Source organism: Mya arenaria, chromosome 5 (assembly GCF_026914265.1).
Source record: "Mya arenaria isolate MELC-2E11 chromosome 5, ASM2691426v1".
Lineage (NCBI taxonomy): Eukaryota > Metazoa > Mollusca > Bivalvia > Myida > Myidae > Mya > Mya arenaria.
Window position 1 is genome coordinate 57655672 of NC_069126.1, and position 51864 is coordinate 57707535.

At 32.6% G+C, this 51864-nt stretch overlaps 1 protein-coding gene across 1 annotated transcript; it reads right to left on the reverse strand.

The window, feature by feature from the left end:
• Positions 1-6009: 6009 nt before the first annotated feature.
• Positions 6010-51467, reverse strand: LOC128235256 (uncharacterized). Its single transcript, XM_052950054.1, has 22 exons — positions 51426-51467; positions 43495-43542; positions 40781-40897; positions 39475-39591; positions 38334-38387; positions 31594-31647; positions 30812-30913; positions 30512-30613; positions 30239-30258; positions 28601-28639; positions 28400-28425; positions 26449-26529; positions 24937-25232; positions 24457-24581; positions 22840-22931; positions 21675-21705; positions 18300-18319; positions 17832-17909; positions 15112-15485; positions 13740-13885; positions 10638-10756; positions 6010-9051 (listed from the first exon to the last, which is right to left on the reverse strand). Exons 2-22 carry the CDS (start codon positions 43510-43512, stop codon positions 9032-9034), a joined length of 2031 nt encoding a protein of 676 aa, XP_052806014.1. The 5' UTR covers positions 43513-43542; positions 51426-51467; the 3' UTR covers positions 6010-9031.
• Between the last annotated feature and the right edge of the window lie 397 nt (positions 51468-51864).

Sequence of the window (51864 nt, forward strand, 5' to 3'; positions counted from 1 at the left end):
TACTGATAATAATGTTCCGCCAAACCAGATAATGCAGATCACTAGTCACAGAAATATCCAGTCAGTCAACAAATACAGCCACATTAGTGACAAATAACATGAGAACATATCCATCTTGACAAACACAGGCAATACATGCAATCAATGCAATTTGCTTGCCAGTTTAATCAGCTGTCGTTTACCAATAACACAAATACGATTTTCGCAGCACAGGCTTCTTGTTTAGTAGTTTCAATATTAGAATACGCATTCCACGGCCAGAACATCATGTTCGCTGGAAACATTCTTGGTGGAACATTTTCAACATCAACATCCAGGCAGTACAGAGTAAGGATTCGCCTCAATCATCTGCATGTTATGTATCTCCATGCACACTAGAAAAACCCTGCAAACTCATCGTAGAAAGCGACATCGAATAACTTTCGAATCCGTACACACAATAAAACTTGACATAAGCCGCGTAAATGCATGTACTCTCAGTGTGATGTCATCAAATTGTGTACTTATTGTATTTTTGTCAAAATTTGTCGTTATTTATGTTGTTGGATATTTTACTACACATTTTTATATTTGTGACTTGTTAAGCCCTTTTTCAAATTGCAAACTTGATAACTACTTGCTATTTTTGTCATTTTCATTTGGAACTATTTATATGGCGCATCGATCACATTCCACTCCGAGTAACGTTTTAAGCATATGATGAAACAAATCTGACACCCGATGTTTGTTTTTTTTTCTACTTAGTTTGCAGTGAAAACATGTGGTTATTTCACTGACAAATCTCCATATTTCATCGAAAAGCACACAAGAAATATTTGAAATTGATTTGTTTCCAACAAGTATATTTGCTGATCAAATATTGGCAGTGGTTCCCGTTCAGTTTATTCTTTATATGTTATGATACATGTACTAAAGTATTTCCTAAATCACTAAATACAATACAATGTATACTCGTTATGTTAAGTTATCAGAAACTAACGTTTTTGGACACACAAATACTACAAAGTCAACGTTTAATAGAATATGTTCGTTCAGTCATGTAAGTAACTGGTATGGTGTGGTCAACTTTGTTATGTGTACCCGTACCTTTTGTCTCAAAAGTGAAATGACTCCATATCACTTTTCGGAATCTGTTAATATACTTATTTAAAAAAGAAACAAGTGTACATACGCAATGATATATACTCGTTAATATAAAACGCAAATATATACACTGCAAGAAACAGATTCAGTGATGAAGGTTTTCAAGAGAATAAACAGACGAATTATGGAAATGAAAATTTCATATTTTACACTTTTTTATTTTATTAGCCGCTTTCATGTCCAAATCAAATATAAGCCCGCATAGGGCTTTGACAAACATCAACGACATCAACGACATCAACGACATCAACGACATCAATTCCGATATGACTTAAGACCCAATTACTATTTGGGAAGCTGTTCAAAAAGAACTGCAATGAACTGTCAATAAATTTAAACACTGGAACCTGTTTATATTAGATGAGTAGATATTTCACTCGTGATTTCTCACTCAGCGAAATATATTGAGTTCTGCTTACACAGTTAATAATTATGACCAACGATCTTATCGAATTGTTTTGATTTTCTTTTACTCTAATTTAAAATGTTAAAACACGCTACATAGTTTATAATAGTGTTCTTGCCATTTGATATCAAAATATAATGCGTTCTATGTGATGTCCATGAACAATAATTTTCATTGAACTTATTTTGCAGTGGTAATCTATCTGAAAAGTGAGAAAGTACTAAGGAGGCTCTGTTGTCTATATCCTACGTCGGATGTGATTCAATCAGTTTTCGTTAATTTTCGGGAGTTCGTTTTCTCAGGATAGTCCTACTAGTCGTTGACGCTAAACATAAAAACAATTTGAATAGTATACTGATTATCATATATATATATATATATATATATATATATATATATATATATATATATATATATATAAGGATGATTCTTGAGTCATTTTGCAATGTAATGCAACATTTCTTTAATTTATCTAAAATAACTATATAAAAAAAAAATGCACAATATTTTCATTTTCATTTCAGCTCATTCATTTAATTCAGACCGCTGCTATCATACGATGGGATTTGCACTTTTTTCAAATATTTTCATTCGTTACAATGAACCAAATTTAGCATATATTTGACTCACCTTTGTCAGCAAGAATTAAAACATTGGCAATGTGAGAACGTCGGCCGCTCCTCGGGTGTTATCTTTTGTAGAACGTTTTAAATATAAACACTATTATATATTATTACGTGGTGTGAAGTGATTGTGTGATATCCAGATATGTTATATTCGAGTTTGGAATATTTTACCAATGAATCCTTTTAATGACTGTCACGTGGGTACATTCGGAGATGTTCTGATAAACCATAATATGGAAAACCATTAATAATAAGCACTTAAATGTATAAATGCTTTACTTTCAGATGACTTTCTGTGTAAAATAAGTACGTCACATGTTTTTTTGCTTATCTCATGGTTGTCAACAAAAGTGACCAAAACCAATTTAATCTTGGCACCATACTCTTCCTAAACCTGAATAAGGCGACGTTTTCTTAACTTTATTTCCACCTTACACATTAAATTTCTTAAACGAAGAAAAACAACTTAGCTGTCCATTTCATTATATTTAGTTTTGTTCATTTACGTTTAAACGGCTTGGAATGTTTGGCGAGACTCCCCTTTCACATATATAAATATCTGGGCCAAATTGACCACAGTACAAATTATTCAGGCCTAAATGGCCATAGCGCAAAAAATAATTTTGGGCCCATTTGACCCAAAATGAATTTTGAAAAAATGGTCCGAAAATGTTGACCCGGTTAAAGGCCAACTGGTCACCTGCCAAACTTTGGCGTCTTCCATGGCGACCTACCCCAAAGCCTCGTGTTTGAAAATAAGCAATCAATTATTGCACTGCAATCACTTATTGCTGCAGTTAAACAATACAATTTAGTTCAGCTCAGCAAATATGCAAATCAGTATCAAATATCAATTACAAGTATTCATTCTTTAGCAAATGTAAGTAAATTCCGTCACGGAAAAGCAATGTTTCGAAAGCACTTTAAAATGGTCAATGATAAATTTGCTTAAGGTTTGGATAGAAAGGTGGTGCAGAGCGCTAACCAATAGAAGTATGGCGTATTTAGTACAACGGGTATTGGCGCGGTGTTCAACGTACAAAACCCTTTGAACAAAAACAAGTATCATGATAATTTACACATTCTGCTTAGGAGACACAAAAATACATCTTTTCATATAGTCTATGGGAGCCTCGCCGGACTTGGGATTCTTCGGGATATTCGTCTGGCGGCTTCTAATGGCCGTTGCGCACATTGAACTTTCTGCACTGGGTCGCCAACTTCCCCGGTTTTACGTCATTCAATAGAGCTATAGTAATGGCATAACTGAAATATTCGAACAACACAACAGAAGAGAACAACTATTTACATCGAGAAATGATAATATAATGCGTTTCATGCTAATGTTTGTGTATAAAGCGTACAGCTCGGCTGCCGTAAAAAATCCAGGGGGATAGGGTGTTTTTTTTTAAATGACGATGAAATTAATTCCATACCTTTTAACACATCTTGTATTGACGATGGCTTGATTCGAAAAAAAAAGCTTTACCACAAAGGATTAATACTTGTAAAGCGAGAATTTACTTGATCAATAGGAATTTAGAAGAGCAATAAACAACTCATGCGAATTGACCCTATGTTGACCTTCGGTTAATAACAACTAACATTTCATTTGTTGATAACCTCGGTTACTCGACATGAGTAACCGGAATTATTTTGGTTTTAAAACATATACAATTCTTACAGTAGTCGAAGTGAAATGTTCATTTTTTGACAGTTTAAGCATAAATAATATATCATTATTAAACGTATCTGGACCAGTATTGGATCTACTTTATAGTATAAAAAAACTGGGCGTAGTGCTTTACAAAGCATTGTAGGATCTTATTATTCCCAGATCATATTCTTCACAGGTCCGGAAAAAAAAATAGGATCATAGTCATCATAGTTTCAAACTGTGACATATATGATTAACCAAAGCAAGAAATCATATTCTTCACAGATTTTGTCGATGACATTGCTGTTTGATAGATTTGATATTAAAAATGAAATAATAAAAAGAAATAAACAAATGATAAACATAGAATAATAATAATAATAATAATAATAATAATAATAATAATAATAATAATAATAATAATAATAATAATAATAACAACAACACATATACGCCTTATACAAAAAACAATAAAAAATATTCTTACAACATCAATAACAACAGCACCACCACCAATTCTTAAAACTAAAATGTTTTCTATATTTATCTTGGTCGGATTGGGTCCCCGAGGATGAATTGTTACACTATCGTAAATGCTGGACCATATCAGGCAAGCTCGGAAGAGAACTATCTTTAAACCAAAGCTCTTCTAGCACTGCGGTATCCACTGCTTGCCTGAAATTTAGCTGTTAAAAGCGTTGGAAATACTTTTCCCAGTACATCAGATGCCAACACAACTCACGACAACAAACACAATGCAATATACCTTTACTAGGCATACACCAACTATAACGGTGCCAACAAGAACCAATACTATTCGTACTTATACCACTAATACCCGTACAGTTGTGACTCAGTAAAATTTACTTTTTTTCGTTAAAAAATGATGCAATTTTTGACCTGTGTGGAATGTGATTTCATGGTAAATAAAAACCCGGCAACGATCACAAACTTCCCAGGAGCTGTGACACATGTTCGAAATGTGTGACAAATGAGATTTTATTTTACCCAGCTGTGAAGAATAGGATCCTATTTTTTCCAAGTGGGAAGAATATGATCTGGGCAAAATAAGGTCTTACAAAGCATCAGTACATATACTTTTTCCTTTGCCGCAATATTATTTAATAAGGATAGGTTAACTACAAAATGTTAGTTTTATTTATCTTACACGGCCAGTTTATGCAGCCTTAAGTTTTATTTCAGTGACTCATAAGAAGGAGGCCTCCGACTATGTTTGATAAATTGTCAAAAATATAGCTTTAACTTAGGGACCACAACTGTCATAAATTGCAGAAGAATGCTTTTAATATTTACCAAGTTGCACGATAAAGAGTTAAGTACAGTGTGCTTAACAAAGTTAACTGTGTCTTACATTATAACAGCCATGAATATTTATTTTTTTAAATATTGTTTTTAAATACCAACTTTTCCCCGAATGAATGTAGGTTTCACGGCACTGTAACAGTTTCCTATATGTTTCTCAACTCTTTTTGATGATCTCCATGCATGCTTTTTCTTGTATTTTTATCGCGCTGACTTTACGTTATGCATCAATTTTTTTTACAGTTAAGCGTCGTTGAAACAAACGGATGCTAAACTCTTCAGGAAAAAATTAACTCAACTCAACTGATCTTTATTCTCCGTGGATTGTGATAAATAATATAAAAATAACGATTAATAATGACAATAGTATACATTTGTTTCAAGCTTTTAACTTTACAATGCAATCTCACTCACATACACGTTTACTAGTAAACAAATATAATGTTCTTTGGAAATTAAGCGCAATGCATGTTTGTCAGAGATTTCCACCGCCCATAATAACGTTCATCTCTATGTCATCTGCAATGATAGTCTGGAAGAAGAGGGGAAAGAGAGAGTGGAGGGGTACCAAGACGTGTGTGAGTTTTACCATTTACCGATTGTGAATTTCGAATTATGACGTCAAAACCATGATTTTACTTCGATTGAAAGTAACTGCTTTGCGTATTCGGTTGTTTCATTTTAAGATCGAATCGGCTCTTTTTGTGGTCATTCTTAATAATTCGGTAATCCATTTTGTTCCAATACTTTGTGTACACTTTTTTTTTATTTCTGATTTATTGTTTTAGGGAAACAATTGAGAATAATGTACTGGACTTCACTAACAAACAATAATGTTCACACTATTGCTTTTTTAATGAAAATATACAAAACACGAACATGTTAAACAAAAACATTTTTTTTAATCAATTTTAAGTGTTCAACCAATGAGCACACATTCTTGCAAATCACATTTTTTCTTATGGCATTCCAATTGATCAAGCATGCATGTCAAATAATTGACAACAAGTGTGTCTCGTATAAATTGCATGGAATCACTTATTCGTTAATAAAAGAACTTTATTTCCATTAAAAAATATAAAATGCCATACAGTGCAAGCTATATAAGCTAAATATTTTGGCTCGAGTATGTCTTTATAAATCAGTATTTGCGAAGAAACACAAGCCAACTAGACGGTAGTCTTTATTGTTTCCCATTATGCACAGTGTCACAATATGTTGAAAATAGTCACATGACCTTTGATGATAAGTGTGATGTCATCTCAAGACGATGAACATTTGTGACGAGTCATTTCAAAATCCTTTAAGTGGTTCAAGAGAAATGGAGCAGACAAAAATAAAGTAGGAGACATAATTTTACTGTCTTACCTTACGATTGCAGGACTTAAACCTTGTAAAAAATATTTAAAAAGAAATGATATTTGATATCGAAGGGTAATCTGTCAAACATGTTATTAATATTATGCTATTACTTATCATGTTTATATTTGTTCATTAAATATAGTTATAAAGTTTTATTGCATTTCAATCTGATGTATAATATATTTGCATTGATTGTACCATATTTCGTCTGGTGATATAAACGAGATCCAGATTAAAAAAGATCATTATAATTGGACAAAACAGTATTGTCCCATCATCGTTAAAGAATAGAAGGACTCAATGACGCCATGTTATATGTAGATTTTAGTTAATCCCCAGGCCCCAAATTCTCAAAGTATGACAATCTTAAGTAGCTTATTTTATTAATCCAAATCTATTACTTAATCTAGGTTTTACTAAATGAGAATAAGTTAATTGTAATTATACAAAATAAAAATACAATTTCCTTGTTAACGTTCAAAACCTCTCAAGAATGTTATTACTTTACGAATTATACCAAAACAAAAGAAGTGAGGTTTGTGAGCTCCTGTTATAACGGACATAAGATATTTCGAGAAATGGGTGCCATCGAAGTAGTAAACTTGTAAACTATTTTAATATCGATTATCGTTGACAGACCCTGTTTCTGACGTTTACACATACGAAAAAAATCAACACAGTTAATAATAAGAGAGAAAGAGAAGGTCTATTTCACATCCAATAAGCCGTTCGGCCCATGGAGACAAACATAATATTTAAAAATACTTACAATTGTAACAGCACATAATTGATTAGGAGAAGGCACACAATAATTGTTTAAACAATGCTCAAAAGAAAAATATTAATACATGCACTTATAATAGTTTTGTAACATTGCAAATGCACTACAACTTTATTATTATTATAGAATATGTCCGACTGGAATTTATAACAAAATTATTTAAAATGAGATTTCATAATGAAATAACATTATTTATTGATTACATAATTAAAGCAGTTACACAATTTAGGAATTAATATCGTTTCCATCAGTTATAAATTTTATAAGTAAACCGACATACATATCCATCATACCTAGACACTGGTCGAAAACGAAGTTTGTCCCGGACTTATAACAAGGTGATATTCAAATAAATATACACAATTACATTGCGTAAAAAATATACAACGATGAAAATGCATAATATTTACATAGCGTTACAAATAAAACAAAAACAAATAAATGATATGCGCTGCAAGGTGTACAATAGTTTGTAAGTTTATCAGTTTTGTGTTTGATAATAATGATCGATTAACAGGTTTACGACGGATTATACAAGAATATAATTTATTATAATGATGATTAAGATATACATGCAGTAGTGATGCATGGCTGTTATCACAGATTATGGAAATAAATCGTTTATATGAGTATACACTTTGTATGTCATTATTTATGTTATCATGGTCCATTCTAAAAAACGTGTCTGAATAATATGCTTTATCAAAATATTTCCTAAAAATATAAGTACAAAATAACGTATATTAAGTACATTCGTACATTCTTAAACTGAGACTCTCTAAAACATATTATAAGCATATTAAATTACAATGAATGTACGAAAATTGTCAATTTTCCTATTTTTAAAAGAAGACTACAAACACGGCTAAAACACAGTATTTCCTTTATTTTTTTAGCGATGAAATCTACAGATGAGGAAAAGTGAAGATAAGTATTGTGAGTTTAACAGTTTGTCTTAATGTCTATTATATATATACAATAGAAAGGGGCTATTTAGTCATTAATCGGAGTGTACTTAAAAGATAGAAACTGAGTGCTTTAAGCGAGTGCTTAATACTGAAATGTGTTCTTGTTTTCAAACATGAAGATATATATATTGCTTAAATAAACTAATAATTATGCATTATTACAAAGTCAAAGCCAAAGAGGCGAACTGGCAATTAACTGCGATGTTTTTTGTTACACAATGGCCGTATTAATGAACCTATAAAAATGCAAGCCAGTAAAACATTGAAGTAATTCATGTACTGGATTATTAGAAAGGACAATGCAAGCAAAACATTGGCATAGAAGACGAATAAAAAATTACAAACCAATGTACATACATGTAAGTGTCATTGACTATAAAAGCAATGTCATTCCCCGAATTATATAACGAATAAGCTAAATTCCACATGAATCAAAATGTTTTATGTACTCAATAACTAAAGTAAATTCAAGTAAAACATTGACAATAAAAACTAATTAAAATAATAAAAAATATGTGTATATGCACAAACGAATGACTATGGCATGTTCAATGTAACTACATAAAAATTGTACACGCATGGCAAAATCGTGTCCATTATTCAAACCCTGAACAACTACACAAGGGCAGTACTGTAAGTTCTTTCACGTTGGTTGCCGTTATCTATATGTTTCAAGCAGGTGTTTACTGTGAAGCAAATCAAGCATCAGCTCAAACCCAGAGTCGAGTCGACGGACTTTCTCCGCGGGTATTGGTCAATAGTAGTTCAACTTTCGGTTTCGGTTTCTGTAAACATAAAGCAGACAGAAATATTCTAATGTATTCAACGGTATCGCTTCGTCCAATTATAGGTCGTGGTCGACTTACAGGTTATGTCCTCTGTCACCGGCTAAATGTATCCGACCCTCTAGAATAATTCAATCAACCGTTATGGTTTTTGTTATATCAGGTAAGTTATAACTTCAAATGTATTTTCTTGATTTGAAAGCCAGAAACGCGTTTTGTAATGTCAGTTTTGCTAATATTGCAACATTTTGTTTTTGTCACATAAAACCCTTTTAAATGATACCTAAATATTTAGCAGGAAATATCTAATTATCTCAAGAGACTAGACAATACATTCTCACACCGAAGATAACCTAGATGTACCAGGTAACTTGTTACAGATACCAAATACATTGAATGAATTGAAAGAAGAACACATTCTGGTCGCATCAATTTTGGTTCATAAACGAACAATCACAACAGAAGAAGCATTTACCAGTTTATAATACTAGAAGCACTCGATGTATATGGATTACTTATCAAATTCAAGGTTGAGACTAATTTGACCTGCATACTTGTGTGATACATGCACATGTAAACAATACAATAGTGAGGACAATGTTAAAAAGTAGCCTTGAAGCATATGTAATGTCTTGCTTCTGTCACTATTTCAAGCTGTTTGTACTGGTGATAAGGATGTTATGTTACACTAGCAAACAATTATACATACATTACTTTAATATGATCAAGTAGTATGCGTTTAGCACGAATAAAAACTTATAGTTTGGAAAAAGTCTACAATGAAATGAGATATATTAAAGCTGTGAAAAATGTAATTGCAGGTCTGCTAGACAACAGTATTTTCAATAAGCGAACGACGTGAGAAAACAACCAAAGTAAGCAGTAATATTGTACCAACCATTTATACAGATGCATCGCTTTTCTGAGACATTTCTCATGAAAAAAATCAAATAGTGTATAGCCATGAACTCATATCATTATCTGTAACAAACTGCTGATAACGTACGTTTCAGCTTTAATCGGATATCGGATTTACAATATGAATCCAAAAATAATGTTTTCAAACTGGCAAAACGTAACTTAAACAGTCGGACTATTGCGAACTGATATACATTCATACAATATCATCCAATGTGAGTACGGAGAAGGCCGGGTTACTCTGTCCTCGATGTTAGAAAGAATACACTTAATAAATCAACAAGTGTACACAGGTGACATTGCCAGAGAGCGAGGTGTATATAGATGAGTGTTGTTTGGCCCACGTTCAACGGTACAGCTTTCATAGATAACGTTTAAATGATGGTAAACTGATACAGCGGTCGCGGTCGTTCCGTTTCAGATGCGGTTATGATTTTTTAATTAAAGACATGATTCAGGAAAGTAGAATCCTTACAGTTAAATGGTATTGCATGCCGCTTTCATTACCAATTTTGGCCTTTTAGGCAAACCAGAGTCAGATATTATCACTGCTATATCACGCACCATGCAGCAATAAATATATCTACATGAACCATTTTGACGAAGAATGTACAGCTATATGCACACTGAAACATGTCGATCAACTGGATATAAACAAGGCATAATACCGAACAGGAATAGCTTCTTTGTTAGCTGACTCTCTATTTCCACACACGTCTGACGCCGCTCGTTGATCGACTCGCAAATCCTTCTGTTTACACATTCCATCATTGATACGAAGTCCGACCTGTAAGGTATAAGTATCACAATTGCTTTGACCAAATCAGTTTATGTTCTTGTTTTTAACGTAGAAATACATTTCATGTAATTTCGATACAGTTAGAAGGCATATTTTGGACAATATCTTATTCTGTATATTTCGCATGCGATTATGACGTCAACTTTGGATCTAAATATTGCGTTCCGATCGGATAAGCGCGACATTATTTAACCAAATTTTGAATATTCTACACTGCGCTTGAATGATATACATACAGGTTGATACTTATATATTTCATATTAAAATGTTTGTTTCTACCAACACGAAATACCAAAAAAAATGTTTTTATTTTGCCATTCATGTATAAAGTTATCCATCCGTGGGTAAAAAATAGCATTAACCGTTAATACAGTACTGTATCGCGTTAAGATTAAGACATATGTAGCTTAATTTTACCAGAAATAAGTTCTGAAACTACAGTTACACAACCAGATAACTGTATAAATATATACTCAAGATTAACAGAGTAAAGATTCAAAGTTTCAAACGACAGATGCAGCAATTGAAACCAGCTCCGTTAATTCAAAATATTGTCGAATCAGTAGAACAACATTGAACTTAAAAGATTCATTTTGCTAACCTTAATATTAATTCTTTACTTACAAAACTAAACGAAGTAAAAATGAATTTACAGAGGAACAACTCCTTTCATTTCTTTGGTATGTGTAAAACTTTTTTAAAAGACAATTTACAAAATGATTCCTTACAAATAAACACATATTCTTCTTTTTGAAAAAGGTGGCGGTCTTTAAGTTTATATAAAAATATAACATCAATAAGGCGAACCGATTTATAAATTATTGATATTAAATCTCATTTGTAAGAACTTATGTTGGAATATTGCAAATTAGTTTAAGGTAATTTTGTTTAACGTCCCCCATAACCCGTCAGATATGAATTAACATGTTAACGCACACTGAACGTTGCAGATACAAGCAATGCAGGAAATTATTATATTTGAGGATTTTAATCAATTTAGTTTGTATTTATTTCTGTAACAATTGATATAAGTCTTAAATGTAACATATATAGTATTGTAACACAACAAATCAGCAAATTCACTAACATAATTTTGAAACAAAATATCATTAACCATGAACCCAACTTAAATAAGAATATAAATGTACCAGATAATTTGTTTAATAAAATTCCGTGTTAATAGAGTCGCAAACATCTTAAAATAGTCGTTTCAATAAACCGGACACAGTTTATCATATGTAGTAATACTAGAGCCGGAAAATCCCTTTATAGCCGATATTATCTTGTCAACTCCTAGAACAATTGCAGACGTTACCCGTGTAAACATTAGTTGTTCGGTATAGTACAATAAATATCAGATGCCGTGGAGAATGAACATACATGGAGGTAACAGATCTACAACACATTTTAATAAGCGCTTTCCACCTTACACTCGGGACACCTAAACTGTATTTTTTTTAGACGCACGTGATATGCGACAGAAGTACGTCAACTAATCAAATCCGTACTGTCGATGTGTTGCAGTATGAAATTGCCCATCAATGGTGTTTGAAAATTTACCATGGGCAGGTTACGTGAAGTATGATAATTTCATGTCTCTAAACCTGTAGAAAACTCGATGATGTAACATCTAAATATGTTAATCTCTCAACACATTCCATTATAGTCAAAAGGGAACGTTTCTCTAAAACAAGACGGGCATAGGAAACGAAATATAAGCCAAGCTCAACTAATCATCATGAAACTATTGTTTTCTTAGTACATTTTATCTCTAAAACAGTGAGAGTGGTAATGCGTAAAAGTATCAGAGTGATTCCCCTAAAACTGTAGAAGATTTGGTGAACGATTTTTCTGAAATTGTGAAAGCTGCACATTAAGTACGACATAGGCTTTAAGAAACTAGAAAATTTGATTTAAGAATTGTACAAGATATATTGTATTTATGAGATACATTGCTTTATAAAGTCTTGGTCAATCATTGAAACCACAAACTGTAATGGCAATTGCCCTACTGTGATAATGAAGATATGAGAAATACAAACAGCCTCATCTGGTCATATGACTAGATGAGTATATATTTGGTCTTTACAATATAATTTAGACACTGCATATTCCAGCGCCAGGAATAAATGTTAAATGAATTATTACCTAACTATTTGTCCTATACTTATGGTCGGAACGAAATTAAAATAAACTTATAATCGGTGACTATCTTAAGCCATCTAAAATAGGCTATGTCAACGACATCAAAGTTCCTTGCTGGCCTGTGTCAATTGATGTAAGAAGAAAAGTAAAATCTTTTATAAATTGAACATTTTCTTAAAATGATACCCTAATCCTTTAGAATAAATCCATCGTCAAAGCAGCCATGCACACAATTAGTATATGTATTTGAACAAAAGCTAGCTCAGGTACGCTTCAAAAACATTGGCATTCCTTGCTCCACAATAGACCATATTACCTTAAGTGTAGAATTCATATTCAAGAGCGGCTAACTCTAAGACGAGTCGTCGGTAATGTTAAACAATTTTCAGATAGTTACTAGAAACATAGAAAGCCCGTAATGAGTGTCCGCCAGAACAATCGTTTGTTGACAAAACCATACCTCCTTCAAACAAACTTTGTTTGCTTGGGATAAACAGACAAATGATAATCCGAATATATTTTTTGAAATTATGCCTATAAAGAAAAAAAACACAGCTCGCTAAATGCCCACTTTGTATTTTCGAAATATATAGTTTAGCACAACACAATTATAATTGAACGCATGTTATTTTTAGTAGTAATCAATGCGAGCGTGTGTGATTTCATTTTGATTGTCACGCTTTTACCATGGCAACTTGAGAACTGAAAAAGATTAAGCTTTTGTATAAGCGTCTATAGTCGGTCATAATTAATGAATGATTATTACAGATATTCGAATATCTTGTCTGTGATAAATTATTTGTATAAAACATAAATATAAACTTACGTATAAAGTTGTGTTCCAATAACATCGCACATCACCTCAGTAAAAACTGAAGCGTTGTTATCTTTGTTCATGAACGAAGGGTAGCCTTTGACAGCTGCATGGACAATAATAAGGTCCTTCATTTTAAGACGTTTTTTAGCAATGCTCTGAAATAGTCAAATATCTAAATAAACATAACTGGAACCTCATGCTAAATATAACATAAAACAATGAGGTGTCATGCCCGTACTTGTTCGTGGCCAGTATCGAATGACAAATCTAAATAAAATAAGAATATTTGAAGTGATCTGTTAATATTTAAAGACCTCCTAAAAATGTCTTGATGAGCTATTTAGCTGATTAAAAGAGGTAATTAGTTGTTGCTATCGTTAAGCAAGTACGCTAGCCATAATGCAAGTGTAACCTTTATTCAAAATACTTTGAAAGCACTTTAATCGGAGAGAAATCCTTTAACGAATTGTTTTATGTTGCTTTTGATGATTTGTGTTTTGAATATTGTTTTGGGTGCTTGAAGACATTTTGAAGCCGATTTCTGCCTGTTATGGTTTATGTATAAAATTTAATTGTTAACATAATTAAATTGTTTGATTTTTTTCACGTAGGTGTTTATTTGCATTTATATATATTTATTATTGCAGAACTTTTGATAATTACCGAATTGTTTTCCAAAAATATTTCACCAAATACAAAGGTCATACAATACATTTTTGTGTTGTTTTTGTATTTTGAAATAAGTGAACAATTGACTGCTCATGAGTTAAGAGAGTAACTGAACATATAAAATTAGCTATAACTTCTTATTATAAGGCGTAGCAACAGCTAGGTGTTTCCCATCAAATATGTACTAATGGTATCTTTAGGATAGTGGTTGACATCATAAAAGTATTAAGATCCTCTAATTTATCGACATAACGGCATATAAATTAATTAATAAGTGATTTGCGTTTTGGTAACAAATATAAACGTAAAAAAGGTTTTGAACGAAACATCTGGACGTTTGTTTAGGAGTAAAGCCTTTGTGACTGGTTTGTAAACAAAATATACATGTAGTTACAATTATTTCCCATGGGTTGACATGGAATATGGGTGCTAAATTCGAGTGTTAGATATGGTTGACTGAGTTTTAATGATAATAAACTAGTTCCATGTTCCTAACAAGTAAGAAATGTCACAGAATAACGATTATTTTACAATACATACAATACAATTATATTAATAACACCATTTTAACTTTCGTGTTGGCCACTTGTATGAAGAACTTAAAAAAAAAACAGATTTAAAAAAAAAATCTACACAATCTGCTGTTGCTTTAGGGAAATGAGTTAATCTAAAACGATAGTTAATGATGACCAATTATCAGTATTATAGTTACCCCATTTCTTTTGGCGTAGTACAATTGAGAAGGTTTATCTGCTGTCATTTTGTCTTCAGGTGTCGGTTTGACTTGACCAGATTTACCGCCAGGTGTAGATTGTTCTTGAAGCGTACGACAACAATCAAAAAGTAAAATGACCGGGTGTTTAGTCGATCTTTTATTTATTTCCTCAATCAACTTTCTGAACTGTACCGTTTCCTCATTTTTCGTTATAACCCCATCAGAAGACCCATGAGACGAAAATACAAACATATGGCAACCACAAGTCTTCTTCAACTCATCTGTGAAGGACTTTATTGTGTTTTCAGCATTTTCGAGTTGATAGTTTTTGAATTTAAAGCACGTCTTGTTACTCATCTCATTCACGAGTTCTGCAATATAACCATCCGTTACAATTCAATCTAATGATTAGATCAAAACATGTGATACAACACAATACCCAAACCTAAACACCAAACTAAAACTGTAGTCTTTTTTATCACAGTTACTAAATTATGTTATTTTCGTTCTTTATCAATAATTCAATATTGTAGGATCCAACAACTAGCAGATTCATGTAATATTTGGAAACTAACTTTATCAAGGACAATGTATCCATGCTAGATTTGCATACACAATGAAACAAAAAAAACAAATGTTTTTCAGCTGATCATTCCAACGTTAAGTATTTTGTATACCTCTTTGGCTTGGTTTAAACATTATTAATTTCATTTTAACATTTTGAAATTCAAGATACATAAAGTAAAAGGGCAATAAACTATGGTCAAAATACATGACAAGTAGTCCAGTTTTACACACAACAAAAGAATCACGAAAGGACACAGAAAGAGGCTTTCACTTATCATTTTATTTAGGCTGTTAATTGATGAATATGGTTGCAATATGGTGTTATGTTGCAAAATTTAAGATCAGTTTATATTGACGTAGCTGACAATGCGTGTTGTAAATTTGGAAGAAACTGAAAGTGTGGGAAGGGGGAAGGGCGTACATTGCTCAGGTTTGTGTTGGACTCAGGTTTGCTCTGATTTAAAGGGACATTTAAAGCATTTGGTCTGGTATTTGGCTTCTTGTGCATAGACAAAGGCCTAGTATCATATAGCGGGCCGATTCGATTACTCATTTTATATTGATATAGTGAACAGGTTAACAAGTGGTAGGTAACCTTAACTACTCTACATTGACATACGGGACTATTGACAATATATTTGGGAAGATGTTCAATCAGATTAGTACAGTACTAACGCAGAATTTCAGGATTGACACTCGATTTGCAATTACATGCATAGTAAAGATAAGAAACTGGCATTTTCTACTTTGTTTAATGATCAATCGAGATTAATTTGATTTCTGATGGTGAATGCCGAAAATATGTTGTTAATTAGTATTGGTTAGTAATAAAACGTATGATTTTTAGTTTGAAAAAATAAATCTAAAATAATTAATTAACTTCTTTAATGTATTGGCAATAGTAATATTCCAAGTTCAATGATGTTTGTGTTGCTAAAATAGCACTTAAGCTTTTTAAACCGCTATGTTTATGAACACAAATATGTTAAATGTAATAAAACATGTACTGTCCTTTAATTATCACTGTATTATCAACAATATTGTATTTCAAGTACTTATATAGATATTTTCAGTGTTGCTTATAAAATTTGTTTTGATAAAGATGTCTGATTTCTTTCTTTCGTTTTGTAATGCTAAATTATGCTATGCAACATAATTATTAATGTACTTTTCATGTACTTTTTACATATATATATATAGAAAAGGGTGTTGTAATGGAACTGACGCTGCATCGAACACCACTTTACTTAGATTTAAAAATCAAGTTGACGTTGTCTATGTTAAGGTGGTTATATTACACATACTTTTATGATGGCCTATGAATGGGAAATACCTAGCAGGCGCGTTAATGACATTTCATTGCAGATAGAGGTTGCTGAATAATACAGCGTAAATTAAACATAGCATATGAATAATGCAGATTCATATTTTAGTCATGACTTACTTAAATTGTAGAAATAGCTATATAAAAAAAGAAATAAGGAACAAGAAAATTCAACTTTACGACGATGCATTCAAAATCCATCCTTAATACATTGTTATATTAAAAAAGAACACATTTGTAATGCCTTCGGGTAAAGCTTAACACAACAACATAAGGAAATATTTTTTTACACAGAGATCATTAAAGAACATATTGTCGTCGTGTCGAAGAGGACAAACCTCTATTTAAAATTGTCCAAGTGTCTGTGAGTTCAACTTACTTAAAGATACAGTTGCATCATATCAAGCCAATGTCTTATAGGTAAATCGCACTCATTTCGCAAAAGATAAACTAAAATGAGCACTCATTAAAAATAAGGACTTTCCATAGACGATCCATAGAAACTGAACAATCAATGAGATTGTTATATAAAACTAAGCTGTGTTTGCTAATACGTCACTGCCAGTGAAACTGTAGTGGTCCTTCCTTGAACCCTAACTGTCGGATTAATTGAAAGACGTAAATAGAGAGATGAAGGGCATCTATCCATCCATCCATCCATCAATCAATACATACATACATACAAACATACAAACATACAAACATACATAGATACATTTATTTATACATCCATCAATCTATACATCAATTCAAATAAAAACCCCACATCTACTTCCAGACTGAATATGCTTTATATATCAACATTTTATGCATTTTAAAGATTTACCTTGGTCATTATGAACCCCTCGCAAGCTCGACAGGAAATTGAACTCACTGCTTCCAAAAAAGCAACATCTTACATCGTCTATAAAATATGAATATAAATGTTTACATCACATTGAACGGAATCTGAACCTTCGCATTAAAAGTTTGGTTAATAAGAACACACAAATAATTTAAAAGTTTTTTACAGACTCTAACGTTACTGATTGAAATTTTCATTATTAAATAAAATAAAAAATATATATTAATGGCAAATTATATGGAGAGGTGAGACAAAAGGCAGGCTAGAAATATTCATCAAACCAACCCTACTATTTGTAGTAATAAAACCCTCATGTTTCATGAGTACAATGTTATTATTACTTATTCAAGAACAAATCATAGGAAGTATACATAACGCACGAAGTGGAACGGAACATGCATGGCGAAATCACGCAACAATGTTTCATATAAAGGCTGGATATCTACTTACCATTGATTTCGTAGTGGGACCTGAAAAAAACAAGTTGTGTCAACTCCGTTTGAAAAATTACATCACCTCGCATGTTCGCTCTGAGAACGAGAATATATCAGTAGGTGAGTGGCCGTTCGTGAGGTTCGGCGCCAAACTAGAAGTTGAAATAGCATTTATGGTGGTGAATGTTTAACTGCAAGTGCAATTAAATACATATCTTGGTTTTCCAAGTAGGATCAATATCGCTGTATTAGTTACTGAAACAGTAACGTTGATCCAGGAGATTAATGATAAATAATTTAGTAGTTTTGTAAATAAATTAGACAAAAACAATGAAGTGGCGATAGCTCGATGAAGCTTTGGACCTAAATAGAACCTCGAGTAATCCGAGGACTCTAATGACCCCGTGTGTCGATCTGTTGTCCTGTTGCCCTTGGAATAACTTTATCGTACCTTTAAATAATTTGCACTTTGGCTACGACCTTTGTCATGCTTTTCAATATATGTCTGTAACCGATCGTTGAGAACTTGAAACTGCTTTATCAGCTGCTATGCGAAATATAGCCTTAGTCTGCATTGTTTTCATGCTGATAGTTGCACTAATGAGGATTTTTTAAATTTTGTAATTATTGATAAATATGGTAACGAGTGCGTGGTGCGATGTCAACAACAACTGATAAGGACCGCACGTAGACTCGTGTTCAAATGAACCAAAATTGCATTGGCCGTTTCAAACGGTTATCCTACCGATAACACATGGGTGTGTGTGGTCTGCGTATAGTGTATATACGTGTGTATATGGTGTTTGATCTTTTGCATCTATAGAGCAATATTGTTTAAACCCCTGTCAAGTGACCTCTTAAATAAATTAATATCACAATGTCGGACTACTTTGTCTGTCTCTGCAGCTTTCGTCTTACTATAACAGGTATTTATTTGTTATCACCGAATACGAAGTGGTTCATTGGTCCAGAGTACGATTGATAGCTGAAATTTTATGTCATATTGACCATTTTTTTGTATTGCGGTAGATAAGATTTTATTCTGGAAATCAAATCCGGAATTCCCTGAAAGAGGTATACGTCAGGGATGTCCAATTTCTTATTCACTTTTGTTCTAGCTCAAGAAATAATGGCCAATAAAATCAGATTTAGTAGCATTGTAGTTAAGGTATTTAGGTCACAGTAGACAATATAACAGTTCCACTCAATGTATCACAGTTAGCAGATGACTCAGCTCTCTTTGAAAACTCTACACATGATATTAAAATGCATTTAAACAGTTGAAGAATATGGTAATATGTCTTGACTAAGGTTAAATAAACTAAAATGTAAGGTATGTGGACAGGGAAAGCTAAGGAATATTCTTTTTAACCTTGAAACATAAAATAGTAAAAAAAAACGATAAAAACACTTGGGATTTGTTCTGGTCTCAACCAAAAAGAGTTTGCATCTTTACATTTGGATAATAAAGTAGAAAAATGCAAAGAGATTGTACAAAGTTGGTCAAAAAAAATAACGTTTCATGGAAAAATACAAGTTACATAAACGCTACTTATTTCAAAATTCACGTGTGCCTTCTATGCATTGGTCGTTCGTCATGCATTGGTTTCTGTTTATCTTTTGCTACTGAGCTCGTTTCTGTAGCTTTTTGAATAAATAATGTTATAAAATTATTTAACAAAATCATATTAAGCTTTTTATGAGATAACAAAAATGAAATAATAGACCCCAATCTGCCTTTTTTCGAGATTTAATCACTTTTTGGATAAGGCTAAAAATGTTAATCCTGACTCTCCAAAGAATTTTGATGATATCAGGAACCATGTTCTTTGGGACAACACATTTATTAAATTTCATAATAAATCACACATTGTTTTAAAATGGTCTAATTCTGACATGTTTTATACCAATGATATATTAAATAAAGATGATAAAATGTGTAAGGAAAATATATAACTAGAGAAACAAGCTCAGTAGCAAATCGTTTAAACATAAACCCAGTTTAGTGGTACTGGTTAACGCCAAAGACATAGAACACAACAAAAACAAAATATCATATACAAGAAACATGGAAAAAACATGCTTTCCCCAAAACTTGGTTACGAATAACCTCTAGAGAAATACAAAACAAAAATCAAGAGTGTCAATGAATAAAAAATATTACTATCAATAATAATTCGATTCTACAGCTGACAAACAAGGATATATATCATGTTTGATGGAAGACAAGGTTATTAAACCACATGCCCATCGCTTTTGGAAACATGACTTTGATAAACAATTAGCTTGGATTATATTTTAAAAAACTGTTCAGACCACAGAATAATACAATTCAAAAATAAAGTGTTAATCAACATTTTTCGTCCAATGTTAGAAAGCATAAGTGGCGTATGATCGACACACCAAGCTGCAATATTTGCAACATATCTGAGCCATTTAAACATGTTTTCATTCATCAGTCAACTCTGTTTGGCAGATACATTTAAATGCCTTTTCCAAATATGGGGTGAAAAGACCATTGTGTACTTCGATATGATATTACATATCCTGAATACTTTAATTTAAACCTAGTATTTGCCACTCTATGTTATAGCATATATAAAGCATATTTCACCAGCGATAGTAAACGTGATCATTATGCATATCTTTAAAAATTATATTTTAATTCGATTTTCATACTATAAAAAGCATAAAGTATAAGCAGATGTTTGAATAGTTTTGCCGAATATTTTGGCATAATTTAAGGATTAACTGCATGTCATGTACTCAACATTGTTGTTTAAGTATAGGTGTCGAATACAATTTGAAAAAGACCAAACTGATGGGGTTTTTTTGAATTTGTTATCGTTTTCTTGACTTATTCTTATAATTGGGTAAAAACAGTAGTTGTTACTTAAAGAGTGCTCTTCTTTAATTAGTAATGCCCAAGTTCACCATTGCACATTAATCATGTCTATTTTTAAGCAGTTACCGATTTTGTTTTACTGTAAGAGCAACCTAAACCCTCAAATCTTAAATTCAGAATTATACGAGCTTGCTACATGCAACGTTTCAATATTAAATATCAGGTCAAACTCAGCTTTAATGGGAAGAAGAAACTTTGACTTGATCCGACAAAATTGAAATGCTTAAGATACGTCATTAAATGGCTTTGCGACATGCCTTACTACATCGCAATGCGCCTATCTTCTAAACTCTTATTGAGCGGAACCTTATTACTTTTATAATAACATAATCCTTGATCTTGACCATTTAAATCAATTCCAAAAAAGTTTTTGTTTTCTAATACTTTTGTGTTTTTTGTTTTTATCCAATGAAATATGTTCGATAAAACACTATTCTATGTAAAAAAACATGGCCTGCAAGGCCTTTTTTTAAAAAAAAGTCTTACATCAGTTCTGTCTCCAGCTTCAGTTTCACATCTGAAAAACACACATGCAAAATTTACAGTTGCACGTTTAAAGGTTTATAAACATACATGCTCCTTACTCGGTATATAGTTCCCTTCTGATGCCTAGTTTCAGGGTTTTAGTTTCTATTCGAATTCAGTGCAATTATACCGCGAAGGAGTTTTGACGGATGTATAATTTAACAATGGACCAATCATTATATATGTCGTCAGAAAAGCGCCGTAATCGACAATGCCGCTTTTGATGTTATTTCATGTTTTAGAGAACTGTTTGTAGTTCAACTTACAGTTACTTCATATATCTTTCACAAGAATTACCAATCCGAAAATGACGACATAAATCACTGGCATGGTTTTGAGAATAATGATTGAAGATCGAGATCATTTTCACTATTGGATATGGCAACGGAAATGGAAAGGCATATAATAAATAGCAGGAACAAGAAGCTACATACTATAACTGATTCAATATTATAACATTTAAGATAATTGTCTTCAAAAGAATATCCTCACCCGCTATTCAACTTAACATAGTAACGATTTGGTTGGTGTACGATGGTTGTATTCTATATTGGTCTCAATCAGGTCTACGAGGAACTATGTACCTTATGCGTGATAAATAGCTGATCAATACAATGAATTTCGGGAATTGATTATGACCATAATACTGACTTTGGTCGCATAATGTTATCAATGAATGTAGCAAAAGCCTTAAACTTCGAAATGCAATTACTTTTGAACTCGGTTTAAATAATTATTTGATTTGAAGACTTTCTTCTAATACTACTATAAAAATGAAAATCTGAAACAGTTTTGCCATTAAACCGGGTTAATATTAAAAAATTTGCTACTGAGCTTGTTTTTTTGTAGCTTTTCGCATGAATATTGAAGCAGACGACTTAAAAAAGAGTTTAGACGGAGACTGCGAAATTTTGAAGAACGTGAACAATTAACTTAAATTAAGGAAATTTGTCAAGTAATTTATGTTCCTTTATATACATAAATAACCGAGTATGTTATTAAAAAAATAAACTGAAACATTTCGTACCACTGACATTATAATTATTTCTAGCATTGTTATTATGTGACAATTGTCCAATGCTTGATATTTCTTAATTCATTTAATGAAGTAAAGGTATGTACATACCGCCCAAAAAGAGCTTTCGTGGCATCCGATGAAGTATTTTCATGTCCACTCCGGAACGCTTGACGCATTCCAGTATTGAAACAAAATCGAGTCTGAAGACAATAAAAGACATGCTTAAGGCTTAAGGTGTATATAAAATATATGAAGTATATATATATATATATATATATATATATATATATATATATATATATATATATATATATATATATATATATATACATGAATACTACAACAAAAAGGAACAGTCCAAATAGTCAATAATTTAAATATAGGCACAATCTTAGGATTCAAACGATACAGACATAAACAAACACCACAAACATCGCCTTGGAGCGGACAACGAAATTAGAGCTCACTGAAACAGTTTGTGTATACCACATGATAAATTGCGTCATATATGTTACGTCGGAAGGCAACATTTTGCTTAAAACAAAGACTTCTTTAATCAAAGATAACTTTTCGCCTTTGTTTGATTACCGAAGTTTGATAAGATGATAAGTTTCATCGAACATTTCGTTAAACCCGTTTCCAAAAATATATTTTGATAGTGCTCCGTCAGAAGGTGGCATCGTGAAAAGCTTTGTCGATAGTTTTAAGAAACTAAACTCTCAATCAAACTCTGATAAAAGACCGAATGTTGGGCCCCGTTAGCGTAGACTGTGCTGTTGCATTTTAAATAGTGAAGAAATAGTGAAGTTATCTTTGTTTGAAGTCATCATTCGAAGAAAAATATCGCCTACCGATATTGCATTTATGACGCAATTTATCAAGTGGTATACACACACTGTGAAACACGATTCCACGCGGGATTTAATACTAGAATATCTGCACATAACCTCACAATTGTCCAAATAATTATCAATTATTCAACAAAATAAAAGAAATCGTAAGTGCCAGTATCCACTTGAAATTCAGTCTTAGATACGTCTCTTCGCTGACGATACTAGTTTGTACATTTATGTTGACTCTCCAGCAACTGCAGCTCTTTAACATCATCTGCCCTATTTCCTTCCTCTCCTATTCAATACAAACGATCGGTATGTTAAGTCTCGAAAGAATGTGTATATCCTTCATTCGGCTCCTACTTGAGTGACTGGACGTTGTTTGGGACAACTGTCCAAAGGAATTGGATTATAGTCTTGAAGCTTTAAATTAGGCAGTCAGGATAATACGCTAGGCAGTGAAGCTATGTAATATTCAAAACCTTTTTTTCTAATTTGGGATGGAAACGTTGACATCGAGACGAAGGAAACAGGGACTATTTAAATGTAACACCACCTTTCTTCAAGCCATCTATCAGATCTTATTACGATTTTAACCGAGCCGTCAGAGCTCTATCGGAGCAATAGACGTTTGCAAAACCTTAACGGAGCAAATGAATTGAATGATATCTTAAACGGTGCAATTGTATTATAGTATTCTTTTACATAATCAAAATAATGGTAATTTATTCATATGAATAATATATTCATAAGCATAATTAACATGATGTTGATTATTCCAAATAGTTAAACATTTTAAAACATCATATTTTATTAATTATCTTATAGTTCGCTTTGTTCGCGACAGAAGCTATATAAAACCTAAGTGTTATGAATTAAAACAATCACTAACTTGTTATATTTGGCTGTGATCTCTCTTTTCAGTGTTTTTATGAATGACCCATCCTCTCGATTCCTCGCAATGACTATAAGCCAGTCCCTGTGTATTTTGATCGTTTGATATGAATCTGTCGTAGCCTGTGTTCACACAAATAAAAAATAAAACATTATCAAAGAGGACTTATACTCAGCATGAGTCTTGATACCATTTTGTTGCAGACTCGTTTTTATATTTCATGTGTATGCTGTAGATATTCGTCCAGGTTAAACTTGATTGAATTTAAAATAATTCTTTTTTATGTTTAAGTGCTTAAACCGTTTCAAACAATTTAAGCACTTTAACATTTTTGGTCGCGTTGACTTGTTCTGGTCGGTCGTTGCAATGAAAACATTAAGTATTGTTTTGAAGACCTGTTGTTTTCTATAAAACAGCGTTCACTAATGTTTTATTAAATACCATGTCTAGCGTTATGCGTTGCACATACATACGTACCGATTTCGTAACAGGCTTTTCATATAAATCGAATACCAATATCTTTGGCTTGTTTCGCATTTTTTCGCTGAAGTTTTCATTATCAAGAATTGCCAATTTGCTAATACTTTCCTCCATGTTTTTGTAACAGATGTTTTCGTTTGTACTGTACGATGATATTATCCAAATAAAACAGTCGGTGTTGTTCTTGTTCTTTAGTTTCTTTTGTATCAACTGTTCGCATGTATTAGTACCAGTTCTCATGTATTGTTTAAAGTCACCTTTCTGGATGTTCAACTCTGTTCCGTCGAGTAAGTCTAGAAGGAAAACACGTTGTCGATAAAGAAACAGTAGAAACATGTGTTAAGTTTAGCTGATAAATCCAGTTATAATTTCACCTGCGTAAAAATACGAATGTTGTAATTTAAATAAATGTATGTTTTTTATGCATAGTTTTTAAATTCAAGTGATAAGCCTAGACCCACAGGTTAAATACATACTTTTATTTTACTTAAAATTATTTTGCATACACATGAATAGAAGTTACAATACATTATCATCATCCCATCGAAGCTAGATCTACGCTTAGACTGTAAATATTTTTTTTTTTTTTTATTTTTTTATTTTTTTTGTAATTGATAATTTTATTGGGAAAATATTGAATATGTTACGTTGTGGATTACAGTCTGCTGTACTTTGAAAAACTAAACATTCGCTTATAATTCATTTAAGTATTTTTTAGCTTATACCTAAAATGATTCTTATCTATAGAATTGAAACCTAACTCAGAATGAATGAACAGTAAATGGAAAACAATTTGTTGAGACTCTTTTACAAACACATGGTGTCATGTTGACGAGCTGCATAGCAAATGGCTTAAACCTTGAGTTCATTTTAAATGGAGTTTGTTACTATTCTGCCGTTAGGCTGTCACATTGACTTCCTGTGAAATTCACAGAAACGAACGGAATACAATACAGGTTTTCATCGGTCATTAAACTAATTAAGAAATCAAGTTATTATATGTAAAATTAGTCAAACAAAATAAAATAATATAGGAAACGAGCTCTTTAGTTTAAAAGTCAAACATTATTATTTTCTACTAAAGAATTTTTCACACATTAATAGGAAAATATATATTTTAATGGTAAACATAAAGAGTAAAAAACTGAAAAAGTATACACGTTTTCTCTAAATTATTTCTGTTGGTGTTATACCGTCCTCTTTTGTATTCCTTTCTTGTTTTAAGGTCTTCTTAACAAAAACGGGGTCGTGCTTAAGTACTGACGTTAAAGAAATAGAAGAATACTGCTTACCATTTACAAGAAGGTCTAACTAGTGAAATGAGAAAAACCATCAATATTGCAAATCATTCAAACCATTCAGACACTAGTTATTCCTCTGGTTTACCACGACGGAATATTTTTGTTTTTAAAATAATGTTTGGATTTACAGTTGTGCAGCGAATAATCATAACTCATGAAAAATATGTTGTGTCTGTATCAACAATTCGTTATATACAATATGCCTTACCTGCAATATTGCTTTCACCATTCTGCAATGCCTTGGCTATATCGTCTTGGGCTTCAAAATTGCATATCCAGGCTAGTTGGACTAAAATAAGAGCAAGGTTATAAGACTCAAAAACACATTTTCTCGAAGACATACGATGGAAATGTTTAGATAAGTATTTTTAAAACGAAACTTAAAAACATGTTAAAAGGGACGTTAACAACATGGTGTGCAATATTTAACTAGTCAGCAAATATTCCAAAGGAAACGACACCGATGATGTCGAACAGGTCATACTGCTTTCGGTTGAGCGTTCACACACTGGTCTACATCTACTATGTTTTCATTCAGGTTATCCAATGCATATAAAACAAAACATTATGATGCTTCAAGTATTATGAAAGAAACACAATAAAACATTTTTTAACTTAATATACAAACTGAAATAAAACGACAGAAGAATTCGGCGCGCAAAAAGAAGAAACGACAACGTCTAGTTAGGTTGGACTTTTTCAGTTATATCTCAAAGTAATTACTAATGGTCAATTTCATTTAGTGTGTAATTCATTATGTGTAATCAACAAAAGCACAGCAGTGTCAATTGCATTGAAAACTATTGAAAAATAGTATCAACTGTCAGAACTACTTTTTGAAATAAATCGATGGTTTGATTGTTGTTATTTAAAAAAATCAAAAAAAATCCATATTTGATCGAAAAACATGAAAAGAAAACACTCTTGTTGTTTGTGTCTGGAACACAATCGCTTAAGAGATTGTTGTTTTGTTTCACAAGTTGTGTGAGTAGGGCACCGCTAGAGTTTGGGTTTATTTACAATGGGCTTTATTGATAGCTATTTGCATGGAAAAGTTATAATATGCATAATATGTATGCCATTGAAGTTGTTTAAAGTATATCCATGGCTTTATTAGGCATTGATAGACATGGCCATCATCACAAACAATAATGTGACGTTTGATTGATTCATTGGGCACTTGGAGAAATCTGGAAATCCAAAGTTGAACATTCATTTGCAATTAAAGGCTGGAAAGGGCAAAACTGAAAATTGTTTTGCATTGGAGTGGCAACATTCTAGTCAATACAGGGTTTTAAGCATTAAATTCGATATATTTAAACATCGATAAGGTATGTTTGGAAAAAGAAGATTATAGTATTGCTCTTTATCAATTAACAAGAAATTATATAATTTTAAATAATTGTTTGAATACAATTAAACTTGGAACAAAATGACGACAAGTAATCATTTTATTTGTTTTATATTTTTGCATGATAAAGTTTGGTTTGAATATTGAATGGTCTTTCCCAATGAAATCTTTAGCAAAAAAACGAAATACTAACTTTTACATTCGTGAAAAAATATTTAAACAGAATACACAGAGTAAAAAATACGGATATTTCTTTTGTTTTACAATTTCTGATTACGACATTTTCGCAAAACATAAATTGCGGATAATGGCATTGCTTTGTGATTGATCAGCACCACACAGGTGAAATAGATATATTATTTTGTTAATTTTATAAAAACAGCGAACCAAAAGAATCGCACTCCGTATCAGTGGATGCAAGTTTTGCCATTTCTTTACTTAATAGTTTAAGAGATGGATATTCACATAAAACGGTACATAACATTTAACAAATATTTTTAACAAAATATTCAAAAGTATGAAACTACTCTTTCACTTCAAAATCAGGGTATATGTGTTTGTATTTTTTTTTACTTTTTTCTTTAGGCTCCAATAACCAAGTAACAGAAAAAGTAAAAAAGTAAAGTTTATATAGTGTTTTCAGAAATTATAGGTGTTGAAAATTCCACATGTGAAGGGTTTCACAATCAGTTCCAAAGTTTAACGGTTTTAATTTACATTTTTCTTATAAATACTACAATCAAACATTGAAGCATAAATAGGAAATACAAAATATATATTTATTACCTATAAACGAACTCAAACTAACCTTTCTGGATTTTACCGTAGGACTCACTGAAAAAAGAGATTATTTGCCATAATGTAATTTAATCAATGCTTAACTAATATATTTAAAGGAAAGCTTTATCCGATTTATTGATATCATATAAATTGGCTTTTGTTTAAAAAAATCTAAACACAAATCCTTATAAGTTCTGTTTTAATAGAAAACAACTTAAAACAAACTTACAAATCTTGTATTGTTGCAGGAATGCGACTTGTTTTTGAACTAAAAGAAAGACAGTATGCATTCAATTTGTGCATTTAACCATAAGTTTATTATTAAATGTTTTATTTTTAAGTTTCCTCAAGTTAATGCATACTTTGATTAGATTTACCTTTTACGTTTTTCTTTCTTTATTCACGTTTTTTTTCTTTATTCATGGTCTTTGGGATAAGAGTAAGGTTAGTGCACGTTAACTGGTTTAAACCCCCAATGAATTTACATTTTTCTGACCGTTCCAAGGCGGTACCTAACAATCCTTGATAAGCATACTTAGTTTTTTGTAGAATATATGCACTGTGTTGTTTGTGGAGTTTTGTGCTGTTGTTCCATGTTTCTTGTTTGTTATTTTTTGTTTTTGTGTTCTATGTCTTTGGTGCTAACCCTGTGCCTCTAAAGGGGGTTTACGTTTATTTATTTTTTGGCATCTGAGCTTGTTTCTGTAGTTTTTCACATAAACATTTCAACCTGGATCATTTCTACAATGTATCCTAGGTTATCTTTTGGTTGATTTCCTCTTGCAAGTAATCTTATTTGTCAACAGTCTATTACAAGGTTTTTTTTCTGTAACAAAACCAAATAATTTACAAGTTTTAAACAATTGGTTGCAGTCAATTATAAAAAAAAATATTTGCTTAAAATTGGACGAAACATTCAAATTAACATTATCCAATAAAATCATTTATAGGAGCAAGCTCACCCTAATATAACAGGTGCACAACTTATTGAAACTATACAATTGACTGCATAAGTATATCGAATACATTTTGAAAGATTAAAAGTTTTGATAATCATTTAAGACAAACATATCTTTCGAAAGGAAATAATATGAATGTAGTATTCCATAACTGTTGATTTCCGTTTGCTATGGTCTAGCTGACAAATTATTAAAACCCGTCCGCGTCTGAACATGGCAGGCAATGTAAATAAAGATTGTTGTATTATACTTCCAGTTAAAACAAGTTGAACAAGTTAAATTTCAATTGCCCTTAAATCACAGGGGAACATGTTTAAACAATGGCTCTATGTTGCAATATGGTACTGGCTATTTCAATTACTTTGTGTTGTTTACAAGCGTATAATTGAATATGTTTTATTATATAATTATACGTATGTTTGTTTTATTTAGTATCACATGGATGTGAAACATTCTGTGCTACCATCTTTTGAGGTTTTTGTACTATTTAATTTGTTGACATTTTAGGATTTCTTTTGACGCTCATTGGTTTTGATCGATCAGATATAGAGTTTAAAGTGGGATTTAATCATCCAGATTGGTCTGCACATTCAACCTTGTTGTCCGATACCATGTTTAGTTTTCTTTTATAGCTTAAAATTTTGGCTATCTAAAATGTGTTTAGAAGTTCAAATTTCATTCTAAATCATTCATTGATTCCCATGTGAACAGAACTTGCCAATATTCGACCAATTTTGACTTAAACATTTCGCTTTCAAATGGCGTCAAGTGATGAAACGCAATCAAATACTCAAACATTATGCGGCGTTTGTATTTTAATTTTAGATATGACTATATTTATCTACATATTCCTCATAATATATGTAACACGCGTAAATAAAATGAATTATTTTGATTAAAATAGTTACCTTTTCCCCTCATTTAGTTCCTGTAATAAACAAACACATTATCTTGCATTTTTTATCAACATCTCCCTTCATGTCGTCTAACAATATTATTCTACAGATCTGTTTTGCTGCAGACAAGTTCAATGTCCTGTAAATCATGCCGTTTTGCATTGTGTGCGCCTTGGTAGTCCATAATACAAGTTGTTACGAACACTGCTTTTGTTCGTTAAAAGTAATAATAAAGAGTAATCACAAACTCACTTAAATACATAACTAATTTATTTAATTTCATACCTGCTGTTGTTTATCTGTCTCGTTAAGTTTTCTGAATGATTCGATCTGCCGATGGAGTTTTAATAGTTCAGCTTCCATTCGGCCGATAATATTTTCATATTTCTGGCATTTAAAAATCAGTGTACATTTTGAACTTTCTTATAAAGAACAGATCACAGAGCAATTCAAAATGACGTAAAATAACAGTGATAAAATACATATAGCTACATTAAAATAAAGACAATAAGGTTGAAACGATGTAAATTGATGACATAATTAAGGAAGAAAGTTATATATATATATTTATATTACATTTTCTACCTGCTGTTTTTCATCTGTGTCGTTCAGTTTTCTCAATGATTCCATCTGGCGATCGAGCTCTAATAGTTCAGGTTCCATTCGGCCGATAACATCTTCATATTTCTGGCATTTAGATAACAGTGCATATTTTGAACTTTCTTATAAAGGACAGAACAGAAATGAAGTGAAACACCAGTGATAAAATATATGTAGCTACATTTAAGCAAAGACAAATTACGTTGAAACGATGTAAATATATGACATAATTTAGGAAGAAAATTATCCCAAAAGTATACAAAAACGGTTATTTTCATGTTTTATATTATAGCTGGAATATGGACACTAACAATAAACCCAATACGGGTAATGTTGAAGTAGACTTTGCATGAATGTTTGAATGATAATTGAATTTAAAGAATAACCATTCAAAATTCCTTTTAAGAAATATTCGACAACAGGACTTGTTCCTGTGTTTTCCTTTGTTTTATTTATTATCAGTTTGTGATAAAAGTGTCAAAACCAATTTTAACAAAATATTTTTGCATTTTGTCACTTTTATTCGTAAATCAAAAGTAGGCAAACGTCAATCCCTTTGAAGTCAGGGTAAAGTGCATACCCAGAAAGGTGGCCATTTGTTCTGATACCATGTAAAAATAACCAGAGCTTTTAAGGAATAGCTATAGTTAGTCGTTTGCTTAATGTCGACAATGATACGGAGGTTATCATTACGATATATATTTCTTCGAAAATCAGATGAACTACACTAGCGAATAGCAGAAACGTTGGAAAAGATAAGTTCTTACCTTTTTTGTTTGTTCTGCCTCAGATTGGATTTGTCTCATATCATCTTGATGTTTCTAGTTTAAAATATACGTATACAATATTGACCTTTCTCATAAATGACGGACAAGATTATAGATAACAGCGCCATCATAAGTCAATTAAAGTGTACTTATAAACTTTTAAAAAGATACATGGTTTAGTAAAGACAATTTATATTCGTTTCATTGAATGTGAATATATTTCTTATTTAAGGACGAACGCTGACATGTAAGTAGTTGAAAGCTCTCAATTATACCATATTTACATGAATGCTCGAATAAAGGCATCGGCTATATCTCCAGTATATGTGAAACAAGAATCAGAATGACTATTTGAATGATTATTCTACAAAAGGGATTACCAGTCGAAGTCGATTTGATACTTCTACTGTGATTCTTATTCTTTATCAGTTTATGATAAGTGTTGATATTACCGTTATTAACAGATAAATAGATAGATAGATAGATAGATAGATAGATGGATGGATGGATGGATGGATGGATGGATGGATGGATGGATGGGTGGGTGGGTGGATGGATGGATGGATGGATGGATGGATATTTTTTATTCCTCCATAAGTGAAGAGATTAACATATATACAGATGTAACAAAAATATATACACACATCGATGATATGATATACACAAACATCAAAAGAACAATGTGATATAATATAGATGGACATTACGAACATTAAACATTTCCAGTAATCATTTACAAAGCCAACATCTTCCATGCACATACAACTATGTATAGATAGTCAGATGTAGTCTAAATTGGTAAAATATATAAACGATAATTATTCAGAGTTATCTATTCAAGAAGTATTACATCTACATGTGGCTTTCTGTGTAAAATACAAGTAAAGCATATTTGTCCAGATTAGTAATAGCCAAGCATAGTAAACACTAAGGTTGCCTTAAACAAAACGAAAATTAAGACAGTTTATAGTGGAAACCGTTTTTGAAGCTATTTAGTAATCTAAAGTTACACCCTCCGCAAGAGTCTGACTATTGTAACTGTGACAGTTGATAGTTGACAAAACTTTCATCATAAATATCGGTACTAAGTGAAAATAGATGCACACATTGATCAGTACATGTCATTGTCATTATCGACTTAAAATGTCGATCCCACACTGTTCGTAAATTGTATCCCAGCGGGAATTACGGTACTCTTCTTTCGCATGACAATAAAGTAAGAGATGAACAATAATATTGTCTGTCCTTAAATTACAGCATTTACAAATTTGTAAATATGAGCGTGACACAAATAAACCCAAATCACTTAGAATCTGCTTACAGATTGATCGCAGTTTGGGTTTATTTCTTGCAATAAACCATAGTGGCGAACAATTATTAAAAGATATCATATTTTGCATTGCTCGATTTTCGTTCACGGTTCGTTCAAAATGAGTTTGTCTAGCTGGGAGTAAAACGCTTTTATGAATAGTTTTTTTTTCATTCATATTTGGATGGAAATTGCCCAGTATTTATATATTGCGTTATATAATCGACTAAAAGGTATTTTTGGCACAAGCGATAAATGTCAGGTATAAAACCTACAGTTTGTCTATCAAAGTTGATGTAGCGTATTAGTCTACAGTTAAAGATGATCTTCGATAAATATTGACACGGAAGTCTGCACATTTGACCGAAAAATTGAAGTATTTTACAATAGATAAGTACTTCAATAGATGTAATGTTCGAAGTAGATAAAACGAATTTAGTAGCAACACTACTTTGAAATCCTTGCATGTGCTTTACACAAAACCTTCTAGTCTCTGAATTTCATTCTTTGATATATTAGTCCATAGTTCACACCCGTACAGGGCCCGTGGTAGGATCGCTGACTGGTAATATGTCCTAAGGGTTTTGGCACTGACAGTATCAGGGTTTATACCACTGCTGCATATATTTAGATAAGATCCACCAAGTTTTGTACACGCTTCTTGAACACATTCCTGCACAGAGAGAGTCTCATTGCAAATAATACCAAGATGGGTGTATTTCTTCTGTGTTGGGACGAGGTCGTGTCCTAGAGAAAAGGACGGTTTTACAGATTGTACTAGCACACCTGATTTGTTAAACACAACAATAGCACATTTACTCGAGTTATATAGAAATCGCCAACGTTTTGAGTAATTAGAGCAAATTTGTAACATATTGTCCACGCCGGTCTTCGAGAAGGAAACAAGTACCATGTCATCGGCAACTGTAGGCGCACTCATATTAATGTCATACAAACATAGTTCGTTATTACTTTGTTGTAGTTCATTAATCAAGTCGTTGATATAGATTAAATACAAGATCGGGGAACTCTTGCCACCTTGGCGGGTCCCCTGCAGTACCGGAAGTTCCTCCGAGAAGAGCCCCCGATACCTCACACGGCTTTTGGCACCCTCGTACATCTCGTGAATGGCTAACAGAGTATTCAAGTCGATCGTTGGGTTGGGAGAATTGCAGTCCAAGTCCATTTTCAGTAATTTATAAAACAGCCCACCGTGCCAGACCCAATCAAAGGCTTGTCGAGCGTCCAAAAAGCAGAGATATACTGGAGATGAAAATTCCTTTGCGTGATGCAGACATTCTCTCAGTGAAAAACTGGTCATGATGCATACTAACTGATCTTGGAATCCGCCTTGTTGTCTGTTCAGTTTTTCCACAATATTTCTCTTACAGCGGTCAAGCAGAACAGATTCATAGATTTTGAGAATTGTAGATGGCAGGGTGATTGCTCTATAATTCTTAGGATCGTCTTTCCTCTTGTTTCCACCTTTATGTAGTGTTATGATCTACCCTTCTTTCATTTTCGCAGGTATGTAGCCAAATTTCAGCATCGCAGTGTACAAAGTAGCTAGGGGTTGTGCAAGTACCTCTTTACCATATAATACCTGTTCATGACTAATTCCATCGGGACCACAGGCTTTTCCAGTTGGTAAAGTTTTTATACATTCAGCAACTACTTCCGGTGATACACTAACGTCAGGGTCAAGATTAATATCTGTTATTGCTTGATGAACAGTATCTTCAACTATTTGTTTCCAGTCGGTTTCGAAGTCTGCTAATTCAGGCGGCATGTAAAGTGTTATGAAATACTCGCCCTATTGTTTCACAATATCCTCACGGTTTCGATATGCAACACCGTTAAATATAATTCCATCTCCTACTTTCATCTTTGATTGTTCTTTCCTAGCTTTTACCGTTTTCCAGAAATAGACGGAATCTGTTTCCGCCGAATGTTCTAGTCTATTGTTTAGGAGTATTAAATACTGTTCAGCGTGAAATCTATGTCTTCGTCTGAACAATGCTTTCTCGGTTTTATTACGCGCCGCTATTGGATCCTGGAAGTTCCGAGGCCGTCCAGCTCGACACCACAAATCACGTGTTAATTTCATATGGTCATGGATTTTTGTAAGTTCTTCACACCAGTACGGTTTTAAGAATGTTCGAAACTTTTTGACAGGCAAACTATCAAATGCATTTTGACGCAACGATTAACATAACGATTCATAGAAACGATCAACGTCCGTTATATCTGATAATGAGTTGTTAAGTACTTCAATACCATTTTTTAATGCACTATTGTACAAATACAACATATTAACATCGTTATTCACCTTTTTCCAATTAATACGATTCGTTATATCTGCATTATTATCATAGGGGCTCTCATCACACGTAATACTCACACAACATAAAATAGGTCTATGCCTTGACATGTTTAGACAACAATCATCAGCCACTTCGCAATGTATGAGGCAATCAACAAATTCAACTGGTATACAAATGTAGTCAAGGGTTGACGAAGCGCAGTCGTCATAAGATACATAAGTATCAATAGACCCAAAACATGTATCAAGCAAATTCACGGCACACAGATTACATTCAGAAACAAAATTATATAACCTACGGTCTCTAGTTCTAAACATATGTGCATTTAGTTTGGCATTAAAGTCACCCATAAATATAGGCATACCTTTATCACAGTACATGTTCTACAAATAATACATCTTATCTAAATACCCATAATAAAATTCAATCGGGTGATTTATACCAGGGAGATATACCTGAAAAATAAATAAATATTTTCCTGGCATAATTTGCAACTGAATTCCTATAATTCTATCATCACCAATATTTAACGTACAACGAAATTGTCCAGACGTTTATGCCATAAAATAGACACTCAACCTCTCCCAAAGTGTCTTTTGTGTAAGGGGGTATTTTCACATATTGTATAGTGTTTATAGTCACATGAGATTGAATCCATGAAATGTAAATTGTTTGACGTTAGCCAATGTTCTGATATTCCACAGATGTCAATACCACCTTCTGTCAAGATATCACTTAGATGGGCGGCACTAGACATTATACCAGTGATATTCCACCTCAGCATGTTTAAACATAACGCAGCCATGAGAAGAAAAGCACAATGTGTAACTGCTCTTTTCAATTCTATTATGATAACATTTCTGTATACATTGTCACCAATTAATCTATATTCACTGACAGCATACTAAAGCGGTTCCCGGGTAGCTCCTCGACGAATTGCCCGCTGTCAAATTTCTGTACCATATCCGCCTGCCGTCCGGTCGCCCGTCTCCGTACCGCCAGTCGCTCCTCCGCCTGTCGTCGAGCCGCAATCTGGAACCTAGGAGGGACCTCCCGGTGCGTTCGTACCGGTGTGTTCACTGGCACTCTGTTTCCCCGCGTTGTCGGCAGGCTATCGACCCTACTACGATGTGATGTCATCTGGCGTCCAGAGTGGCGTAGTGTTTCACGTGATCGTCAAGGCTCGCACGTTACGTAATCAGGCCAGAATCCCTCTGTTAGAACAAGATCTGCCATCAGCAATCAACGTTAATTTAATCAATACCCTATGGCGGTTTCTCCGTAATGGGAATACTCGTAAGGACTTAACTGTAGGTCCTTTGCTATCGACAACGGAACTTAACACTTCCGTATTCACGCTCGCACTGGGACCTTGGATACAGAACCGCTCCGTGCGCTTGCGATGAACGAATTGAAATCCATCATTTTCACGTTTAGTCACGATAACTGGAATAGGGTTTCTGTCAGTTGTAAACCCACGTTTGTCAGAAACTCCTACATCATAAAACATATGTAAGTCGCTTCCGGTATCTGTGTTTGAATCAATCACAATATTTTTGGTATCCCAAGTCTGGTCATTACATACCGTTGAACAGTGGTAAGAATCTATGTCATTTTGCTGCAAGTTGACGTCGCGTCCATCTGAAAGTGGTGCCACGGTCACTATATGTTCGGTGTCTATGAACACCTCCAAATGTCTCACCCTATCCTCAAATTCTGTTATCCTTCCAACCAGGGAACTCGTAAGATGTTTCATGGCATCAAGTGTCGAAGATGTAAACAATCGAATTGAGCTACTACACTCAATCAAGTCCACCTTAATTTTCTCAGTGCTACATTTAAAAGAGATAACTTGCTCCGATCTCAGTTTGTCATTAGCATATGTAGTTTGCTTTAAAAGAAGTAAACCAGCTTGTAGTGACAAAACAGTGTCTTTGAGTAAAGCTCATTTGCACATGTGCACTTCTCTTGTTGTTGGTTTGTAGTCGAACAATTCTTGTTTCGCTGCTGGGCAACGGATGCACGACGCACTTTCCCAGCACTAATCATATTTTCAACACACTAGTCCCCACCCTCAGTCACTTCAAGAATGTAAAAAATATCTTGGGCTAGCCGAACAGCAACTGGTTCACCTGTGCGCGATGTCATCCGGCGTTTCAACTCTGCATTCTGGTTAAATGGAAAATCCTCACTTGTTTGTTTTAAGTGTTCAAAATACTGACATCTGATTCGGTCTAGGTCACTCTCACAAGATGCGTATTCTCATACTATGCGTTGGACGCACATATCGGTTGGGTACTCCCGGTAAAGTTTCACAAGCACCCGGTATTCTTCGACAACCCAGAAGTCAGCGTCTTCCAAGTCATTCAATCCATCATGGTCATCAGAATCACCATGACAACTGTTGTGATCACGTGCATGACCGGTACCGTTGTCTAAAACACGTGATGTATGATCGTCTGACCACTGGCCCTCATTAAATGATATAAATGTCTCGGGGTCAGACTGAACAATCGACTGATCACACTGTCCTGGAGCAATATCCGATAATTGGGTACTGGTATTGTCCATGACGTCCAATGTGTTATAATCCATTAAATAGTGAACACTTATCACGTAAACTTACACTTTCAAACTAAATTTTAAACAAAGAAAAACACCAAAAATGTTAATTAAAACACTTATATTCCACATTTCTAGTATTTAAGTTATATGTTCCAATAGTCCACACAAAACACTTTATCCACATATAAATATATCCGTTGTTGCTTTGTATAAGCCTAACATTTTCAAGTAAAACCACGGAGCAGATTTTTGCACGACTTCTGCATTATATTCTATTTTTGCATTTTGTCACTTTTATTCGTAAATCAGAAGTAGACAAACGTCAATCCCTTTGAAGCCAGAGTAAAGTGCATACCCTGAAAGGTGGCCATTTGTTCTGATACCATGTAAAAATAACCAGAGCTTTTAAGGAAAAGCTATAGTTAGTCGTTTGCTCAATGTCGACAATGATACGGAGGTTATCATTACGATATATATTTCTTCGAAAATCAGATTAACTACACTAGCGAATAGCAGAAACGTTGGAAAAGATAAGTTCTTACCTTTTTTGTTTGTTCTGCCTCAGATTGGATTTGTCTCATATCATCTTGATGTTTCTAGTTTAAAATATACGTATACAATATTGACCTTTCTCATAAATTACAGACAAGATTATAGATAACAGCGCAATTATAAGTCAATTAAAGTGTACTTATAAACTTTTAAAAAGATACATGGTTTAGTAAAGACAATTTATATTCGTTTTATTTTATGTGAATATATTTCTTATTTAAGGACAAATGCTGACATATAAGTAGTTGAAAGCTCTCAATTATACAATATTTACATGAATGCTCGAATAAAGGGATCGGCTATATCTCCAGTATATGTGAAACAAGAATCAGAATGACAATTTGAATGATTATTCTACAAAAAGGATTACCATTCGAAGTCGATTTGATACTTCTTCTATTGTGATTTTTTCTTCATCAGTTTATGATAAGTGTTGATATTACCGTTACTTAACAACATAAACATTACTTTACATGACTAATTCAAGACCACAAGCGGGCAAAACTAAGCCATTTAAAAGGCAGAGAAAATGCATATCAATACATGAGGGTTATTTGTTATGAAAACAGGCGATAATATATGATTCTTTTCAACTAAAGGCAAATTTGGCATTCTTCGAAAAATTCTACGACGACACCAAGTTCAAATCAAAGTAATCAAAAAGTCTGATTTTGTTTCTTTCACAAACAGAATGACTAAACTAGGCATACCTGGAATGTTCGAAATGATAATAACATGCCTTCTCTATTTGATTTCTCTCATTTTAAGCAACGACCATTCACAGTCGAGTTCATAATACTCTATTTATATGGTTTTTAATTACAGTTTAGAATGTATTATCCGTTATAAGTTTATGATAAAATTAAAGAAACCACAAACATAAGCATGGTATTACATATGTTCTCCTATATCAGTAAAAGAAAGGTCAACCGTTTCAATGCTATTCAAAGAGCATATACATGTGCTTTTAGTCCCTGATAACATGTACAGGTCGTTTAGATAATTGTATTCCATTTAAAATATCTGCAAGTTAAGGCCTACACCGGGTGTGTCTTAAAGTTTATTACAATTCGTTAAAGAAATGAACTAAACTAGGGAGCACCTGGAACGTTGTAAATTACAATATCCTACCTCCTCAATTTGACGTTTTTCGTTCTTCAGACTTGTAATTTCTTCTTTAATCGATTTGACCTGCTGACTGAGGTCGAAATTCTCTTCTTTCATTTGTTTGATATTATCGTGTATTTTCTGGAATTAATATAATAATGCACAGCGTTGACCGTTCTTCGAAATGAATGACTAGATAGGCGCACGGTCATTAGAAAAATGTAATGTAATATTATAGTTTTAAAATAGTTACATAATACAATTTATGTAAGGATGCAAAAATGTAAACGATGTTTTATTCAAGAGAGTTGAATATCATTATTGTAGACAAAACCCTGTCATTTATAATATATATACAACCAGCAAACACAACTCCAATATGGACTATGGTGACAAAATTATCCTGTTTGTTTCATAGATAATTCATCCGAAGGAATGACAATTCGAAATCGTTTACCCAGTGTCACTTAACCGGGTTTATGTTTAAAAAAATTTGCTACTGGGCTTGTTTCTGTAGCTTTTTGCATAAATATTCACAAATATTTAGGCTACTAAGTTTGTCCCCGCGATTTCCATTTTAATTGTATTATCAATATATGATAACATTATAAACACTTTACTGAACAACCATGATACTGATAATATATTACTTATATAATTTAAGAAGGTGGCGAGACTCAATCAATTGTAAGCTACAGTAAACGGTCTTCATCTGCATGTGTTCTTTTCCCCAATAATATGTGTAAATCTTAAACGTATGTTTGGATAAACCAAAGAATACAATGTTTGAATGAAGTCGAAATCGTCCCTGACGACTAAAGTAAAGACGTCACAATGCATATATGTATGTATTCGAATCACAGATAAACTAAACTAGAGATACCAGGAATGTTGAAAATGATAAAGTACCTTCTCCTTTTGATTTCTTTCATTTTAATCAATGACCATTTGAGGTCAATTTCATAAATACTCTGTTTACAAAGTTTTCCCTTGTAGTTCAGATTGTATCATCCATCATCAATGTTTGTTTGATGAAATGAAACAAAATATTTAACAAACAAAATCATGATATTCATTTTTTCGCCTTTATCAGAACAAAAAAACAACAACAGTAAATCGGTTAAACGCCATTTATAGGGCCTACCCATGCATGTACCCTTTGTCCTGATGACAAAAACAAGCCTTCAACGTTTTTTAGTTGAATATAAATTTAAAATACCTGCACGAAGTCAAAGCTGACACCAAGCGCGTCTTTAAGATTTTCACAATTCGTTTAAGAAATGAGCTAAAATAGGGAGTACATGGAATGTTGAAAATTACAATATCTTACCTTTTCTTTGATATATTTTCCATCCGTTAGACTTATTATTTGTAGTTTTTTCGACAAGACCTGCTGACTGAGGTCGGAGTTCTCTTTCTTCATTCGTTTGATATCATCTTGTAGTTTCTGGAAATAATAGAACAATATAGAGCGTTGACCGTTCTTATAAAAGACTGACTAGATAGGAGCCCCGTTATTAGTCAAAGGAAGTGTAATATCAAAGATGTAAAATAGTTACACTTTAGCAAATTCAATGTATATTAAGTTAAATATATGTAAACACTGATTTATTTAAGGGAGTGGAAAGTCACTTAAATATACAAAACACTGTCATTTATAATCCTTTATAGTCAGCATAGAAAACTCCAATATGGACTACGCTAAAGAAAATCATCTTGTTTGTTTTAGTGATATTCATTTTAAGGAATGCCATTTCGATTTAACAAATATATTGTCTACTGAGTTGTTTGCTGCATTATTCATTGTTATTTTATAATCAGTATATGAAAACATTATATGATATCTATAATATGACACTATGGACTATGATTTGGAAACAGGATGGATTATAAATTACTTCCTGTCGAATAAAATAATATATGATATAACAACATGTTTTTGTCTATATAATATTAATTAATACGCACATATGACATGAAATGAGATGTATGCAAAATGATACTTGACTCAAACACAACAAGATGTAAGTCATTAGCATTAAATTATACTTCAATAATGAAAAGTCCCATTGTCTTATTTTTCTTTAAAAGCTGCACTCTCACAGAATGACCGTGTTGACAACTATTTTTATTTTTTTTGTTCTTGAATTAGCCAATTTTTGCGTAAATGTCCGGATACCAGTGGTATAAGACTGCTAACAAAAGATCAGATACAGTTTTTCAGTTTTACGTTCGCAAATTGATGTTTTATGGCTAAAAGTGATACTACAGTAACGTTTTAAGAAAAATGAAAAAAAAATGTCGGCAGTTTTCCAAACAATTTAGATCTGTTTTATTGTGAGTAATCTTATTATTTGTATAAAAAGCATTGCTGCCAAAACCAGCCGAGTCTGGGACAAAAAAGATTATCAACATGTAAAAGATTATCAACATGTTATAATGTATGTAACCCGCAAAAAACAACTCCAAAAATGTACTATGCTGAAGAATGTTGAAGAAAATCACTATGTTTGTTTGAATGCTAGTTCATCTTAAGGAGTGACCATTCGAGGTTGATTAACAAATATGTTGGCTACTGAGTTTGTCCCTGCAAATCCTATTTGTAAAAAAACCCATAACCTAACAACATCTTTATGATATTACATTACATATCTGATATAAGAAACTCAATTAATGTTTAAGCTACAGTAAACGTTCTTCTTAAACATGTGCCCTTTTCCTAATAATATGTGAAAATCTAAATTAATGACCAAATCGAATTAACAAATAGTCCGGCTACTGAGATTGTCCCTTCAATTTCCATTTATAAAAACGTTACTTAATATCATGATTATGCTATTATATAAGTTATCTGAAATAAGAAGGGGGCGAATCAACTTTAAGCTTCAGAAACATGTGATTTTCCCTTCAAATATGTGAAAATCGTTTATATCTTTTTGGATAAACCTAATTTAACAATGTTTGATAGAAATCGACATATCGACCCTGAGGCCCTTATTAAGAAAATCGCAATGACTAGGATGAATATATTTGAAAAACAGATAAATTAAACTAAGGGATACCTAGAGTTTTGATATTAATGATTTTCTGCCTGCACAATTTGATCTCTCTCTTTTTGTAGATTCAAAATATATTTGTCTTTCGTATCGACCAGCTTACTAAGCTCTAATTTATCATCTTCCATTTTTTTCAAGGCTTCTTGCAATACCTGGAATGGGGTGTCACTTAGTATATATTATTTGTTTAGGGTATAATTTGAAAATAACATGTATATAATCAGCATAAGCATACAACCATTTTTCCAATATATTAAGGGTCAAAATGCAATCATTTTAAAGCAACGTTAAGGGCCAAAATATGCCTGTATGTACGTGATAATATAAAAACTTTTCTATTTACATAAAGCCATATTTAATATGTTTGTATACAATTGACACCGACACAGAAGTTAACTTTTTTATTTTACAATGCTAAGATTCATTTCATCCAGTCTACTGAACTAAACAAGTCAATCCAGACCATATCCTTATGAATGCGGCTATGGCAAAGGTTATATATAGTGTCTGTTCTCAGTTTCATCAATAATCAACAGGAAACTATTTGCTCAAAAAATGATCATAACCATATATTAATTATAGTAGCCGCAATTCAAATCTTTCTGCAAGTCTTCAAGTCTGCCAGTGAAGATGACTCAATTTCGTTGGATTTTGAATGTAAAAGTCCGACTATAATGATGTAAAGATAACCAAAAAAAAAAAATATGTTAAAACTAAATATACAGAAACTGTCAAACTACGAGCTATTTTGTGCATTTCCGCGAAGGACATTTATATTAACGTTCAAATATTCAATTGTACAAGCCACAAACTCATCCGTTTAAAGCGGGTTCAAAGTGAGGTAATTTGAAGTGATATATAGAATACTGTTTGATTATATAAAATAGTCATATATGTTGAACGCGACGGCTACTTTAATAACCCAAATGTTTTATTACTAATACGAACGTGGTTGACGTGGCTTTTAGGTTGTAATCGATCTACTTACATGTAAATCTTCCATCATGCATACTAATCCGGCAACATTGGCCTTAGCCTGTGAAAAAAGACATACACGAATTTACAAGTGAAATGTTGAAAATATAACGTACATGTATTATATTAAAAAATCATACTTGCATATAAGTAAAATCGATATCATTTAATGCAGTGTCATAAATTTCATACATGGTTATGCCATTGAATAAGATTACCAATATCTGTTGATATAAAGTATTTGTTTAGAATGAGTATTTAACATGGTTTGAGGAACAAGCTTTTCTAATGTATTAATTTCTTAAGCATACACTTTCGGGTAAGCTCGTACCAAGAATGGTGTCAACTTGATTTGACGAATGTACAGAGTATTTAATATGTATGTAGCGACGGGACTGAATGGTGTTCCACATCTGGTTGGGATAACCACTAGCGTAAGTCAAAGCGTTGTTTAGTTCACAACGGGATTGGCAATGTTCAGTTTGAACATTAATATCAGCTGTGTTGGTCGTCATGATCATAAGAGGTAATGTCTAACTTTTGTTTTGACAACCCCAAAATTAGAAATGTCAAACTTTGAAGATTGGCTGAAAGACCCAATAGAGGCAATATTGATTATATTCGACAACCACAAGAGAGGCAATATTTAACTTTGTTTAATGGTTGACAACCCCACGAGAGGCAATGTTTAACTTTGGAAAATGGTTAAAACCTCCAATAGACGCAATGTTTAATTGTTGGTAATGGTTGAAAACGCCAAAAAGACGCAATGTCTAACTTTTGGTAATGGTTGAAACACCAAGAAAGGTAATGTCTAACATTGGCTACTGGTTAACAACCATTAGCAAATAAATGTTTGTAAATAACAACAGTTATCAAACGTTCCGTTACTCAACTGGATTGCCATCAAATATGTCGTTTTACTCGAAATAATTATCTACATTGATTAACGGTCAACACCAACTGAGGCAAAGTTTAACTTTGATCAATGATTGACAACACCAAATGTATGAAGGCCATTCGTTGCCAAAAGTCCAGACGTGTATGAGTGTATTTTAGGTTTGTAACATTAATGATTTACCAATTTACATTTTACAACCGCCAACTCATCGGTTATATGTTTACATTTTACACTGCACATTTCCATTTTTCATTGTACCGATTGGAGTTTTATTCTCGTTGCATCTATTCAACAGACGATTCAGTCGTGTTTATAAAGTTTTGTATGGTAGACAAACGTCATTCTGTAAAAGTCACATGCCGAGTTTTACATTGCGGTATGTAAAAGACAGATTTCAGTTCGTAGTTCTACAAAGTACATTGTATGGTGGTGACTTTTCATTCGCAGTTGAACATGTTTACGAGATGAATTTAATTTAATTTATAGATAGCTCCGCCTTAACCATGTCTTAACTCCTCCGTACATCTTTCGGAATTTTCCGCTATCACTCGGCTCTATTTAAACCAATTATGGATACTTTGGACCATGGACATTGTGAACCTTATTATGGATATTACGAATCATCTATAATATGGTTGTCCGGTTAGCGCAGTGGTTAGCGCACTCGCTTCTCACCTAGGCGACCCGGGTTCGATTCCCGGCCTGGGCGCCATTACTTCAATAATGAAAAGTCCCATTGTCTTATTTTTCTTTAAAAGCTGCACTCTCACAGAATGACCGTGTTGACAACTATTTTTATTTTTTTGTTCTTGAATTAGCCAATTTTTGCGTAAATGTCCGGATACCAGTGGTATAAGACTGCTGACAAAAGATCAGATACAGTTTTTCAGTTTTACGTTCGCAAATTGATGTTTTATGGCTAAAAGTGATACTACAGTAACGTTTTAAGAAAAATGAAAAAAAAATGTCGGCAGTTTTCCAAACAATTTAGATCTGTTTTATTGTGAGTAATCTTATTATTTGTATAAAAAGCATTGCTGCCAAAACCAGCCGAGTCTGGGACAAAAAAAGATTGTCAAAACTGTCAATCTGTGAGAGTGCAACTTTAAACTACTATAAACACTTTTTTAAATTTTACCATTAGAGGACACTTTCTTGCCTTCTTGCAATGTTTAAGATTGCAAGTAATATTAGATAATTTAAAAGTTACGAAGAAAACAATCTAAATTTTCATTAAGTTGAAATTAATCACTAAGATGCCCAAGAGGTTTTATACCTTGTAGCTGGAACTGTATGGATAAAATACACTAAGCTTACAAGTAATTAATATAGTATTTTAATGATGAAGTCAATTTATTGCTAATAAACAATTATTTCTTGCTGCTACCTTATATACCCCATCCACACTCCACAGTCAGGGCTTTTTCTCACATTTAGGTGAAGCGGTCCTAGCCCTTTTGGAGGGGAAAAATCGCGCGTTTGTTTTTCTAATCTAAGACTCACGATATCTATTTTTTCATGGGCTCATGACCGCCTGATTACCGGAATAAGCATGTTTATACTCCTTTTCTGGGTTGAGGTGGAGCCAAAGCCATGGAGCTGGAGCCAAAGCGTGGAGGCTGAGCCAATACGCTGTATGATAATGCCTGTTTTGATGAGAAAAATCGGTAAATTCCGAAAGCTTAATTCTTTATTAATAACGATTATTGCATAAAATTTGTGTTTTCGGTCCACTATCGTGGTGTGTTAAAACGCAATTACCCGGGCGTTACACAGTCTAAAAGAGCTGGAGCCATTGTTTTGCACTCGTGATTTAGGAACATTGATCGTCAAAATAAAATAAAATATGAAGTTTGTTTTAGTTTTTATTGTGAAATAAAGACAGATTACTCGGACTTACAACCGGGAATTTATAGGAAGTAGGCAAAGATGTTATCACCCTTGCTTAATTCGACGGAAATAAACGAAAGAAAATCCGATTCGTTAGCTCCGCCCATTCACCTTCGTTTCTTTCGGTGACATTTACCATATAAGGTATAGGCGAAATCGTCTATCCTTGTAATATTGAACTTGTCAATTCACTTTTGTAAAGCTGGACTTGTTGGACTGCAAATGTTCATTTTACGAATGCGAGTGTCGACTTTAGGATTGCAGTTTTAAATATGCATGATTCGGATTTCTAAATTACCTCATCATATTGTTAAAGGCAAGTTTTACGATCTATGTTTTAGTGAGTTTATACAGGGTAGATCTGACAAATATACATTTTGACTACTATAATGACAAATGACAAATCAATACGGAAAAACTGACGAATAGAAACAACAAATAGCACGTCTACATTGACAAATGTAAGAGATATTTAGTACGATTAAGAAGCACATTGTGGGAATTACACGTCTGGACTTTTGGCAACGAATAGCCTCCATACAAATGAGGCAATGTGTAATTTTTGGTAATGGTTGTCACAATCAAGAAAGAAATGTCTACTTTGGTTAAAGGTTGACAACGATATGAACTCTATGTTTGGCAATCTTATTTGTATAAAGCATCTGATGCATGCATTTGACTGTTAGCTGAGGCAAAAGGTTGAGTGTTCAGTTTTAATTTAAAAATAAAAATAAAGGATTTACCACTGAGAGACATTTCTTTAAACTTTTAAACCAATATCAGAAATGTCTCTATCAGTAGTAAATCCTTTATTTTTATGTCATACTTTATCTAAAATCGAGCCTTTGATTTATTCTGAAACAAACATTGAACCACCACCAAAGCTTTTAAAGTTGTATTTGACTTAGTCACTGTACATTTCACTTTGCAAAGCGTAGTGAAATGTACTTTGTGCTTTTACTTATGTTCCAACCATAATTATCAAAAATGTATGGAAGTCTCATCAAAATGTTCTGGCATTCCTTAATTCCAAATCCATGACTTAGTTCACAAAGAGTAACCTTTTGAACTATAGGCATAATGTTACCTTTATATTTTTATGTTTCTCTTAACTGATAGGTATTTCATTGACTGTTTTTATAGAACATGTAATAGTCCAATGCGACATTATTTGGATAAATTAAGTCTGAAATATATCAGCCGACATTTCCCTTTCAAAGGGAGTATGAAAATTAATAAATATTACAAACATTGTATATGATGTCCAAGCAAATCTTCATAATTAACCTTTATGATATTAAAATATTGTTTATAACTTTCAAACTCAAAATTATCCAAACAGTATATGGATAAGGTGATTCATATATGCTTATAAATTTCATTTCTTAAGTTAAAGGATAAAGGGATGTTGTAACCTAGCTAGGATGTTTCACTCCTCCTATCTCTGTATGATAAGGCACTGTTATGGACGGCCATAAATAGTGTAATTATACATGTTTCATGCTAAAAACATTTTTTTTTACAAACTATGTGTATAAGACAATTGATGTGTACAAAGGCTCATATTCTGCACACCTATTAGCCAGCAAACAACGATGAATCCACAGGTGTGTTATGTAACGTTACATGCGAGGGTCCATCAAAAGGTAGTTATATGGAAAATAGCATTTAAAAATATACATGTATTGCGGGTATTTCGTAATGGTTTACGGAGGTCATACCCCACCCAGAACATTTGCAATTTGTTTACCAACTTGACCCGATTAATATGAATATGTGTAACGATATACACGGTTTTTCGGTTTCCATTAGCTGAACCAATCAATTTAAATTATAAATAAACACCACAATTTATTAATATAATTATTTTAAAAAAAATCGAACAACTTCTATTAATGTACCATAATAAGGCCAATTCTTAAAGCTTGAGCAATAACACCGATTCAATCTATTATGACATTTAAAATACAACCTGAATTAATCACTGGCCGATTACTACGCGAAACGATATCACTTATGAACAAATCGTGTACGCTTTGTTCGAGTTAAGCGGGTGTGAAACGTTGTAAAACAATATAATTGAATCATTGTAGACTCTCGTTAAAATCAGTTTATCCTTTATATATGATCGTTGTAAAAACAAATACATATGTGCTTCTCTCTTTTGTCTGAACTGTATTGCAAATATTTTAATTAAATTTATTACTGTTATTGTCATATATATCCAAACATTAGAAAAAAAAAACATTTTTAATAAAAAAATTGTGCTCTTTAATTCTTTATCTAACCATTTAACAGGATATTCGGTTAGTGCAGTGGTAAGCGCACTCTCTTCTCATCTTGGCGACCCAGGTTCGATACCCGGCCTAGGCGCATGTGAGTTTGGTTTGTGGTCACAAAGCCGGACAAGTGGGCTTCTCCAGGTACTCCGTTTTCCCAAGTGTTGATTAATGAATATAAAGATAACTTCGCGATTGCATTTCTTTGTTTGGATAAAAGATGATGAAAACATAACTATTTTGTTTTTATTGAAGTCATATTATACAATACTGTTTATTTATATTCAATTGTTAAACAGCTGAATCTACATCAACTTTTGATGCAAGACTATTTAAGTTATAAAATATGTAAAATAAACCTACATTTGCAGCTCTTTCATTTCACGTAGGCAATATAAGTTAAACAGTAGCCAGCCGCTTTTTACAATCCTTTGTTCTTTAATAATAGAACTTAACTCACGCATGTGTTTTAAAATCCTATACAAAATCCTATACAAATGCTTTCTTAAGTTATTGGATTAAGGGATGTTGTAACCTAGCTAGGATGTTTCACTCCTCCTATCTCTGTATGATAAGGCACTGTTATGGACGGCCATAAATAGTGTAATTATACATGTTTCATGCTAAACATTTTCTTGTGTACAAACTATGTATAAGACAAATGATGTGTACAAAGGCTCATATTCTGCACACCTATTAGCCAGCAAACAACGATGAATCCACAGGTGTGTTATGTAACGTTACATGCGAGGGTCCATCAAAAGGTAGTTATATGGAAATAGCATTTAAAAATAAACATGTACTGCGGGTATTTCGTAATGGTTTACGGAGGTCATACCCCACCCAGAACATTTGCAATTTGCTTACCAACTTGACCCGATTAATATGAATATGAGTAACGATATACACGGTTTTTCGGTTTCCATTAGCTGAACCAATCAATTTAAATTATAAATAAACACCACAATTTATTAATATAATTATTTAAAAAAAAATCGAACAACTTCTATTAATGTACCATAATAAGGCCAATTCTTAAAGCTTGAGCAATAACACCGATTCAATCTATTATGACATTTAAAATACAACCTGAATTAATCACTGGCCGATTACTACGCGAAACGATATCACTTATGAACAAATCGTGTACGCTTTGTTCGAGTTAAGCGGGTGTGAAACGTTGTAAAACAATATAATTGAATCATTGTAGACTCTCGTTAAAATCAGTTTATCCTTTATATATGATCGTTGTAAAAACAAATACATATGTGCTTCTCTCTTTTGTCTGAACTGTATTGCAAATATTTTAATTAAATTTATTACTGTTATTGTCATATATATCCAAACATTAGAAAAAAAAAAACATTTTTAATAAAAAAATTGTGCTCTTTAATTCTTTATCTAACCATTTAACAGGATATTCGGTTAGTGCAGTGGTAAGCGCACTCTCTTCTCATCTTGGCGACCCAGGTTCGATACCCGGCCTAGGCGCATGTGAGTTTGGTTTGTGGTCACAAAGCCGGACAAGTGGGCTTCTCCAGGTACTCCGTTTTCCCAAGTGTTGATTAATGAATATAAAGATAACTTCGCGATTGCATTTCTTTGTTTGGATAAAAGATGATGAAAACATAACTATTTTGTTTTTATTGAAGTCATATTATACAATACTGTTTATTTATATTCAATTGTTAAACAGCTGAATCTACATCAACTTTTGATGCAAGACTATTTAAGTTATAAAATATGTAAAATAAACCTACATTTGCAGCTCTTTCATTTCACGTAGGCAATATAAGTTAAACAGTAGCCAGCCGCTTTTTACAATCCTTTGTTCTTTAATAATAGAACTTAACTCACGCATGTGTTTTAAAATCCTATACAAAGTGTCTTTGTCTTCATGAAAGGACTGTTATCTTGTATATCAGGATTGTTTGAAAGTTTAATATATTGTTAATTGGCTCTGTCGAATCAACCTCAAACAAATAAATCTGTATTGTTTTAAACATTATTGTAATCACATGCGTGACAAGAACTAAACAGGTTAGCTTAATTTATGTAAGTTAATTTCAGAAGCATTTAAACGTCACAATAAACATTGTTAAATACTGTTTTAATGAAGATAGGTAAATAATATATGAATTAATATATTTATTTTCTCTCTCAGCATGGATAAAGTATATAAGTATCTTGTATCAGCAATTTGCTTGATTATGTATTTACTTATTTAACGCGTGAACAACTGAAATAATCGTTTAGTTTATTGAAAGACATCGTTAGGTTTTCACTCTGTGAACTGTAGCTTAAGGTAAGCAATCAGGAATTATCCTCTATGATAAAAAATATAAAAAATACCCTTTTTTAATAAATCACGTATGCTGAAGGCATTCGTTCACAGGTATCTTTAAATCTAAACTCCATACCGTATTATTTTCACCATTAAAAAATCAAAGTGATCGGAAAAGTATGAAGGCCAAAATGCTAAAAAAAACTAATGTTGTTTTTGTATAAACAACAGATTTTCGGCCACTGTGTGTTATTACCGTTACGGCTCTGAACAAGTTCTGATTTCTTTCCACTTAAATATGCACTTACATTCTTTTTAATTTCAAAATTTCAAAAATATTGTCTAGTGAAAATTTTTAATTACAAGTGCTTTAGTGCACATTTTGAACAACTTTGTAATAGGTAATTATGTCGGAATTCTATTCGACATGCATTTACTAACGCATAAAAAAGTCCCATGCAGTATATTTTACTTGTTAAGGCATCTTTGAAAATAAAGAAGAAAACAAATCAAGTACAGAAACATCTATCAAATTATATGATAAGCAAAGACAATATAGAAATATTCTAAATAAAACTTTAAATTCTTACGAAAACAAAGTAGAATCCTCCAAATGCCGATAAAGCTTTAATCTCGACGACACCGATCAACCGAATGACAAAACTGGAACATTGACAAAATATTATTTTTCTAAAGTATGTTCCGATTAATTACTTTCGTTTATAGGCCTAAATTTATCTACACAGACGATCAACTAGAGGAGTTACCTTTATACAGTGCTTTACATTAGATCCATGTAGAATGATGCGAAAAACAGTTAAAATTCTTCTTTTCCCATTTCAATGATATAACACGGTTACAATACCGAATTTAATACCTCTCTAACATGCCACTTGTAAATTGAGTCGTCCAAGGCTAATGTTGATTTCACAACATTTTATACCTCAGGAGTCAGTAGTAAAGTACCAAAGGTCAACTGTAAATCACTGGGTAGATTCTCTAGACAACCTTTCTTATAATTGTTAACCA

What these genes read in the sequence shown, in the direction of transcription:
- LOC128235256 (XM_052950054.1), bottom strand. An exon ending in ACACAGATGAAAAACAGCAG is followed by an intron (nt 30,614 to 30,811) that starts GTAGAAAATGTA and finishes TTTAAATGCCAG; the next exon opens with AAATATGAAAATATTATCGG. An exon ending in CTACGGTAAAATCCAGAAAG is followed by an intron (nt 26,530 to 28,399) that starts GTTAGTTTGAGT and finishes CTCTTATTTTAG; the next exon opens with TCCAACTAGCCTGGATATGC.